The following is a 72,089-nucleotide window of genomic DNA, read 5'->3' as shown; positions in this document are numbered from 1 at the left end:
ATGAGAGAAAGCAGCGACCAGAGCCTCATTATTCCAGCCCACCTCTGCTGCCAGGGTACGAAACTCAATGGCGTATTCAGCTACGGATCGTGAACCCTGTCTGATGGACATAAGGAGCTTCGCAGCAGAGGCAGCACGAGCCGGCACATCGAATACCTTCCGAAGAGAAGCAACAAAACCGGAAAACTCGGCAACCACCGGATTGTTGTTCTCCCATAAAGGGCTGGCCCAGGCCAAGGCCTTGTCCGAGAGCAGCGAGATCAAGAAGCCCACCTTTGATCTCTCAGTAGGAAAGGCATGTGGCAGCAACTCGAAATAAATGCCCACCTGGTTAAGGAAACCTCGGCACTGAGTTGGCTCTCCCCCAAAGCGCTGTGGAAGAGGGGCAGAACCGGTCATACCCCGAAACACCGCAGGCGCAACAACAGGTGTCGGGGTAGACTCTGGCGCAACAACCGGAGCGGCAGTAGGAGCGAGCCCAGGAGCGACAACCGACCCATCGGCAACGGGAGCGAAATGAGCCGTGCGTTCAAGCAGGGTTTGCAACGCCACAGCGAACCGACCCAACAGGTGATCCTGCTGATCAAGTCTGGCAACCAGCGTGGGTAGCGAGGATGGCCCTGTACCGTCAGAATTCATGGCTTGGTCCTAATGTCACGGAACCATGAACCAGACGTACAACAAGAGATAAGTGAAAATAAGAAGGCTTTATTGAAAATAAAGCTGTAAAGCAAAAGTCCAAACGGATGGTGAAACCGAGCAGTGTCTTTGCGAAGCCAGAGGTCAGGAACCAGAAGGGTAGTCAGATGAAGCCAGGATCAGGAACCAGCAGGGTAGTCAGACGAAGCCAGGATCAGGAACCAGCAGGGTAGTCAGACGAAGCCAGGATCAGGAACCAGCAGGGTAGTCAGACGAAGCCAGGATCAGGAACCAGAAGCAGCAGCAGTCTTAGAAGCATGTGAACACAAGAGGACCAAGCAAGGAACTGAAGCCACAGACCTCCTATATATATGAGCTAGGCATCCAGCTCCTCCCAGGGGAAGGAGGAGCCGCAGGGTGGAAGGCTACAAGAAACCCAGGACCCAAGATGGCCGCCAGCACATGTCAAACGAAGGAGAGCAGCAAGCAGGTAAGACCATGACAGCTGTGAGGGACTGAATCCGATTCCATCCTGGCTTGCAGATGTCCGGCAGTGAATGGACACTCAAAGGAAGGAGAGTAGCTGTCGTCTCCTTACTGAATCCAGCTCTTTGAAAGAGAGGTTGTCCCAGGAAGACCAGTTTCAGTGTGTGGATAGAAAGCCTCATCATCAAGCAAGGCCGCACGGTTGCTGAGAGCTTGGTGGCCATCCCGGGTAAGCGGCATCCTAGGGCCCAGAACGGACGAAGGTCAGTACACCCGTTTACTCCATGCTTTACACTGGTGGCACCTGAAAAACAGAGACTAAGCCTAGGCCTGAAACTAGATAGCTAGTTAGGGTTGTGTTATTGCCAGGTTGTTCGGGACTGTTCTGCGGCGCAGTATTGACGTTGCAGGCTCTGCTGTGTCCGCCATCGGCTAGGTCAGTCCTCTGTAGTGGCACACCACGACTTGCAGGCTCTGCTGTGTCCGCCATCGGCTAGGTCTGTCCAGTGGGCAGGGACATTGACTGTGGGTCCAGGATATAGCGTTTTCTATGCGCATTTGTATTGTTTTGGTTATGCCTGTGTTATTACTTTTTGCCTAAGTAAAGTTTCTGTTCTTGCATATTAAGCTGGTGTCAGTGTCGCTTTCCTTGTCTGTGACTTCGCTGTATCCTGGGGAGCCCACCCCGGTACATGGCTTACACTGGAAGGCTGTGTTAATTCCACAGTTATTTAGTTATGTAGCCACAATTCAATCCGGCTCAGGGGTAATGTCTATTCTGCAGGAGCCGCAATCCGATTCATATACTGGGTCACAGTGCCCCCTACTGGCAGCATCCATATCTTTATATCCAGCTTGGACGGCGCAACTTCCGCTGCAGGGAGCAGATATCTTTATTTCTGGGCCGTAAACACTCAGAAATAATGAGAGTGAAGACAAAATGCTGAGGAGGCAGGATTTTTTTTTTGTGGTGCAGGTGACAAAAGTATGAACGTAGAGAATTATTTCTCCTACTTGTCACAGCGATCAATTTAAAGGGAAATTACATAAAAAATTCTGATTATTTGTATCAGTTATTTATTCTAATGCGAGTTACGCCTGCAATTTACCTACAGAATGTGTTCTTAGAAGTGATGTGTGCATGGGCATAGCTATAGGGGTTGAAGTAAAGGAACCACCATGTAAAGGGCACATGGTAGGTGGGGGCCCTGGTACAGAATTTGTGTTGGGCCCCTGGAGCATCGGAATGCAGGACGTAAGTTTTAACTGGGATGTTGTGGTAAGGCTGGCACTGTTATCGGGTCCTGTGGCTGGCACTGCTATCGGGTTCTATGGCTGGCACTATTATCGGGTCCTATGGCTGGCACTATTATCGGGTCCTATGGCTGGCACTATTATCGGGTCCTGTGGCTGGCACTGTTATGGGGTCCTTTGGCTGGCACTGTTATGGGGTCCTGTGGCTGGCACTGTTATTGGGTCCTATGGTTGACACTGTTATGGGGTCCTTTGGCTGGCACTGTTATGGGGTCCTGTGGCTGATACTGTTATAGGGTCCTGTGGCTGGCACTGTTATAGGGTCCTGTGGCTGGCACTGTTATCGGGTCCTGTGGTTGGCACTGTTATCGGGTCCTGTGGTTGGCACTATTATGGGGTCCTGTGGGTGGCACTGTTATGGGGTCCTGTGGCTGCTACTGTTACCGGGTCCTATGGCTGGCACTGTTATGGGGTCCTGTGGCTGGCACTGTTATCGGGTCCTGTGGCTGGCACTGTTATCGGGTCCTGTGGTTGGCACTGTTATGGGGTCCTGTGGCTGGCACTGTTATGGGGTCCTGTGGCTGGCACTGTTATGGGGTCCTGTGGTTGGCACTGTTATGGGGTCCTGTGGTTGGCACTGTTATGGGGTCCTGTGGCTGGCACTGTTATCGGGTCCTGTGGATGGCACTGTTATGGGGTCCTGTGGCTGGCACTGTTATCGGGTCCTGTGGATGGCACTGTTATGGGGTCCTGTGGCTGGCACTGTTATGGGGTCCTGTGGCTGGCAGTGTTATCGGGTCCTGTGGCTGGCACTGTTATGGGGTCCTGTGGCTGGCACTGTTATGGGGTCCTGTGGCTGGCACTATTATCAGCTCCTATGGCTGGCATTGTTATGGGATCCTGTGATGTCTACTGTTATTATACTGTTATCAGGTCCTATAATTTCTAATATGTGATGGGGTCCTGTGGCTGGCACTGTTATGGGGTCCTGTGTCTGGCACTGTTATCGGGTCCTGTGTCTGGCACTGTTATAGGGTCCTGTGATTGGCACTGTTATAGGGTCCTGTGGCTGGCACTGTTATGGGGTCCTGTGGCTGGCACTGTTATCGGGTCCTGTGGCTGACACTGTTATGGGGTCCTGAGGTTGGTACTGTTATGGGGTCCTGTGGCTGGCAGTGTTATCGGGTCCTGTGGCTGGCACTGTTATGGGGTCCTGTGGCTGGCACTGTTATGGGGTCCTGTGGCTGGCACTATTATCAGCTCCTATGGCTGGCATTGTTATGGGATCCTGTGATGTCTACTGTTATTATACTGTTATCAGGTCCTATAATTTCTAATATGTGATGGGGTCCTGTGTCTGGCACTGTTATCGGGTCCTGTGTCTGGCACTGTTATCGGGTCCTGTGTCTGGCACTGTTATAGGGTCCTGTGATTGGCACTGTTATAGGGTCCTGTGGCTGGCACTGTTATGGGGTCCTGTGGCTGGCACTGTTATCGGGTCCTGTGGCTGACACTGTTATGGGGTCCTGAGGTTGGTACTGTTATGGGGTCCTGTGGCTGGCACTGTTATGGAGTCCTGTGGCTGGCACTGTTATGGGGTCCTGTGGCTGGCACTGTTATGGGGTTCTGTGGCTGGCACTGTTATCGGGTCCTATGGCTGGCACTGTTATAGGGTCCTGTGGCTGGCACTGTTATCGGGTCCTGTGGCTGGCACTGTTATCGGGTCCTGTGGCTGGCACTGTTATCGGGTCCTGAGGTTGCCACTGTTATGGGGTCCTGTGGCTGGCACTGTTATGGGGTCCTGAGGCTGGCACTGTTATGGGGTCCTGTGGCTGGCACTGTATTGGGGTCCTGTGGCTGGCACTGTTATGGGGTCCTGTGGCTGGCACTGTTATGGGGTCCTGTGGCTGGCACTGTTATGGGGTCCTGTGGCTGGCACTATTATCAGGTCCTATGGCTGGCATTGTTATGGGATCCTGTGATGTCTACTGTTATTATACTGTTATCAGGTCCTATAATTTCTCATATGTGATGGGGTCCTGTGACTGGTACTGTTATATGGGGTCCTGTATCTGGCACTGTTACCGGGTCCTATGGCTGGCACTGTTATCGGGTCCTGTGGCTGGCACTGTTATCGGGTCCTGTGGCTGGCACTGTTATCGGGTCCTGTGGCTGGCACTGTTATCGGGTCCTGTGGCTGGCACTGTTATCGGGTCCTGTGGCTGGCACTGTTATCGGGTCCTGTGGCTGCCACTGTTATGGGGTCCTGAGGTTGGTACTGTTATGGGGTCCTGTGGCTGGCACTGTTATGCGGTCCTGTAGCTGGCACTGTTATCGGGTCCTGTGGCTGGCACTGTTATGCGGTCCTGTGGCTGGCACTGTTATGGGGTCCTGTGGCTGGCACTGTTATGGGGTCCTGTGGCTGGCACTGTTATGCGGTCCTGTGGCTGGCACTGTTATCGGGTCCTGTGGCTGGCACTGTTATCAGGTCCTGTGGCTGGCACTGTTATGGGGTCCTGTGGCTGGCACTGTTATGGGGTCCTGTGGCTGGCACTATTATCAGGTCCTATGGCTGGCATTGTTATGGGATCCTGTGATGTCTACTGTTATTATACTGTTATCAGGTCCTATAATTTCTCATATGTGATGGGGTCCTGTGACTGGTACTGTTATATGGGGTCCTGTATCTGGCACTGTTACCGGGTCCTATGGCTGGCACTGTTATCGGGTCCTGTGGCTGGCACTGTTATCGGGTCCTGTGGCTGGCACTGTTATCGGGTCCTGTGGCTGGCACTGTTATCGGGTCCTGTGGCTGGCACTGTTATCGGGTCCTGTGGCTGCCACTGTTATGGGGTCCTGAGGTTGGTACTGTTATGGGGTCCTGTGGCTGGCACTGTTATGCGGTCCTGTGGCTGGCACTGTTATCGGGTCCTGTGGCTGGCACTGTTATGCGGTCCTGTGGCTGGCACTGTTATGGGGTCCTGTGGCTGGCACTGTTATGGGGTCCTGTGGCTGGCACTGTTATGCGGTCCTGTGGCTGGCACTGTTATCGGGTCCTGTGGCTGGCACTGTTATCAGGTCCTGTGGCTGGCACTGTTATGCGGTCCTGTGGCTGGCACTGTTATGGGGTCCTGTGGCTGGCACTGTTATGGGGTCCTGTGGCTGGCACTGTTATGGGGTCCTGTGGCTGGCACTGTTATGGGGTCCTGTGGCTGGCACTGTTATCGGGTCCTGTGGCTGGCACTGTTATCGGGTCCTGTGGCTGGCACTGTTATCGGGTCCTGTGGCTGGCACTGTTATGCGGTCCTGTGGCTGGCACTGTTATGCGGTCCTGTGGCTGGCACTGTTATGGGGTCCTGTGGCTGGCACTGTTATCGGGTCCTGTGGCTGGCACTGTTATCGGGTCCTGTGGCTGGCACTGTTATGCGGTCCTGTGGCTGGCACTGTTATGCGGTCCTGTGGCTGGCACTGTTATGGGGTCCTGTGGCTGGCACTGTTATCGGGTCCTGTGGCTGGCACTGTTATCGGGTCCTGTGGCTGGCACTGTTATGGGGTCCTGTGGCTGGCACTATTATCAGGTCCTATGGCTAGCACTGTTATGGGGTCCTGTGATGTCTACTGTTATTATACTGTTATCAGGTCCTATAATTTCTAATATGTTATGGGGTCCTGAGACATGCACTGTTATGGACCCTGTCGCCGCCACTGTTATGGGGTTCTGGGGCTGGCACTTAGCTCCCCCTAGTGGCGGTTACATGCAGCCTGACTTTTATAATTTAAAAGGGTTGTTTAACACCCCAAACACCCCCCCCCCCCCCCCCACACACACCAGATATGTCCTGGAATCTGTCTGCCTAAAGAAAGAAAGGCATTACCTAGTCACCAGTGTCCTGTCCCCACTGGAGTGAGACGTCCCATCCATTGTCACACGATTACTGCAGCAATTAACTGGTCTTGATGCCACATCACTGGTGAGGTCATGCAAATAGCAGCAGCGGGGGGTGTGACCCTCGTCATTGGAACAAAGCACTGGTGACTAGGTAAGTTCCTTTCTTTCTTTAGGGCTCATGCACATGACTGTTGCCTGTTTTGTGGTCTGTAAGTTGCGAATACCGTGTGCATTCTGCATTTTGTGGAACGGAACGTTTGGCCCATAATAGAACTGTCCTATCCTTATCTGTAACATGGTCAATAATAGGACGTATTGTATTTTTTTGTGGAATGGCCATGCAGACATATGGAAACAGAATTCCTTTTTTTAAGCAAATCCATTCACTTCAATGGGTCTGCATAAAAAACAAACAAAAAGAAAACACATGGGAATGGAAAAAAACATACGTCTGTGTGAATGAGACCTTAGGAAGAACAAATTCCTGGACATCTTCGTAAATGAATAATCACAAAACATATGTCAGTGCTTGAACAAGAACTCTTGAAGAAACAGCTTAGACCTCCTCCTCCTCCTGGGTTCCTGGTGCCTAACCATGATCTAGATTCTAGAACATATGAACACATAAGGCTGCTCACTGGTTACTGGCGGCTGAGGTTATCCTCCGTACCATGAGGAGTAAGAAATAAAAGCGAAATGAGATGATAGAAAGTATACAAAGTATCAGGGACATCCTAGGAGGAAGGAAACAAAGTATCAATAATAAAACCAAATAAAGGAGACAATTGTCACCTAACGAAGCCATGTTTACAAAATAGTTTGCACATTTTACAAATTGATTTAACCACCAGAGAGTTTATACGACAACCTGCAGGAATATAGGTGACACAACTCTATTACAAGGAGGTAGCACCACAATGCCCAGCAGTGACTAATGATGACTGCTTAGCAGCTGCTAATAATCTAAGGCTTTATTCCCACAGTCAATGTTTGGTCAGTTATTTCCAGTGATTGTGAGCCAAAACCAGATGTGGGTCAGAAACACAGAACAGGTGCAGGTCTTTCCCTTAGGGCTCATGCACACGACCGTTGGCTGTTTCGCAAAATATAGAAACCGGCCACGTGCATTCCGCATTTTGCGCAACAGAACAGCCAGCCCTTAATAGAACAGTCCTATGTTTGTCGGTAATGTGGACGATAATAGGACATGTTCTATTTTTTTGTGGAACGGCCACGTGGACTTCCGTATTTTGCGGCCCAATTGAAGTGAATGGTTTTGCATACGGGCTCCTAAAAAGAACGGAACGGACAAGGGAAAAAAAAATGGCCAAAGGCCTCTTTCACACGGACGTGCGCTGTCCGTGTTCTCCATCGACTTTAATGTGTGTATTTACAGGTCAGTGGTCAGTGGTCACATCGTGGGTCATGCCTTATTGTTGTCCAGATCCCCCACATATATTATAGTCTATGGGTTTGTGTCCTGTCCATTGGTAGGAGATGCGTTGGAAAATAATTTTCAGCCAAGCAGTGTCCGTGGCATAAGGATGACACACGGACCAAACACAGATCCTTCTTGGACATCTTTACGGATGAATCGTTGCCCATCTTCCCCATTTCTATGGGACCGCGAACATGTCCTATTCTTGTCTGTTTTGCGGACATGAATAGTCATTTTTCAATGGGACCAGCGAAAAGTGTGGAATGCACATGGACCGCATCTGTATTTTGAGGATTCATGATTTTCAGACCATAAAACAGATACAGCCACTTGGCCACGGGCGCTTCCACATGTTGCGACAGTGCTGTATTTTAGGTGCGGCAAAAAACATTAGGTTTTTGCAACAAGATACCTACATTTCTTTCAGCAAAGGAAAACACATAGTGGACTTCTGGCATCTGTCAGCAGTTTTGTACCTATGACACCAGCTGACCTGTTACACGTGCACTTGGCAGCTGAAGGCATCCGTGTTGGTCCCATGTTCCTATGTGCCCGCATTGCTGAGAAAAATGATGTTTTAATATATGCAAATGAGCCTCTAGGAGCAATGGGGGCGTTACCATTACACCTAGAGACTCTGGTCTCTCTGTAACTGCCACACCCTCTGCACGTTGATTGACAGGTCCAGGTGTGATGATGTTTTCACTGCCTGGTCCTGTCAAAGTGCAGAGAGTGCAGCAGCAGAGAAAGCAGAGCCTCTAGGTGTAATGGTAACGCCCCCGTTGCTCCTAGAGACTCATTTGCATATATTAAAACATCATTTTTCTCAGCAACGCGGACAATAAAAATAAAATAATAATAATACATACTTTATTTAAAGTTGATCTGTACAGTATTACAACAATTTCAATAAAAGATAGGTGCCCTTTAAATTTCGGAGTGAATCCCTTCTTTGTATTACATGCAGTCCCTTTGACAGCACACGTCTGTGTTTGATGGCGCTGGTTTTAATGAACATAAAGTGGCGGAGGGTTTGTTCCCGCACCTGGCACACAAACAACCTGCAGAGGAGCATATGAATGCAGGCACTCCACGCGGCTCGGTACGAGGCACCATCCTCAGCATCGTACAGAGCCGCAGATCCTCATAGGAAGCTTCACAGGTGCGGGTTACATAAGGACACTTTCATCAGAGGTAAGAGGGTATATGCTATAGAAATAAACTACCCTCATGTTATACACACTGGAAATAGACTGCAGGGGAGATATTTCCATGTGCAAATGTATCCTGTAGCTAAGGCTACTTTCACACTAGCGTTATTATTTTCCGGCATAGAGTTCCGTCCTAGGGGCTCTATACCGTAAAAGAACTGATCAGGCATATCCCCATGCATTCTGAATGGAGAGTAATCCGTTCAGGATGCATCAGGATGTCTTCAGTTCAGTCTTTTTGACTGATCAGGCAAAAGATTGAACCGCAGTATGCTACGGTTTTATCTCTGGCGAAAAAACTGAAGAATTTCCTGAATGCCGGATGCGGCAATTATTTTCCATAGGAATGTATTAGTGTCGGATCTGGAATTCAAAATACCAGAATGCCGGATCTGTCCTTCCGGTCTGCGCATGCCGGAAAGACGGATCCGTCATTTCAATGCATTTTTCTGACTGATCAGGCATTTTTAAGACTGATCAGAATCCTGATCAGTCTTACTAATGCCATTAGGGCTCTTTCACACCTGCGTTGTTGTGTTCCGGCATAGAGTTCCGTCGTCGGGGCTCTATGCCGGAAGAATCCTGATCAGGATTATCCTAATGCATTCTGAATGGAGAGAAATCCGTTCAGGATGCATCAGGATGTCTTCAGTTCCGGTACGGAACGTTTTTTGGCCGGAGAAAATACCGCAGCATGCTGCGCTTTTTGCTCCGGCCAAAAATCCTGAACACTTGCCGCAAGGCCGGATCCGGGATCAATGCCCATTGAAAGGGATTAATCCGGATCCGGCCTTAAGCTAAACGTCGTTTCGGCGCATTACCGGATCCGACGTTTAGCTTTTTCTGAATGGTTACCATGGCTTCCAGGACGCTAAAGTCCTGGTTGCCATGGTAAAGTGTAGTGGGGAGCGGGGGAGCAGTGTACTTACCGTCCGTGAGGCTCCCGGGGCGCTTCAGAGTGACGTCAGAGCGCCCCACGCTCATGGATGACGTGTCGCATGGATCACGTCATCCATGCGCATGGGGCGCTCTGACGTCATTCTGGAGCGCCCCGGGAGCCGCACGGACTGTAAGTATACTGCTCCCCCGCTCCCCACTACTACTATGGCAACCAGGACTTTAATAGCGTCCTGGCTGCCATAGTAACACTGAACGCATTTTGAAGACGGATCCGTCTTCAAATGCTTTCAGTTCACTTGCAGTGTTACGGATCCGGCGGGCACCTCCGGCAAATGGAGTACACGACGGATCCGGACAACGCAAGTGTGAAAGAGCCCTTAGTTGGCATACATTTTGCCGGATCCGGCAGGCAGTTTCGGCGACAGAACTGCTTGCCGAATCACTCTGCCGCAAGTGTGAAAGTAGCCTTAGGAATACACTTGTCAGAGTCTGTTTTGGTTACATTGTAACATTGTCTATACAAACCAGTCCAGGGCAAAAATGTGGGTACATCCATGATGCCCCCTATAGCTTCTGCCATGGAGTGCTTTACACAGCGATGCCCCTTAAAACCGCCTCAAGACAAACATTTCTAGAATAATTTCCCGAAGCTGCCTCTTTGAAGGGGTTAATACACCTTTGCAACTTTCCTACATACCTTCTATATCAGGGATGGCAAACCTGCGGCTCTCCAGCTGTTGCAAAACTACAACTCCCAGCATGCCCAGACTGCCTACAGCTATCAGCCTACAGAAGGGCATGGTGGGAGTTGTAGTTTTACAACAGCTGGAGAGCCACCGGTTGGCCATACCTGTTCTATATCAATTCCTCAGAACTCTGTTTGCTGTCAGTGAATGGCAACATTCCCTTCCTGATCTGGCAGCTGCGGGTTTGCTGCATTTACATCCTGCCTAGACAATCCTCTGTTGTATAAGGGCTCATTCACACAGATCTTGACGCATTTTACGAATACAAATGCACATCCCTGGGAATCTGTGGCTTTTTTGTGCAGATTTCATATGAAAGTGGAATGTTCAGGAAAACACATGGAAAGCACGCTGGGTGTCCGGATACTGATTAGCCCCTCACTGAATGGGGCTGGATCCACGGCATGCGAAATGCTAAACCTATGGTGAAATTTGAGGGTCAGCCTTGGAATTCTGCTGCAGATTTCTCCAGCTGAAAAATCCATTTGAAAAAGCTCTAATGTAGTTCTGTGTGTAACCAGCATGCAGTAGCTCCACCTGGTGGTGACTGCAGGCAGACAAAATTGCATCATTAAAGAGGACCTTTCACCGATTCTTACCCTATGAACTAACTATACAGACATGTGGAGCGGCACCCGGGGATCTCACTGCACTTACTATTATCCCCGGGCGCCGTTCCATTCTCCTGATATGCCCTCCGGTATCTCCGCTCACTAAGTTATAGTAGGCGGAGATACCAGTCCCTAAGTTATGGTAGGCGGAGTCTGCCCTAGCGCTGGCCAATCGCAGCGCAGAGCTCACAGCCTGGGAGGTTATTTTCTCCCAAGCTGTGAGCTCTGCAATGCGATTGGCCAGCGCTAGGGCAGACTCCGCCTACCATAACTTAGGGAACGGAGATACCGGAGGACATAGCAGGAGAACGGAGCGGCGCCCGGGGATAATAGTAAGTGCAGAGAGATCCCCGGGCGCCGCTCCACATGTATGTATACTTAGTTCATAGGGTAAGAATCGGTGAAAGGTCCTCTTTAAACTCTATGCAGAGGGCGTGCAAGAAATATCTGCTCAGCCAATCACCAAGCAATCAGCCAAGCAAAAAGTGGACTGGAGTGGGGACTGGAGCAGTGTCAAAACAGCAGCAGAGAGGGAACTGAGAGTTAAGTATTGATTTTTTTTTTTAACCCATAACACATTTTTTTATGTATTCCCCTGTAAAAACACTTTAACCTGTGTGCAGTAACCTCCCTCTAGTGGTGGCTGTTCAATCTGTATGTAGTGAGCTCCCCCTAGTGGTGGCTGTTCAATCTGTATGTAGTGAGCTCCCCCTAGTGGTGGCTGTATAATCTGTATGTAGTGAGCTCCTCCTACTGGTGGGTGTATAATCTGTATGTAGTGAGCTCCCCCTAGTGGTGGCTGTATAATCTGTATGTAGTGAGCTCCCTCTAGTGGTGGCTGTATAATCTGTATGTAGTGAGCTCCCCCTAGTGGTGGCTGTATAATCTGTATGTAGTGAGCTCCTCCTACTGGTGGGTGTATAATCTGTATGTAGTGAGCTCCCCCTAGTGGTGGCTGTGTAATCTGTATGTAGTGAGCTCCCCCTAGTGGTGGCTGTATAATCTGTATGTAGTGAGCTCCTCCTACTGGTGGGTGTATAATCTGTATGTAGTGAGCTCCCCCTAGTGGTGGCTGTATAATCTGCATGTAGTGAGCTCCCTCTAGTAATGGCTGTATAATCTGTATGTAGTGAACTCCCTCTAGTGGTGGCTATAAAATCTGTATGTAGTGAGCTCCCCCTAGTGGTGGCTGTATAATCTGTATGTAGTGAGCTCCTCCTACAGGTGGGTGTATAATCTGTATACAGTGAGCTCCCTCTAATATTGGCTGTATAATCTATATGTAGTGAGCTCTCTCTAATAGTGGCTGTATAATCTGTATACAGTGAGCTCCCCCTAGTGGTGGATGTATAATCTGTATGTAGTGAGCTCCTTCTAGTAGTGGATGTATAATCTGTATGTAGAGAGCTCCCTCTAGTGGTGGCTGTATAATCTGAATGTAGTGAGTTCCCTCTAGTGGTGGGTGTATAATCTGTATGTAGTGAGCTCCCTCTAGTGGTGGCTGTATAATCTGTATGTAGTGAGCTCCCCCTAGTGGTGGCTGTATAATCTGTATGTAGTGAGCTCCCCCTAGTGGTGATTGCATAATCTGTATGTAGTGAGCTCCGCCTAGTGGTGGATGTATAATCTGTATGTAGTGAGCTCCTTCTAGTAGTGGATGTATAATATGTATGTAGAGAGCTCCCTCTAGTGGTGGCTGTATAATCTGTATGTAGTGAGGTCCCTCTAGTGATGGCTGTATAATCTATATGTAGTGAGCTCCCTCTAGTGGTGGCTGTATAATCTGTATGTAGAGATCTTCCTCTAGTGGTGGCTGTATAATCTGTATGTTGTGAGCTCGCCCTAGTGGTGGCTGTATAATCTGTATGTAGTGAGATCCCTCTAGGTGTGGCTGTATAATCTGTATGTTGTGAGCTGGCCATAGTGGTGGCTGTATAATCTGTATGTATTGAGATCCCTCTAGTGGTGGCTGTAAAATCTGTATGTGGTGAGCTCCCTCTAGTGGTGGCTGTATAATCTGTATGTAGGGAGATCCCTCTAGTGGTGGCTGTATATTCTGTATGTTGTGATCTTCCACTAGTGGTGGCTGTATAATCTGTATGTATCTATATTACTATAGATTTGATCAGAGCTGAGATGACTTCTAGGTATAGAGGAAAGCTGCCAGTATCCTTTTTTTTCCCAGGACCTACCTTCTCAAAGTTGCAGCAGGGACCCCCACATCCAATCATCTGGTAGCATTTTGCTGCTGTGTGAGCAGGTAATATTTGAATGTATCCGTTTGGTGGGCCCCCAAAATAAATTTTACTGGTGGGCCCTAGGCACCCAAGTCCAACACTGGGTGGCTGTATAATTTGTATGTAGTGAGCTCCCCCTAGTGGTGGATGGATGTATATATAGTGTAGTGAGCTCCCTCCAGTGTTGGCTGTATATTCAGTATGTAATGTACTCCCTCTAGTGGTGGTTATACATATATTATGCAGTGAGCTCCCTCTAGTGGTGGCTGTATATATATAGTACTTTTATATGCATTGGATTTCGATCTCTAATCCTCAGAACAATTTGTGCTAAAAGTCAGTGCTCTGCTGGTCAGTCAATATTCTAATCATAATTGCCATAGTAAAATTCCTTTAATTCAGCATCTGATAGTTCACTGATTCCAAGATAATTAGGAAAATTATATTTTAGACACCTCTCCATGGCTCTTGGATGAAAGCTTCATCAAGGGTTTAATATGTGGATAAGAGTTGTCTGCATTTCCAGTGATTCTGACACAATAAAGTTACATTTTTGTCAACTGAACTCCTCTGGGACGTTGAGCTCACGAGTTGTCACTTACCTGCTGATCCATTCCTCTCTGTTTACTGGGCCCAGAGCTCCTGCCCCAGGAGAAGACATCCTGCGAGGAATAAAGAACAGCTCCTGACAGTATAGTCGGGAGTCAGCAGATTAACTTCAAAGTCAGTGGGGAAGGGGGGAACACAGCCAAACAAGGGAGGGGATTACCACTGGCCCCTCCCTGACTGTTGTGTACATTAGATCTGATAACCAAACGGGTAGAACACAAACGCTTATAGTGGGCTTACACGGGACAATTCTGCAGTTGATTGTCGGGAAGGAAGCGTTCCTGCCGGACAGTCGACTGCTTGTTCACTGAAGGAGACTGTGCATTTAAAGGTAGCAATCCCCTCCACTGTATGAGGACTGTATTATACTCCAGAGCTGCACTCACTATTCTGCTGGTGCAGTCACTGTGTACATACATACATTACTTATCCTGTACTGATCCTGAGTTACATCCTGTATTATGCTCCAGAGCTGCACTCACTATTCTGCTGGTGCAGTCACTGTGTACATACATTACATTACTTATCCTGTACTGATCCTGAGTTACATCCTGTATTATACTCAAGAGCTGTACTCTTTATTCTGCTGGTGCAGTCATTGTGTACATACATTACTCATCCTGTACTGATCCTGAGTTACATCCTATATTATACTCCAGAGCTGCACTCACTATTCTGTTGGTGCAGTCACTGTGTACATACATTACTTATCCTGTACTGATCCTGAGTTACATCCTGTATTATACCCCAGAGCTGCACTCACTATTCTGCTGGTGCAGTCACTGTGTACATACATTACATTACTTATCCTGTATTGATCCTGGGTTAAATCCTGTATTATACTCCAGAGCTGCACTCACTGTTCTGCTGATGGTTTATCATTTGGCAGGCTCTTGGATAGCATGTACTCGCTGCTATTAAGTGCCATCATGTAAGATCCCAATATGATCTTGGAACACCTGTGCGACTTCTAGAGCGATGGGAGGGTGAGGAGGGAAGGCGGGGGCCTCCGTGACTGGGAACGATGGGTTTCCATGAGAACGATGAGAGGATGTTTGTTAAACACGATGGTAACAGCTTTCATATTTACAATTTGCTAAATGGGGCTGACTATTCGGGAAGCATGTTATGCCAATTTTCCTTCTGCTCGGAGTGGTACAGATGATATAAGGAGCACCTGTGCTGGCGAAGGCTCCGGATGATAAGAATCCTCCATCAATTTGGATAACTTGAAAATCAGTGCAAACATATTTTTCCCCCACTTTGTAAAATAATTTGCAGACAGAAGAGAGCTTGAAGGTATAAATGGGAGACGATGGGAAGCAACAAACTCCTTACGGTATTCCTGTATGCAGGGAATTAGGCAAAAAACCCTAATTAGTGACTTACTATATGTCACAGAGGGAGCTCACTACATACAGATTATACAGTGACCACTAGATGGAGCTCACTACATACAGATTATACAGCCACCACTAGAGGGAGCTCACTACATACAGATTATACAGCCACCACTAGAGGGAGCTCACTACATACAGATTATACAGCCACCACTAGAGGGAGCTCACTACATACAGATTATACAGCCACCACTAGAGGGAGCTCACTACATACAGATTATACAGCCACCACTAGAGGGAGCTCACTACTTACAGATTATACAGCGACCACTGGAGGGAGCTCACTACATACAGATTATACAGCCACCACTAGAGGGAGCTCACTACATACAGATTATACAGCCACCACTAGAGGGAGCTCACTACATACAGATTATACAGCCACCACTAGAGGGAGCTCACTACATACAGATTATACAGCCACCAATAGAGGGAGCTTTCTACATACAGATTATACAGCCACCACCAGAGGGAGCTCTCGACATACAGATTATACAGCCACCACTAGGGGGAGCTCACTGCATACAGATTATACAGCCACCACTAGAGGGAGCTCACTACATATAGATTATACATCCAACAATAGAGGGAGCTCACTACAGATTATACAGCCAAAAATAGAGGGAGCTCACTATATACAGATTATACAGTCACCCCTAGGGGGAGCTCACTGCATACAGATTATATAGCCACCACTAGAGGGAGCTCACTACATACAGATCATACAGTCACCACTAGGGGGAGCTCTCTACATACAGATTATACAGTCACCACTAGGGGGAGCTCACTACATACAGATTATACAGTCACCACTAGGGGGAGCTCACTACATACAGATTATACAGCCACCACTAGAGGGAGCTCACTACATATAGATTATACAGCCACCACTAGAGGGAGCTCACTACATATAGATTATACAGTCACCACTAGAGGGAGCTCACTGCATACAGATTATACAGCCACCACTAGGGGGAGCTCACTACATACAGATTATACAGCCACCACTAGAGGGAGCTCACTATATACAGATTATACAGTCACCACTAGAGGGAGCTCACTACATACAGGTTATACAGCCACCACTAGGGGGAGCTCACTACATACAGATTATACAGCCACCACTAGAGGGACCTCACTGCATACAGATTATACAGTCACCACTAGAGGGAGCTCACTTCACACAAGTACACTAGGTAAAGGTTCACTTCTATGTTTAAATCACTGCAAAAGATGCACCACAATGATATGCAACTGACAACACTGGCTAATCCCTCAAGCTGATGTTAAAAACTGAGACTTTAGCCAATGTATTCCATTCAGGAACACATCGGAGCCCTTTTGCACCACCGTCAAGGTATCTCAGTGTGGCATGGGTCCTACCACTAGACTACCTATGGTGTGTGAACACGGTCTGAATGGTGCTAAGACCTAACTCACAGCCTAGCTCCCACCTACCTCCATAGTGAGATCACTCATGCAGTGGGAGAAGGAATAGGGCTGTTTACCTGAGGCTTGAAATGATCTGGACTCATACATAGGGGATTGTATTCCCTTACTACAGAATTATAAAGGGGTTTCCCACTAGACTCACTGATGCTATACTGATATGTGGGTATGATTGGCTCTCCCTATATCTGCTGCCTTCTCACACTAGGGAATTTGGGGGTCCCGGCAGTCAGACCATACATGGATCGTATATCCCAGGGATGCTCAACCTGCGGCCCTCCAGCTGTTGTAAAACAACAACTCCCACCATGCCCTGCTGTAGGCTGATAGCTGTAGGCTGTTCAGGCATGCTGGGAGTTGTCGTTTTGCAACAGCTGGAGGGCCGCAGGTTGAGCATGCCTGGTATATACAATGTCCCTAGTGGGAAAACCCCTGTAACCTAGAGGACATGCTAAGTACTGTGAGCTCCAGCTGCCTGTTTACTCACAGCAAGCAGAGATCTTGAAGCTGGTGAGAAATTAAAACACAAAATCCAATTAAGCTTTAGATACATAAAAGTTGAAAACTCTTTAATGCAGACCTCAGTCATTTCCATTCACTGACGGCGATCAGTTATGTGACCCCAGCAGATTGCGGAGGAGAGTGCGCTTCCAGAGCTGGGAGGGCTTTAAAGGGGTTGTCCACAATTTTACTTATCTGCATAGGCCATCCATGTCTGATTAGTTGGGGGGTCCGATACTCCGCACCCCAGCTGATCAGCTGATTTGGGGAACTGAAGTGAATGGCAACCAGTTCTGTCCACAACACAATAGAGCTGTGTAGTTCCAGCACCAAAGCCACCTCCAATCAGCTGATCAGCGGGGGTGTCGGACCCCCTGCTAATCAGATACGGATGGCCTATCCTGAGTAGTAAAATCCTGGACAACCCCTTTAAAGCCCTCCCAGCTCTCCTCCACGATCTGCCTGCCCCTCTGCTGTAAGTATCCCTCTGCCGCCATCATCATCCTCGTCACATTGCTAGGCTGATCTGATAGGGATGGGCCATCAATAGTAATATCCAGGAAAACCCCTTTAAGAGCTTTGCCCCTTCTCAGTGCCCTAATGAAACACCACTGGACCCGAGGGCAGTCTTAAATATTGTTTTCTGAGTGAACCCCCAAGTGCTGAGATAGAACCACTGGTCTAGTGTGTATACAAGTGCCCGGAGGTGGTTTATTCTCCTCCCTCCATTAAAAACACATGCATGCTTGGCCGAGCTCAGAGTCCATGTGCATGGTGGGGGGGTCAGGAGGAATAGTTGTCAGCTGAACAAGCATTCAGTCGGAAAATTGCATACTGCAAAAACTTCTCAAGTAAAATGATAGTCCTGATTTTCTGAAGTAATTGTGGTATCCTGTGCGTCCACCAGAGGGAGACATTGCTCTGCTCGTCAGGACCACAGGCATTATGCACAGCAGCACTGATACTGGAGGATAAGTAAAGCATCAGGGGCGATCAGAGCTCCTGGTGCAGCCTGGAGGACCACGAGCCGTTAAAAGCACCACCTGACGACTTATTTACTATGCCGCCAACCGACATTTTAGAATGTAAAATGTATCGGCGCTTGTTGATTCTAATATCTGCAAACAGTTTTATCCCCCGAGAGATCAAAGACGTAGAAATGTGGCGGTTTCCATGGGAACACAGAAGGCTTATGCTCTATAATTAAAATATTTAGACTTGTTTTATTAACATGTTACGTCTTTGTGATCTGCTTTATCGGAAATCGTAAAAAAAAAATAAAAAATGCGATGGAATCGGCGCCGTTTACGACATTCGCAAATTGCCGGGCTGTGATGATGGGTCTCAGTCCAAAAATGACATCTAAACGGTTTCAAAGCTGTGGTAAGACCAAAAAATAAAATACTAAAGGCGTCTCCCTCGCCCCATCCTGCTGCCTCTAGGGCTGCTACATAGTAAAACTGGTGCTGAACATGAAGAGTTAATGGTGATACTTGCTGCTGCCAGCAGAGGGCAACATAAATCTCCTGCACTGAGGCTGTGAGGACCATGTGGGACTAAATGGGCAGCAGAACACGCACTGGTCATCTGGGTAAACCATGGCACAGTCTGGCACTATTAGCCCTATATGGGCACGGTATGACGATATTGGCACATTAGGGAACTCTCTGGTCACAGTTTGATATTATGTGGACATAATGTGGCAAACTATAGCACCCTCCGGGCATGATTTGGGCGCTCTGTGGACACTATATGTATGATTAAGTGGACAACCTATGGCACTTTCCAGGCACTGTTTGGCGTCGTGTGGGCACATTGTGGTTCTGTGCAGTATGCCATTCTCTGGGCACTGTGTGGCACCTTGTGGGCACTATGTAGCTCTGTCTGGATGCCGGGCAAATAAAGGAGGTGCTCTGGGCACAATATGCCGCTATATGGCAGAATAATTGGACAAATTAACATTACCAGGAAAAAAAAAAAGTTCACTTTCAATCCTCTGCAGACAATGACTCCCTGAAGTCTGGATTCCGCGGACATCACCGCCCTCTGGGTTCCCGTTTTGCGACGCTTTGATCGGCCTTTCCTGCAACTTTCTTCAGTTGTTGCTTGTTTGAGGGTCTTTCTGCCTTAACCCCTTCAGTACCAAGCCACGTTTCGCCTTGAGCCAATTTCTGCAAATCTAACACGCATCACTTCACGTGGTAATAACTCTGGAACGCTTTTACTTATCCAGGCCATTTCTGGTGACACATTGTACTTCATGTTAGCGGTGAATTTGAGTCAATATGTCTCACCTTTATTTCTAAAAAAAAATAAAAAATATACAGAAAATGTGAAAAAATTCACAATTTTTGAAATTTGAATGTCTCTGCTTTTAAAGGGGTTGTCTCATCATGGATAATGGGGGCATATCGCTAGGATATGCCCCCATTGTCTTCTAGGTGAGGGTATATTGAGAACGGAGGCCCCGCAAGGTGGTGGCTGGAGGACTCCGGTCCGGCCACCACTAAGCCGGCTCCCCATAGAAGTGAATGGGAGCGTACCGCGCATGCGTGGCCACCGATCCCATTCATTTCTATGGGGCCGACGGAAATAGCCGAGCCAGCGCTCGACTATTTTCGCCGGCCCCATAGAAAATGAATGGAGGGCGGCTGCACCCTCCTTCACTTGCAGGGCTCCATTCTCGATATAGGTGCAGGTCCCAGCGGTGGGACTCGCACCTAAAAGACAATGGGGACATATCCTAGCGATATTCCCCCATTGTCCATGATGAGACAACCCCTTTAAAGCAGATAGTGATACCTCATAAAAACCGTTCAGTTAGGCCTCTTTCACACATACGTTCAGTGAAACTCGCACCATTTTGCAAGCAAGCTCAGTCAGTTTTGTCTGCGATTGCGTTCAGTTTTTTCCGCGCGGGTGCAATGCGGTTTGATGCGTTTTTCACTTGCGTGATAAAAAACGGAAGGTTTACAAACAACATCTCTTAGCAACCATCAGTGAAAAACACATCGCACCTGCACTTGCTTGTGGGCCTTAGGGTACTTTCACACTAGCGTGAAAGTTTTCCGGTATTGAGTTCCATCCCAGGGGCTCAATACCGGAAAAAAACGGATCCGTTTTATCCCCATGCATTCTGAATGGAGAGCAATCCGTTCAGGATGCATCAGTTCAGTCACTTTTACAGTATTTGGCCAGAGAAAATACCGCAGCATGCTGCAGTATTTTCTCAGCCCAAAATTTCAGGAACACATGCTGGATCCGGTACCAAGTGTTCCGGAAAAACTGATCCAGTTTTAAAAATGTGAAAAAAAATTAATACCGGATCCGTTTTTCCGGATGACACCGGAGAGACGGATCCGGTATTTCAATGCATTTGTCAGACGGAACCGCACACGGATTTCCAGATCCGGCAACAGAACTGCCTGCCGGAATTCCTCGAACGCTAGTGTGAAAGGACCCTTACATAGCAGAAACCCCCCATAAATGACCCCATTTTAGAAACTACACCCTTCAAGTTATTCAAAACTGATTTTACAAACTTTGTTAACCCTTTAGGTGTTTTACAAGAATGAAAGAAAAATGGAGGCGAAATTTCAAAATTTCCCTTTTTTTGCAGATTTTCCATTTTAATCTATTTTCCTGGAGCACATCAAGGGTTAACAGCCAAACAAAACTCAATATCTATTTACCCTGATTCTGCAGTTTACAGAAACACCCATTATGTGGTCGTATACTGCTGTGTGGGCGCATGGCAGGGCTCAGAACGGAAGGAGCAACGTATGGATTTTGAAGAGATGTCGTTGGGATAATTTTAAGTTGCCATGTCCCATTTGAAGCCCCCCTGATGCACCCCTAGAGTAGAGCAGCCAATCAACAAGCGTTTCACTCGTGTGCCCTTAGAAGCCGCCATGCCTACTAATGGCATGGCTGTGATTGGCCAGTGCAGCATGTGACCCAGCCTCTATATAGCGCTGCCCGTCACTCTGCTCTTACTAGTGTAGGGAGAGGCTGCTGCTGCTGCTGTGAGGGAGAGAATAGGAAAGAATCTGTTATCAGAAGTGCTTGTTAACTCTGCGATCTACAGCGATTTTGTTTTGTGGGTGCAGTGCCCCATTTTTTTTTACCCTCCCCTGAGCCCAGTGACACGGAAACAGAACTTTGATCCGTCTGTTAGTTAGGTGGGCGCCGGCGGCCATTTTGTGCAAGTTCAGTGCACCAGCACAGCATATCCGCCAGGGACAATAATTGAACCCTGTTCTCTTAGTTCAGCGGGCAGCATATACCCATTTTTTAAGTGCACCTGCGCTGCATATGTGCCAGGTGAAGGCAAAATATAGGGAATCGTTCTGTGAGTTCAGGGACCCAGGGGGTGACATATTCACATTTTCTTCTGTAAAGTACAATCCAAGTAAATCCATCTGTTAGATTCTGAGGAAGGGGGGGGGAATTATTATCTTTTTGCTAAAAAGTACATTTGCGCCCTGCACTGCATTTCTGACAGTCCAATACAAGCGTTAAATACCGCTGTTATATTCTGGTTTTTAAAAAAAACACCCATTTTGGGCAAGATACTAGATTTGCTGCCTTTCTGACGGTCCAATACAACCAGTCAATACGGCAGTTACATTGTTGGTTGACAAATTAACATTTTTTTTGTGACCTTGAAGTAATTTTATAAAAGTCGCCTGTCATACTGTTGTGTGACCTCAAGACATTTTCCTCTTTATGACACCGGCACTGCCTTACTCTCAGTGAACTTAATTGTTGACTGTTGGCGGTTACATTGTCGCCTGACATAAACCATCTGTTAGTTTGGTGGGTCAACGCAAAGAACGGAGAGCGTCAAATAAGGGACGTGGCCCCGGTCGTGGTGCTGCTGGTGGAGCTCCTGTTGCAGGGAGAGGACGTGGTCGATCTGTGCCAGCTACACGACCAAGTGAAACCCCTTCCTCAGGTGCCAGTAGGCGACAGAACCTGCAGCGGTATTTGGTCGGGCCTAATGCGGCTCTACGAATGGTGAGGCCTGAACAAGTACAGGCGATAGTAGATTGGGTGGCTGACAGTGGATCCAGTTCCTTCACATTGTCTCCCACCCGGTTTCCTCCTGAAAGACCACAGTTGGCACCTGCAGCCCATGGCCATCAGTCTTTCACCTCACCCCCTTGCAAATCAGCCAAGCAGTCTGAGCCCCAAGTCATGCAGCAGTCTCTTCTGCTTTTTGATGACTCTGCTGGCAGGGTTTCCCAGGACCATCCACCTAGCCCTGCCCCAGAAGTGGAAGAGATTGAGTGCACCGATGGCCAACCACTTATGTTTCAGGATGAGTACATGGGAGGACCATCGCAGCGCGTCTCGGATGATGACGAAACACAGGTGCCAACTGCTGGGGCTTTCTGCAGTGTGCAGACCGACAAGGAAGGCAGGGGTGAAGACTGGGTGGAAGATGATGAGGTCCTAGACCCCACATGGAATTAAGGTCATGCGAGTGACCTTTGCAGTTCGGAGGAAGAGGCGGTGGTCGCACAGAGCCACCAGCACGGCAGAAGAGGGAGCAGGGTGCAAAAGCGTCTGTTACATTCTTGGGTGACATTTTACCATTTTTCCCGTGAATTAACCTCCGCTCTGCATAGGTGACAAGGACCGAAATTTCAAAAAATCGTCTGTTGCATTCTCAGGTGACATTTTTACAATTTTTTGCCGTATACAAACCCCTGTTCTGCACAGGTGACAGAGAACAAATTTTTTTAAAATTGTCTGTTCAATTGGTGGGTGACATTTTACCAGTTTAGCCGTGAATAAACCCCTGCTCTGCATAGTTGACAGGGCCCGAAATTTTTAAAAATCGTCTGTTCCATTGGTGGGTGACATTAACCCATTTTTGCCAATGAAAAACCCCTGCTCTGCATAGGTGACAGGGACTTAAATTTCTAAAATTCGTCTTTAATTGACGCGCGCCCCCTCCTTTCATTCGATCCTTCCGCTTTAATAACTTGTCCCACATTTCCGCTCGATCACATTTCAGCCATTGACCTCCCTTGGATGTGATCTCTCTTTCTCACGCTCCCTCTCCGGCGTGGAACCCTGATTCCCCGCCACACGTGAACAACATGCTAGGCGCAGAAAAGAACATCGAAAGTTGATAGAGAAGATATCCAATTGGATCGTGGACATCACGGGGACGTGGGGCAGTAAGTGTGCATACACGTACTGAATGATGGGTCTGCCCCCTTCAACTTCTGGGTCTCCAAATTGGGCACATGGCCTGAGCTTGCCCTTTACGCCTTGGATGTGCTGCCCTGTCCTGCTGCCAGTGTATTGTCTGAACGTGTATTTAGCACGGCGGGAGTCATCACAGACAAGCGCAGCCGCCTGTCCACCGCCAACGTGGACAAGCTGACGTTTATTAAAATGAGCCAGGCTTGGATCCCTCAGGACTTGTCCGTACCTTGTGCAGAATAGACATGTATACCGGCCTCACGCAGCCATTGTTGTAGTCCAGCGCAATATCTCTTTGTTTTATTTTTTATATTTCCCAATGTTTTGGGGTGTACCCTAATTTAAACAAAAAATAAATAAAATAAAAAAACAAAAACCAGTGTAGGCTACCTCCTCCTCCTCCACCGCCACTTCCACCTTCACTGCCACGTCCACCGCCTCCTCAACCTCCTACTCCATATGGACCTCCTCCTCCTAGATCAAGATTATTACTTTTTATTTTTACGTATTTTGTTATTTTAAGTCATTTCCCTATCCACATTTGTTTGCAGAGCACTTGCCATGCTCTTAACCACATTTTGCGGCCTTTTCCATGACTTTTTTAGAGCCATTTTAGTGCTCCAAAGTTCGGGTCCCCATTGATTTCAATGGGGTTCGGGGTCAAGTTCGGGTCCCGAACTCAAACTTTTTTGTGAAGTTCGGCCGAACCCGTCGAACCCGAACATCCAGGTGTCCGCTCAACTCTAGTCATGTGTTATTTTTATAGAGCAGGTCGTTATGGGAGCGACGATACCAAATATGTGTATTTTTATTTTGGTTCGTTTCAGTTTTACATAATAAAACATTTTTGAAAAGAAACCATGTCTTGTGTCTCTATATTCTTAATGCCATTTTTTTTTTTTTTCCGCCAAACGTCTTGTGTAGGGGCTCGTTTTTCACAGGAAGAGTAGACATTTTTATTGGTACTATATTTAGGTACCTATGATTTTTTGATCGTTCAATATAACACTTTTTGGGGAGATGGTGACCAAAAAATTGAACTTTTTAAATTATTTTTACTAAATTTACCTGAAGGGGTAGATCATGTGATATTTTTATAGAGCAGGTCATTACGGATGCGGTGATACCTAATATGTCAACTTGTTTACATTTATTTTAGTTTTACACAATAAAAGCATTTTTTGAAAAAAATAAATCATGTTTATGTGTCTACATTTTCTGAAAGCCATATTTTTTATTTATTTTTCGGGCGATTGTCTTATGCAGGGGCTTGTTTTTTTGCGTGAAAAGTTGATGTTTCTATAGGTACCATCTTTGGGTACATATAATGTTATGATTGTTCAATATTACACTTTTTGGGGCAAGGTGACCAAAAAATGGCTGTTTTGGCACTTTTTTTTACGGAATTCACCTGAGGGGGTAGATCATGTGATATTTCACACAGCTACTCGTTATGGATGCAACAATGCCTAATATGTTTATTTTTTGGTGTGAAGTTTTATAAACTGAAAGCATTTTTGAAAAGAAAAGATCTTGTTTTTGTGCTGCCATTTTCTAAAAGCCATATATATATATGTTTTTCTGCCGATCATCTAGTGTAGGGGCTTGTTTTTTGTGGGATGAGGTGACGGTTTGATTAGTAACATTTTGGGGTACATATGACTTTTTGGTTGCTTGGTATTAATTTTTTGTGGGGGAAGGTGAACAAAAAATGGCTGTTTAACCACCTCCGGACCGCTGTACGCAGATTCGCGTTCCGGAGGTGGCAGCGCTGCGCACAATCACGCATATACGCGTCATCTCGCGAGACGCGAGATTTCGCTCAAAGCCGGCCCGCGCATGCGCATCGCGGGCCGGCAAAATTCAAAGAACAAGTTCGTCACCAGCCTGCCAGCCACGATCATTGGCTGGCAGGCTGGCGATTTTCAAAAAATCCAATCAAAAGTCATATAACAGATCATATTAGTAAATATGATCTGTTATATGGCTTGTCTGCTGGTCCTTTTCGTCGGTTGGATCCAGCACAGGAGCAGACTGAACTGTGAGTAGCACCAACACTACACCTTAGCCCCAGATCACCCACCTGCACCCCAATTAACCCTTTGATCACCGCTTTGATCGCCCCTGTCAATCACTAGTGAAAGGAAAAAAAGTGATCAGTGTAAACTGTTACTTTTTTTTTTTCACTGGTATTGGCTGTTAGGTTTTAGGGATAGTTTAGGCCCCTTGGTTAGGTAGTTTAGGGATCAGTTAGCGCCCAGCCCACCGCAGTCACTTTTATTCGCTGAATAGCGTATCGCTAATCAGCATTTGTACTTTTATAGTATCTGTAAGTGATCAAAACTGATCACGGTCAGATCTATAATAGTATTAGTGTCACTTTAGTTCGCCCTCCACTCAAAACGCAGTGTTTGCCCGATCAGGCCTGATCGGTCGCCCACACGTGCGTTCACCCACGCCCGCCCCACCGCAGTGACAAAAAAAAATTTGTTTTTTGATCACTGCACATTCACTTTACACGCACTGCGGCGATAAAAAAATCAGTTTTGATATTTTTTATCAACCGCAGCGGCCTCCGGTACTTCGCTAGCCTCCCCTTTGTAAGACAGGTTTGCTTTTTTTCTTGGGTAGTCTCAGGGAATACCCCTAAATTTAGTAGTCCAAAATGTCAAACAGGGGGTATTCTTCTGAAGAGGCCTACAGGCTTCTGACCCAGTCGGATGAGGAGTGGGAACCCTCATCTGACGAATCTAGCGGGTCAGAATATGAACCTGTGGAAAGCAGTGGCTCTCTGACCCAAAGTTCGGACGAGGAGGTTGAGGTCCCTGACAGCACCAGGCGTACCCGGCCCCGTGTCGCTAGACCACAGGTTATGCAGGATCCGCTTCAAGAGCAGCAGAGTGGGGCTGGCGCTGCCGGATCACGTGGTGAGGCATACACCAGCAGCGCAGCCCTCCCTGGACCTAGTACCAGCACTGCCGTACAACATGGTGACGTGGCGAGCACCAGAAGGGCAGTTGAAGCTGGTACGGTGGCACGTGCACTAGTTACCCCGTCGCAGCCACCGCACAGACAGGCCCGTAGAGCCCCTAGAATCCCTGAGGTGCTGGCAAACCCTGATTGGCAGTCACCAACTTCAGCCGCACCTGTAGTTCCCCCTTTCACCGCCCAGTCTGGAGTTCGGGTTGAGACGGCTCAAATCGGTTCGGCCCTGGGATTTTTTGAGCTGTTCTTGACTGCGGAGCTCTTGGACTTAGTCGTGGCAGAGACAAACCGGTATGCCACACAATTTATATCCGCCAACCCGGGAAGCTTTTATGCCCAGCCTTTCCGGTGGAAACCAGTCCAAGTTTCCGAACTTAAAATTTTTTTGGGCCTTCTCCTCAACATGGGCCTGACAAAAAAGCATGAATTGCGGTCATATTGGTCAACGCACCCAATTCATCACATGCCCATGTTCTCTGCTGCTATGTCCAGGACACGATTTGAGACCATCCTCCGTTTCCTGCATTTTAGCGACAACACCACCTCCCGTCCCAGAGGCCACCCAGCTTTTGACCGGCTCCACAAAATTCGGCCCCTCATAGACCATTTCAAACAGAAATTTGCAGATTTGTATACCCCCGAGCAAAACATCTGCGTAGACGAGTCCCTAATACATTTTACCGGGCGCCTTGGCTTCAAACAGTACATCCCAAGCAAGCGTGCCCGGTATGGGGTCAAATTGTATAAGCTCTGTGAAAGGGCCACAGGCTATACCCACAAATTTCGGATCTATGAGGGAAAAGATCAGACCCTGGAGCCGGTCGGTTGCCCTGACTACCTGGGGAGCAGTGGGAAGACAGTCTGGGACTTGGTGTCACCCTTATTCGGCAAGGGGTACCATCTTTATGTGGACAATTTTTACACAAGTGTGGCCCTCTTTAGGCATTTGTTTCTAGAACGGATTTGCGCCTGTGGCACCGCGCGAACTAGTCGCGTGGGCTTCCCCCAACGGCTTGTAACCACCCGTCTTGCAAGGGGGGAGAGGGCTGCCTTGTGTAACGAAGAACTGCTCGTGGTGAAATGGAGAGACAAGCGTGACATTTACATGCTCTCCTCCATTAACGCAGACACGACAATCCAAATTGAGCGAGCAACCCGTGTCATTGAAAAGCCCCTCTGTGTCCACGACTATAATGCGCTCATGGGAGGGGTGGACTTCAATGACCAGATGTTGTCTCCGTATTTAGTTTCCCGCAGAACCAGACGCTGGTATAAGAAGGTGTCTGTATATTTAATTCAATTGGCGCTGTACAATAGTTTTGTTCTCTACAGTAAGGCTGGGAGAACACGATCTTTCCTCAAATTCCAGGAAGAGATCATCGAGAACCTCCTTTACCCAGGAGGTTCCGTGGCCCCATCCACCAGTGTAGTTAGCCGTCTACACGAGCGACATTTCCCCAGTGTCGTTCCTGGTACCTCAACCCAACCGTCACCCCGAAAAAGATGTTGTGTCTGTAGCAGGAGTGGAATAAGGCGTGACACCCGCTATTTCTGTCCTGACTGTCCTGACCACCCTGCCCTATGCTTTGGTGAGTGTTTCCGGAAGTACCACACACAGGTACACCTAGCATAGGGATTGCATCTCACAGGACAGGCACACAGGGCTATTAGGGCCCTTTTACTCTCAGCTGCTGCAAACCTCTCCTTTCACCTGGGATAAAGTGCATAACGTACTTCGCCACATCTTTGGGCGATTTGCGCTTTGCACATTGTCCCATGGGGAAGGAGAGGTTTGTTCTATAAAGGTAAAAAAAACTAAACAAAAAAAAAATTACCGGTAAGTAAAAAAGTTAAAAAAAAGTTAATATGTTCTGTTCTAAAGTTAATAAAGTTATTGCTTTGCGGCCTGGTTTTTTCTTTTTTGTTTTGTTTTTTTTACCTTCCAGGTGGACCAACCGATCGACTAGCTGCAGCACTGATGTGCATTCGGACAGAAGCATTGCGCTGCTGTCAGATTACACGCAAGTCGGTGTATGCGGCGCTGCAAGACGAGATTTCTCCTCTGCAGTAAAAGATATGTTTGCCGAGGCATATGAGCTGAGGAGGTGGCGGTGTTCATATACTTTGGCAAACACTTTGTATATATTAAAAAAAAAATCCCGGCAATGATTTATTCATCCACATCGATTGATGTGAATGGAGAAATCTGGTTTGCCAGGGCATACGAGCTGAAGTGGGTATGGATGTTGGGCGGAGCTCCTATGTCCTGGCAGACGCCTTTCCCCTCCTTTTTCTTTTTTTGGCAGAGATTTTTTCATCCACATTGATCGATGCGAATGAAGAAATCTGTGCCGTTCATTTTTTTCTTTCAGCCCAGAGGGTGAACGGAAAAAAAAAATCTCATTACCCGTATGCTCAATATAAGGAGAATAGCAGAAACTCCTAATGCTGGGCATACATGTAATGATTGCGGAGACCCTCAAATGCCAGGGCAGTACAAACACCCCACAAATAACACCATTTTGGAAAGAAGACACCCCAAGGTATTCGCTGAGGGGCATATTGAGTCCATGAAAGATTGAAATTTTTGTCCCAAGTTAGCGGAAAGGGAGACTTTGTGAGAACAAAATCAAAAAAATCAATTTCCGCTAACTTGTGCCAAAATTTTTTTTTTTCAATGAACTCGCCATGCCCCTCATTGAATACCTTGGGGTGTCTTCTTTCCAAAATGGGGTCACATGTGGGGTATTTATACTGCCCTGGCATTTTAGGGGCCCCAAAGCGTGAGAAGAAGTCTGGTATCCAAATGTCTAAAAATGCCCTCCTAAAAGGAATTTGGGCCCCTTTGCCCACCTAGGCTGCAAAAAAGTGTCACACATCTGGTATCTCTGTACTCAGGAGAAGTTGGGGAATGTGTTTTGGGGTGTCTTTTTACATATACCCATGCTGGGTGAGATAAATATCTTGGTCAAATGCCAACTTTGTATAAAAAAATGGGAAAAGTTGTCTTTTGCCAAGATATTTCTCTCACCCAGCATGGGTATATGTAAAATGACACCACAAAACACATTGCCCTACTTCTCCTGAGTACGGAGATACCAGATGTGTGACACTTTTTTGCAGCCTAGGTGGGCAAAGGGGCCCACATTCCAAAGAGCACCTTTCGGATTTCACAGGTCATTTACCTACTTACCACACATTAGGGCCCCTGGAAAATGCCAGGGCAGTATAACTACCCCACAAGTGACCCCATTTTGGAAAGAAGACACCCCAAGGTATTCCGTGAGGGGCATGGCAAGTTCCTAGAATTTTTTATTTTTTGTCACAAGTTAGTGGAAAATGATTTTTTTTTTTTTCATACAAAGTCTCATATTCCACTAACTTGTGACAAAAAATAAAAACTTCCATGAACTCACTATGCCCATCAGCGAATACCTTGGGGTCTCTTCTTTCCAAAATGGGGTCACTTGTGGGGTAGTTATACTGCCCTGGCATTCTAGGGGCCCAAATGTGTGGTAAGGAGTTTGAAATCAAATTCTGTAAAAAATGACGAGTGAAATCCGAAAGGTGCTCTTTGGAATGTGGGCCCCTTTGCCCACCTAGGCTGCAAAAAAGTGTCACACATCTGGTATCTCCGTACTCAGGAGAAGGTGGGGAATGTGTTTTGGGGTGTCATTTTACATATACCCATGCTGGGTGAGAGAAATATCTTGGCAAAAGACAACTTTTCCCATTTTTTTATACAAAGTTGGCATTTGACCAAGATATTTATCTCACCCAGCATGGGTATATGTAAAAAGACACCCCAAAACACATTCCTCAACTTCTCCTGAGTACGGAGATACCAGATGTGTGACACTTTTTTGCAGCCTAGGTGGGCAAAGGGGCCCACATTCCAAAGAGCACCTTTCGGATTTCACAGGTCATTTTTTACTGAATTTGATTTCAAACTCCTTACCACACATTTGGGCCCCTAGAATGCCAGGGCAGTATAACTACCCCACAAGTGACCCCATTTTGGAAAGAAGAGACCCCAAGGTATTCGCTGATGGGCATAGTGAGTTCATGGAAGTTTTTATTTTTTGTCACAAGTTAGTGGAATATGAGACTTTGTATGAAAAAAATAAATAAAAAAAAATCATCATTTTCCACTAACTTGTGACAAAAAATAAAAAATTCTAGGAACTCGCCATGCCCCTCACGGAATACCTTGGGGTGTCTTCTTTCCAAAATGGGGTCACTTGTGGGGTAGTTATACTGCCCTGGCATTCTAGGGGCCCAAATGTGTGGTAAGGAGTTTGAAATCAAATTCTGTAAAAAATGACCTGTGAAATCCGAAAGGTGCTCTTTGGAATATGGGCCCCTTTGCCCACCTAGGCTGCAAAAAAGTGTCACATATCTGGTATCTCCGTACTCAGGAGAAGGTGGGGAATGTGTTTTGGGGTGTCATTTTACATATACCCATGCTGGGTGAGATAAATATCTTGGTCAAATGCCAACTTTGTATTAAAAAAAATGGGAAAAGTTGTCTTTTGCCAAGATATTTCTCTCACCCAGCATGGGTATATGTAAAATGACACCCCAAAACACATTCCCCACCTTCTCCTGAGTACGGAGATACCAGATGTGTGACACTTTTTTGCAGCCTAGGTGGGCAAAGGGGCCCACATTCCAAAGAGCACCTTTCGGATTTCACTGGCCATTTTTTACAGAATTTGATTTCAAACTCCTTACCACACATTTGGGCCCCTAGAATGCCAGGGCAGTATAACTACCCCACAAGTGACCCCATTTTGGAAAGAAGAGACCCCAAGGTATTTGCTGATGGGCATAGTGAGTTCATAGAACTTTTTATTTTTTGTCACAAGTTAGTGGAATATGAGACTTTGTAAGAAAAAAAAAAAAAAATCATCATTTTCCGCTAACTTGTGACAAAAAATAAAAAGTTCTATGAACTCACTATGCCAATCAGCGAATACCTTAGGGTGTCTACTTTCCGAAATGGGGTCATTTGTGGGGTGTTTGTACTGTCTGGCCATTGTAGAACCTCAGGAAACATGACAGGTGCTCAGAAAGTCAGAGCTGCTTCAAAAAGCGGAAATTCACATTTTTGTACCATAGTTTGTAAACGCTATAACTTTTACCCAAACCATTTTTTTTTTTACCCAAACATTTTTTTTTTATCAAAAGACATGTAGAACAATAAATTTAGAGCAAAATTTATATATGGATCTCGTTTTTTTTGCAAAATTTTACAACTGAAAGTGAAAAATGTCATTTTTTCGCAAAAAAAACGTTAAATTTCGATTAATAACAAAAAAAGTAAAAATGTCAGCAGCAATGAAATACCACCAAATGAAAGCTCTATTAGTGAGAAGAAAAGGAGGTAAAATTCATTTGGGTGGTAAGTTGCATGACCGAGCAATAAACGGTGAAAGTAGTGTAGTTCAGAAGTGTAAAAAGTGGCCTGGTCTTTCAGGGTGTTTAAAGGGTTTCTGTCACCCCGCAAAACTCTTTTTTTTTTTTTTGGATAGTTAGATTCCTCATAGTGCGATATAGGAGAATATAATGCTCTTACTTACTTTCATGCGGCCGATTCTTTATAAAACGAACTTTTATAATATGTAAATGAGGGCTCTACCAGCAAGTAGGGCGTCTACTTGCTGGTAGCTGCTGCAGCAATCCGCCCCCTCGCCGTGTTGATTGACAGGGCCAGCCGTGATCTCCTCCTCCGGCCGGCCCTGTCAGTAATTCAAAAATCGCGCGCCTCGCGTCATTCGGCGCAGGCGCTCTGAGATGAGGAGGCTCGTCTCCTCAGCACTCTCCTTCAGTGCGCCTGCGCCGATGACGTCTTCTCTTTCGGTGATGTCATCGGCGCAGGCGCACTGAGGGAGTGCTGAGGATACGAGCCTCCTCATCTCAGAGCGCCTGCGCCGAATGACGCGAGGCGCGCGATTTTTGAATTACTGACAGGGCCAGCCGGAGGAGGAGATCACGGCTGGCCCTGTCAATCAACACGGCGAGGGGGCGGATTGCTGCAGCAGCTACCAGCAAGTAGACGCCCTACTTGCTGGTAGAGCCCTCATTTACATATTATAAAAGTTCGTTTTATAAAGAATCGGCCGCATGAAAGTAAGTAAGAGCATTATATTCTCCTATATCGCACTATGAGGAATCTAACTATCCAAAAAAAAAAAAAAAGAGTTTTGCGGGGTGACAGAAACCCTTTAAGCACTGGGGGCTGAGGTGGTTAATATGTATTTATGTGTATTTTCCTGTGACATGTGTAGCAGGCCTATTATGGTGTAGTTCAGCATCCTAGGCACTAGAGGGAGCTAGGGAACCCCTAGTATAAATAGTCAGGTCCTGTCCAGAGAGAGGGAGAGTAGAGTCAAAAGCAAGAAGTCACTTTAGCCAGAGAGCAGCTGAAGTAAGCTTCTGACATGCAGCTAGACAGCCCAGGTTTCTAGTTGACACCAGGAGGCTAGTGAGTGCAGACCAGCCAGCCTGTGGATATTGAGCCAGAGTTAGCTCAGAAGATTGTCACCAGGGGAAGAGTTGCCTCCTGAGAAACCAAGTTCCCATAAGCAGAGCAGAGCCAGTATTAAAGCTAGACAAGTGAGCTGAAGGGCGGAAGGATTCACACAAAGCAAGGATATATACCTGAGGATGTTTGCTACCAAGGATAAAGCCAGCATTAGGGCATACGGGCCTTGGGATAAAGACAGCCAGGAGTTCTGAGGAATAGTGCAGCCTGGTCTGTAAGTGTTGTTTTTACCCTCTGAGTATCTTGCAAAGAACATTGTGCCTGCCATTGATGTGAAAGCCTGCTTTATACTGCTGTATTACCTGGAACTTACAAAAGACTGTATAAAGTTAACCTTTTTCCAGTAAAGGAAGTTTTGGTTCACCACAACAACGTGTTCCTCACTTATTACCTCTATCAATCGGAGTGCCACCGTTACAGGCACTGGCGTCACGAACTTAAAGGGATCTTGCCACCGGCAACACCCAGGGCACTTCACCTACCACCGGCCTGGTCCCTATATACAGAGAGTGCCCCAGAGGACTTCTGTGCCAGCCTCTCCATCACTGCTGTACGCCTGCCCAGGGTCTTCCTACAAACTGTGAGTAACCCATAGCAACCCTCGTTTGCCTAAGTAACCGTGACCTCACATCGCAATACCCTGCAGGGCTGCGTACCGCACAGAGAGAGCACCCACATACTGCAGACAGGGCATATAGTACCACAGAGCACCCACATACTGCAGACAGGGCACATAGTGCCAGAGAGCACCCACATACTGCAGACAGGGCACATAGTGCCAGAGAGCACCCACATACTGCAGACAGGGCCACAGAGCACCCACATACTGCAGACAGGGCCACAGAGCACCCACATACTGCAGACAGAGCCAGAGAGCACCCACATACTGCAGACAGGGCATATAGTACCACAGAGCACCAACATACTGCAGACAGGGCCAGAGAGCACCCACATACTGCAGACAGGGCCAGAGAGCACCCACATACTGCAGACAGGGCCACAGAGCACCCACATACTGCAGACAGGGCACATAGTGCCACAGAGCACCCACATACTGCAGACAGGGCACATAGTGCCAGAGAGCACCCACATACTGCAGACAGGGCACATAGTGCCAGAGAGCACCCACATACTGCAGACAGGGCCAGAGAGCACCCACATACTGCAGACAGGGCCACAGAGCACCCACATACTGCAGACAGGGCACATAGTGCCACAGAGCACCCACATACTGCAGACAGGGCACATAGTGCCACAGAGCACCAACATACTGCAGACAGGGCACATAGTGCCACAGAGCACCAACATACTGCAGACAGGGCCAGAGAGCACCCACATACTGCAGACAGGGCACATAGTGCCAGAGAGCACCCACATACTGCAGACAGGGCACATAGTGCCAGAGAGCACCCACATACTGCAGACAGGGCACATAGTGCCAGAGAGCACCCACATACTGCAGACAGGGCACATAGTGCCACAGAGCACCCACATACTGCAGACAGGGCACATAGTGCCAGAGAGCACCCACATACTGCAGACAGGGCCACAGAGCACCCACATACTGCAGACAGGGCACATAGTACCACAGAGCACCCACATACTGCAGACAGGGCACATAGTGCCAGAGAGCACCCACATACTGCAGACAGGGCACATAGTGCCACAGAGCACCCACATACTGCAGACAGGGCACATAGTGCCAGAGAGCACCCACATACTGCAGACAGGGCCACAGAGCACCCACATACTGCAGACAGGGCACATAGTGCCACAGAGCACCCACATACTGCAGACAGGGCACATAGTACCACAGAGCACCCACATACTGCAGACAGGGCATATAGTGCCACAGAGCACCCACATACTGCAGACAGGGCACATAGTACCACAGAGCACCCACATACTGCAGACAGGGCACATAGTACCACAGAGCACCCACATACTGCAGACAGGGCACATAGTGCCACAGAGCACCCACATACTGCAGACAGGGCACATAGTACCACAGAGCACCCACATACTGCAGACAGGGCATATAGTGCCACAGAGCACCCACATACTGCAGACAGGGCACATAGTGCCACAGAGCACCCACATACTGCAGACAGGGCACATAGTGCCACAGAGCACCCACATACTGCAGACAGGGCATATAACACAAGTGGGGGGGGGGGGGGTAAAGGCTGCACTGATGAGCGCCCCACAATGGAAGCCTCGTTAGTAGCAGTCCTTGTAGGAAAATCCCGCCGGTAGAAAGAAATTACTGTCACCGACCGGGTGAGACACCGACCGACCGGGTGGCAACCCTAGTTGCAGGAAAGTACAACCTGCGTGAGGGGCCCGGGCATTTGGGGGTGGGGGGGCATTATAGGTCTTGTATACCCCCTTTAAGAAGACTGGGAACCAAAACTTTATGCGCCAAAGTTATTTTTGCAGTTAGCAAGAAGTTCTCATAAGGGCAAATACTATAACATCCTGCTGCACAGGGTTAGGCGGGTATCTGTGCCCTTCAGGGATGTGGGAAAGCTGAGTGAAACAGCAGGTTGGACTTGGCCTGGACACATAGCAGTCAGTGAGCTCCGCAGCCCCTTCCTCATCAACGTCTTCTGGACACGTTCTTGCCGCTTCAAGTTCACGTGACCCCGGGACGTCCTGCCTGCTCATCATTACTAGGCATTCTGCGCGGTCACGTGGTACGCCGGGAGCTTTGACGAGGCGCTGGATGGGCGGAGCTGAGTGACGTCACGTCATGAGGTTGCCACTTGCCAGGCGGGAAGACAGCACAGTGACATTATTTAGACCGACGACGGTGTCTGAGCAGGGTCAGGGCGAGACGCAAACACCATGCCGCCGACTCGCAGGGAAGCTCTGCGGAGCCGGGTGGAGGAGCTGGTGGAGAAGAACCCGGTGATGGTCTTCAGCAAGAGCTCCTGCCCCTACTGCGACAGGGTGAGTCGGGGGTCGGGGCTGCGCTCTGTCTGCATGACTCTCCAGGTGTGGAATCTCCCATAATTCCTGGCGGGCGGCAGTATGAGGGGGGGCTAGGAGCTGCACCCTTCTGGCCCCTGGGGTCCTCGGATAGGTGGGGCCCCTGAACTTGCCATTCAAGTGAATGGGATAAAGCTGTATCTGCGCAGAGCCCAGGCTGTGTGGTTCCTGGGACTGTCTAGTCTGGATACAAGTGTAACAAATCCTCAGCTGTGAGAAGCATTACTAGGACTAGTTTTCAGCCCCTGAATTTAAACAGGAATGTTCCCCTTTACTGGCAGCAAGCAGAGATACTGAACTTGGTGGAGATTTAACGAAACTAATGCTCTCAAGAAAGCTGTCCGTGTTAGGATGGTTTAGGTAATGTGTAATATTATCCTGCTGCTCCTGTAATTATACATCCCTGATGTGTCTGCAGACCTAGTGAGCGCAGCTCTGGAGTATAATACAGGATAAGTGATGTATGTACACAGTGACTGCACCAGCAGAATAGTGAGTGCAGCTCTGTAGTATAATACAGGATGTAACTCAGGATCAGTACAGGATAAGTAATGTATGTACACAGTGACTGAACAGCAGAATAGTGAGTGCAGCTCTGGAGTATAATACAGGATGTAACTCAGGATCAGTACAGGATAAGTAATGTATGTACACAGTGACTGCACCAGCAGAATAGTGAGTGCAGCTCTGGAGTATAATACAGGATGTAACTCAGGATCAGTACAGGATAAGTAATGTATGTACACAGCGACTGCACCAGCAGAATAGTGAGCGCAGCTCTGGGGTATAATACAGGATCAGTACAAGATAAGTAATGTATGTACACAGTGACTGCACCAGCAGAATAGTGAGTGCAGCTCTGGAGTATAATACAGGATGTAACTCAGGATCAGTACAGGATAAGTAATGTATGTACACAGTGACTGCACCAGCAGAATAGTGAGTGCAGCTCTGGGGTATAATACAGGATGTAACTCAGGATCAGTACAGGATAAGTAATGTATGTACACAGCGACTGCACCAGCAGAATAGTGAGCGCAGCTCTGGGGTATAATACAGGATCAGTACCAGATAAGTAATGTATGTACACAGTGACTGCACCAGCAGAATAGTGAGTGCAGCTCTGGAGTATAATACAGGATGTAACTCAGGATCAGTACAGGATAAGTAATGTAATGTATGTACACAGTGACTGCACCAGCAGAATAGTGAGTGCAGCTCTGGAGTATAATACAGGATGTAACTCAGGATCAGTACAGGATAAGTAATGTATGTATACAGTGACTGCACCAGCAGAATAGTGAGTGCAGCTCTGGAGTATAATACAGGATGTAACTCAGGATCAGTACAGGATAAGTAATGTATGTACACAGTGACTGCACCAGCAGAATAGTGAGTGCAGCTCTGGAGTATAATACAGGATGTCACTCGGGGTCAGTACAGGATAAGTAATGTATGTACACAGTGACAGCATCAGCAGAATAGTGAGTGCAGCTCTGGAGTATAATACAGGATGTCACTCTGGGTCAGTACAGGATAAGTAATGTATGTACACAGTGACAGCATCAGCAGAATAGTGAGTGCAGCTCTGGAGTATAATACAGGATGTAACTCAGGATCAGTACAGGATAAGTAATGTATGTACACAGTGACTGCACCAGCAGAATAGTGAGTGCAGCTCTGGAGTATAATACAGGATGTCACTCGGGGTCAGTACAGGATAAGTAATGTATGTACACAGTGACAGCATCAGCAGAATAGTGAGTGCAGCTCTGGAGTATAATACAGGATGTCACTCTGGGTCAGTACAGGATAAGTAATGTATGTACACAGTGACAGCATCAGCAGAATAGTGAGTGCAGCTCTGGAGTATAATACAGGATGTCACTCTGGGTCAGTACAGGATAAGTAATGTATGTACACAGTGACTGCACCAGCAGAATAGTGAGTGCAGCTCTGGAGTATAATACAGGATGTCACTCTGGGTCAGTACAGGATAAGTAATGTATGTACACAGTGACTCCACCAGCAGAATAGTGAGTGCAGCTCTGGCGTATAATACAGGATGTAACTCAGGATCAGTACAGGATAAGTAATGTAATGTATGTACACAGTGACTGCACCAGCAGAATAGTGAGTGCAGCTCTGGAGTATAATACAGGATGTAACTCTGGGTCAGTACAGGATAAGTAATGTATGTACACAGTGACTCAGTGTGATTTTTATCAGTTTATTTCCTGTTGGGAAATCCTAATTTTCCTGTAATTTCTGCCGTCACATGCAAATTATGGATAAGGACAGAAGCAGGAAGGTTTATGTTCAGGTCACCTGTGGATATCTGCGGGCAGCATACGTGGTGGAAATAAATGTCAGGGCCGTTTCCGTGTGGGAGCGAGATCCTCTGTTCTGGACTTGCAGGAGCGCAGGGCGTGACGCTGATTTATAATGCTGTGTGTCTCTGCTTGACCTTACAGGATCATAGTGACATAAAGCCGTCTGTGTGATCCTGTATCTGTAAGGTCAGAGGCACACATCAACATTGAAGGACACTAACACCTATAAAAAATTGCAGACCAATCCGACTACCAAATTTGTACAAGAACTAAAGAGCCTTTTGCAGCAAGCAAAGGAAAATAACTTAATTACTAAAGAAGAGCTCAAAGTTCTGTACAAACCGAACCCAGTACTTGCAACATTTTACGCAATTCCCAAGATACACAAAAAAAGACATCCAATCCCCGGGAGACCGATAGTGTCTGGGAATGAGAGCTTATGTGAGGGGATAAGTGGCTACGTCGATGAGGTGATATCCCCATTTGTCCCCAGTCTAACATCATATTTGAGAGACACCAAAGACGTTCTGACCAAATTAAACAATATACATGTAGAAAAGGGAACCTCACTAGCAAGCCTAGACGTTGAGGCACTATATACTAGTATCCAACACTCTAAAGGCATAGATGCAGTTAAATACTACTTGGATTCCAAAGGCACCCAATACAAAGATCATTAATGAGTTTGTTTTGTCACTTCTTAATTTTTTACTCACTCACAATTATTTTATATTTGATAACGATTATTATTTACAGATCACTGGCACCGCAATGGGCACGAAATGCGCACCAAATTTTGCTAACTTGTTTTTAGGATGGTGGGAGGACAGAGCTGTTTTCTCCGAAGCACACAGTCAGTACACTAAATATATTACATATTGGGGTCGTTATATTGACGACGTCATTATACTGTGGGAGGGTGCACAAGAAGATTTTTATGAATTTATTAAAATTCTTAATAATAACACAATCGGTCTAAAATTCACAGGTGAAATAAGTAAAAACAAACTCAACTTTTTGGATGTGACCCTCAGCCTTTCAGAGAATGGAAATATAGAAACAGAAATCTATAGAAGGCCCACGTCGAGCAACAGCCTTCTCCACTGGTCCAGTTACCACCCAATGCCTCTGAAAAGAGGCATTCCAGTAGGCCAGTATTATAGAGCGAGAAGGAATTGCTCTACTGAAGAGTGCTTTGAACGGGAAAGTAAAACCCTATATCAGAAATTTTTAGAACGAGGCTACCCAAAAAAAGTTCTACATAAGGCGTATCGGAAGGCAAAAGAAAAGAATAGAAATGATCTTCTAAAAACTCAAGAACCAACCTGCAGTGACAAGATAGTACGCTGCATAGGAACATTTGATATTAAACATCAAGAAGTGAGCAATATTTAAAAAAAATATTGGAACATACTAAGATTAGATGAAGACATAAAAAGTGTCATCACAGAACATCCCTCAATTACATATAGAAGAGGTACTAATCTTAGAGAACAATTAGTACATAGCCACTTCCAGAGGAACCTTCAACAAACAGAAAAAAACCACATGGCTAGCCACAAAAGGGTCTTACCCCTGTGGGGAATGCCAATTCTGCAGCAGAATGCTAGCATGTAAAGAATTCGAGAACCCAGTGGACCACAAGAAATATAAGATCACCCAATACATAAACTGTAAAACCACAGGAGTGGTATACGCAATATTATGCAGTTGCCCAAAAATTTATGTAGGGAAAACCGTGCAAGCACTCCGTAGAAGAATTTCAAAACATCTGAGTGATATCAATCTAAAAACAGATTCCACACTTTCTCGACATATACAGGCAGAACATGGTGGCAAGAGTGATAATTTGAAAATATGGGGCATAACCAAAATTAAATCAGGCCCGAGACAGGGGGATATTGACAAAAAATTGCAGCAGGAGGAAACTCGCTGGATTTACAGGCTTAAAAGTCTTTCACCCCAAGGCCTTAATGAAGGTTTTACTTACGCATCTTTTTTATAAAAATTAGCAAAATAAAAAGATATTAGTAAAAGAAGAAAAATTCAAAGTAAATAAATGACACCTGACCTTCTTGAATACAACAAAATGATAAAGAGAGTGGCAAACAAAATAAATAAATTAAACAAAATAATATAAAATAAAATAATCCTAAAAAATCAAAAATTTTTATAAATCCAGATCCATCCAGAAATACATACCAAGCATCACCTACTGGTAAGATCTGCTACTATGGACTGGCCTGCAGAGTAAACAAAAAAAGATAATTAAAATTCATACTTAAATAAAATAACAATAAAAATAAAATAAATAATAAATATAAAAAATAAAATAAAAACAATAAAAAAATAAAAAATTAATAAAAAACATCATTGCCTTCTAAAAAGATATGGCAAAATTTGACTGAATTTAAACAGTTGGAACAATAAATCCTAATATAATATTTATACATATATAGAAAATAATATATAGTAATTACAGAGCCAGGGGCATCAAAAATAAAAATATACAAAATCTAAGTAAACTATTCATATGTGCATTGCAAAATGCTGACAAAGATGAAAAATAGAGCAAGGAACAAAGGTAATAAAATATATAAGCACTGAGACATGCGCAGTAAAATAAGATACACAGTAAAACTTCTAAGTGTAGAGACATGCGCAGAACTGCTCTATATTAATTATATAAATCTACAGTAATTAGGAATCAGCAAACAAGCGAGATCTGACTAGTAAGGTAATGCTAACAACACAAAGATAGATTAACTTATCAACAAAGGAATATAAGCATATTATATCTGGGACCTGCAGACCAGCCAGCAGATCGGCGCCGGTTAAAGCTCTAAGTATTAAGACATGCGCGAGACTTGAGCAAAAATCGCGCTATCAGTGACGTCAGAGCCCCAGCGTCACACCAGTAGGAGGTATTAAATACATCCGGTAATGCCGCTCACTTCATAGACTGCCCGATCCCCTGAGGACGCCATGTATATGGCGAAACATGTCGGGGGGCAGCGCTTAAGGTTTTAGGTCACAGTGGACAGGATTAGACAGTACTAGCTACTAAGCAGCGAGTCGGCAACATAGCAAGTCATTGCGCTGCTACCGGTGGCAGCATAGCAAAGACAGTGCCGGCACAGTAAATAATTGAATGAATTGCAGCACTCAGATAGGCAATAGGTAGCAAGCGCTCAAATATAAATACCAACAGTACGAACTGGAGCATCGGATAGGCAGCAGGCAGGCAGCGCTGCATACCTAATACCATAAAAACGTCATTATACAGTGCCGACTGATACAAACAGCAAACAGTCTGCTCACAATGTAGTATGATAACGCAACAACTCAGTAGATATAACGTATCTGTTTCAGCAGACAACTAACTACCAGCTACATAAAGCTATAGTATAAATGTAAAAACGAATGTCAGCAGATGCATTCATACTGAACAGCACTGTCAGAATCCACTGTTGAGAGTTTTAAACATTTAGGTAGGTTAGAAATAAGTTATCATTGTTATTTAAAGAAAACCTAATAAAAGTTAATTTTTATTAAATAAAAATCACCAACCCAAAAAAAAGCGCACGTCAAGAGTAGGCAATTATTAGTCTTTATTGACTATATGTAAATTGCAGAGCAGAGGATCTCGCTCCCACACGGAGCCCGATTCCTACAATGGACTCGCTCGTGTGAAACGGCCCTTAGGCTACATTCACACAACCGTCACCCGTCCGTTTTAGGTGCCCGTCTATGGGGTTATTCACGCGGCCGTTTCAATTGGTTTATGGCCATGAACGCGGTTCTTCACTGACCATCTGTCAATTCAGGAGAGAGCGCGGCCGGTTCTGAGCGCAGACGTCCCGAGATCCTTCAGTTACCAGTGAAAAGATTCACATTTAGACTGTAGAAGGCTTCGGTAGATGCGGTGCAGATGTCCGGGTATGAACGGCCGTTAATACTGATTTGTGGTGGTTTCTCCTCCAGGTAAAGACCCTCTTCACCGAGCTGGGCAGAGAGTATTTTGCGCTGGAGCTGGATCAGTGCGGTGAGTGAACCATTAGACGTCCACGTCCCATGTAATTGTCCTTTTGCTCGGTTCGTAGCTGTTAATGTTTGACGTGTTTCAGGCACAGCTCGATGCCCGCAGACCGCGTGTGCCGTGTAATCATCTGTCATGACACGCGTCCTTGGGGCCGTATTGAGCGTTAATGGGCGTACTGCGGTGAAAATGGGCGCCATTCACGAGGACGCACGGGAGGCGGACTCTGAGTGGTCAGCGCCCGTTCGTCTCATGGGAAGAGGTGGCTGTGTGGTCATTGATTGCAGTTTGTTGTTTTCCCATTCTAGAGGACGGCGGCAGTATTCAGGACACGCTGCATGAAATGACCGGACAGAAGACGGTCCCCAACGTCTTTGTGAATAAGACCCACGTGGGCGGCTGCGATAAAACTCTCCAGGTACGAAGCTGCCTTTTATTTCTTCAGTGCATCAAAAGTAAAAAATCAGAATTGCTTTGCAAATGGTCTTGGGGTCCATTCACGGATCCGGCAATGTGCGTTCTGCATTTTGCATACTGCACATCGCCGGCACTAATGGAATATGCCTATTCTTGTCCGCAATTGCGTACAAGAATAGGACATGTTCTATGTTTTTCGGGACCGGAATTGCGGACCCGGAAGTGCACCCTAAAGGAGGTTGTCCTTAATGAGAAAAGCATGGCTGCTTGTTGTGTCTGGTATTGCAGGTCAGCCCCATTCACTATAGCGGGCACAACCCATGGACGGGCGTTTCCCTGTTTCTGGAAGAAAGGAGCCATGTTTGTCTGATCCAGGACTAATCTTTCCCTGTTGATGGTAGATTTGGGGAATGTGGGGGTGGAGTAAAATCAGTGCGTGTGGATCCAGCCGATGGGAGATTAGAGGAGTCAATGCGCGGCAGGAGGGGACAAGTAAGTGACGTCTGTGCGGTTTCCCTAATGTGTGTGTTTTGGATGGCAGGCTCATCAGGACGGGACTCTGCAGAAGCTGCTGGACAAGAACGCTGTCACCTATGATTATGACCTTATCGTCATTGGGGGCGGTTCCGGCGGTCTGGCGTGCTCCAAGGTATTGTCTCGCCCCATCCTGGTTCCGGCAGTCAGTTTTGCATGTGACAGCAGGTGTTGGTGTAAACACTTATTGTACGGTTTTCTCTATTATACATTTCACATTAGTGTTTTCAATTCCGCTATTGAGATTCGTCATAGGAACTCAATAGCGGAAGAAAACGCTTCAGTTTTGTCCCCATTCATTGTCAATGGGGACAAAATGGAATGCACTAAAATGCATTCCGTTCCGTTTGGTTGCGCTCCCATCGCGGTCAGAATAACGTGTTTTTCTGTCCGCGATGTGGTGTGCAGCAAGATGGATCAGTCCCGACACACAATGTAAGTCAATGGGGGATGGATCAGTTTTCTCTGACGTAATAGAAAACTGATCCGTCCCCCATTGACTTTTAATGGTGTTCATGACGGACGCATGCGGCTGTATTATTGTAACGGAAGCGTTTTTGCAGATCCATGACGGATTTGCAAATAACGCTAGTGTGAAAGTAGCCTTGGGCTTCATGCACACGGCCGCTGTTTTGGTCCGCATCCGAGCCACCGTTTTGGCGGCTCGGGTGCGGACCCATTCACTTCCGCATCCGTTGCTCTGTTCCGTGGCCCCGCTAAAAAAAATATAACCTGTCCTGTGCATAAGGCCTTACTTGCATATCCACAACAGGAGCTCGTCTGCAGCGATGAACTAATGTTCAGGGCCGGAAGATCTGTAACAAGTGCTGCAGATGCCGTCCTGCTTCATGTTCATCAGTGTCGGAGAACTTAAAAGGGGTTATTTTTATGACCTGTCCTCCTAACACCCCCGCGATCAGCTGTTGGAAGGGGATGCGGCCTCAGCTTGTGAAGTCGCGTCCATCAGTTATATGGCCTTTCTGCATCTCATTGCAATGAATGGGATTGCGCTGCATTACAAGGCACAGCCGCTCTGCAGTGCTCGGTATACGAGGAAGAGCGCCTCGTCTGAGCGCTGTGGTCTATCAAACAGTTGATCACCGGGGCAGCCTGTATTTGATCTCAGGATAGGTCACCATATTTAATTTCTGGAAAAAGCTGTGCCCATCTCAGAGGGTGGCAGCGTTTGTTGCGTGGTGTCCCGGACAGTGAAGCATGGCGGTGCCTTCACCCGCTGTTCCCAGTTGCCTCTTGATTGCAATCATTTTCTGCAACGTCATTCAGCTCTGATCTACGGCCGCGTACATCTCCAGCTTGTAGAGCGTGCTCCCTGATCACGTTACTGACACTAAGCTTTTATCTCCCTGGTTTCATTTAGGGTGAGTGCACAAGCCTTTTTCCTGGGAGGAGGAGGTGGACTCGCCCTTTAGACATTGGGTTTAATTGCCGTTAATAACATGCATCTGGCAATGTAGGGTTGTCTCGCCTTTACCACTTAGGCTAGAGCCACACGGCGACGAAAAGGGCACAACTACATCGTGACATGTCGCGCAAAAGTTTTATAATGATAGTGGTGCCCCGCTGCCACACTATGGTCGCACAAAAATACAACGGTGCAACACCACTGACTGTCGTTCTAAAAAAAAAAAGTTGCTTGACTTTTCCCGCGAATAGAAGTTGTGCAACACATGCGGCCGTGTAGCCCTAACCTTGGGGTGCTGCCACATGTTCTGTCTTTTTAAAGCAGTTTTTGAAGCTATAATCGGGTGTGGATCACAGCAGGAGACAAAGTATTAAAGGGGTATTCCGGTTGGTTAAAGTTATGCCCTTTCTTGTCCATAGGGGACAACTCTCTAACCAACCAGAATACCCCTTTAAGGGCAGATACAACTTTTCCACCTTTTGTCAATCCACTCCTGGTTTCGGCTACAAAAACTGTCAGAAAACCGGATCCTGTGTCCGCACCCCTTACAGTATCGTCGTCCCACAGCAAAAGTGAATTGTTCTGTGAGGGGGTTCTCGTGGCCCTGTTTGTATGAAGAGACGTTCATGCATTCACCGTGGGGCTGACAACAATAGTAGCGCGCTGTCCTCGTCATTCTCCTTCAGTGGCCCAGGTGCCATATGTTGGCTCCAAGATGAGTCTTTTATGCTGCCCGTCACCCATGGAAGCCGTGTAACGCTGTCACATTGCAATCACTTAGACTTGTTGCTGCAGGCCCCGTGTATGGGGGCGAGTCCTCTGCGCAGTCCTTTGTATGTGCGTTGCCTTGTGACATGAATAATACCGTCCTGTGCTGTCAGGATCCATGTGCGGCTCGCTGCTCTGGTTCATTTTCGCACATGTGGCATAGAACGTGCTTCATGTTTCCTTACATCGTATCTGAAGCTTATATTTTCTATGCTTTTAGCTATTTTGTAATGGTGTCAGGTCTAGGTCTCATTTAAGGCGTGAAAACCGGCATAACCTAACGTTGGTGGGATGCCAAGAGGAACATGAGGATGGGGTTATCCTGGGTGAATCTGTATAAAGGGTTCTGTCCCTCCCTCACTGCTGCTGGTTACCGTTCTGTGCTGGCTCTCCGCGTGTCACGTCCTGACCTGTATGACCGCAGCCTACCTGAGTCTCTTCTTGATGCTCGGCGGGCGGGAAGACCCCTTTGTATTAAGCAGCCCCCCTTCCTGCAGTAGTTATTTATAATATGTTCTCTCTTTATAGGAAGCTGCAGCTCTGGGGAAGAAAGTCATGGTGTTGGATTTCGTTGTTCCTACACCTCTAGGGGCTTCTTGGGGTAAGTTTTGTGTTGCGTAGTTCAAGATCTCTGCTTGTTGACAGTAAGGCCTATTGCACACGACCGTAGTTATGGTCCGCATCCGAGCTTTCAGTTTTTGCAGCCCGGATGCGGACCCATTCACTTCAATGGGGCCACAAAAGATGCGGACAGCGCTCCGTGTGCTGTCCGCATCCGTTGCTCCGCAAAAAAAATATAGCATGTCCTATTCTTGTCTGTTTTGCGAACAAGAATAGGCATGTCTACAATGGCCCGCCTGTCCGCAAATTGCGGAAGGCACACGGGTGGCTTCCGTTTTTTGCAGACCGCAAAAAACGGCACAGTCCTGTGCATAAGGCCTAAATGTAAACTTTCTGGAGCTGACAACATATTCTCACACAGCTGCAGTTTGTTACAGTGTGTCAGTGCAGGCGACATGTGAAAGCTTAATCACCAAGAGTGCAGAACAGGGAAGAGATCTGTGCTGTTGGTACAAACCCTCAGCATTGACAGCAGGACTAGCTGCCATCAGGAGGCCAGACCTCAGGGACCCCTCCGAACACTGAAGGGACCCACAGCTGTGGTGTAGGCTGCACCCCCTCCACTATTCATCCCTGCGCAGCAGTGCCCGGCTATCCGCTGTGCAGGGAGCTGTAGTATGCTGACGTGGAAGCGGCCATATACAGCTCCCTGAATAATGGGTGGCTGGGGTGCTGATGTGCAATGAAAGGTGCAGCAGTTCTAGGGGTCCCTTCAGTCTTATTGTATTACACAGCCCAATGTGGGAGACGATTTTCGGGAGGGAAGCATTCCCTCCGGCAATCGCCTCAGTCGCCTGCTCACTAGCGGAGGAGACGGCTGCTATTTGGGGAGGAGCGAATGCTATGCCAGCGATCGTCTTCATACTGTATTGGGGTTTGTGGTGTCTGATCCCAATCTACCCCCTGCAAACGATAGAATGCGTCGGGCAGCCGGCTGCAGTATTACACTGCAAGATGATTGCTAAGAAGCAAATGCTTTACAAGATGGACTTTCCTGCAGATTACGGAGATTGACTGGTAACGGCAGACAGTTGCTGCTTTGGCCTTGAATTATGGAAGCCGCAACGGCTCCAAGACATGAAGGTGTCTTTCCTGGAATCCTCAGGCCTCGTCTCTTATGACTAATGTGCGGCTGCTTTTACACAGGGCTTGGCGGCACATGCGTCAATGTCGGGTGCATTCCCAAGAAGTTAATGCACCAAGCGGCTCTCCTGGGACAATCGCTGAAAGACTCCAGGAAGTTCGGCTGGGAATACGATGAACAAGGTAAGAGGGGAGCGTCCTGTACCGGAGGCTTTGTGTCAGTAACCGCTTTGTAGTCACATTTATAATGTTTTATTCCCAGTAAAACACAACTGGGAGACCATGAGGGAGAACATCCAGAACTACATTGGCTCTTTGAATTGGGGCTACAGGGTATCGCTGAGGGACAAGAACGTCCGCTACGAGAACGCCTACGGAGAGTTTGTGGAACCGCACAAGATCAAGGTGAATATCGAACATTTTATGTAACGCCGAGTTCTGTACGGTGCCGTCCTCGAGTATGAAGTGAAGATACTGGAAAGCTCTACATCAGAGTGCAGCTGCTGCAGAATCTCTTAAGGGTTTTCTCCACCACATAGCAGAGATCAGAAATATCCGTCCTATGAATGGCTGAAAGGGGAATAACCCTTTAAGTTTCAGATGGCAGCCGTTACGATGAATAGTCACTTATGTATTACATGAACCTCCCAGATCCAGAGCTGCTGCTTTGACTTGAAGTGGCTCCTGACTGAATGCCCCTTCCCCAGTTATGTCCTCATGCCCGTTATGTGATGGCTTACCCTATACTGTGGACAACCCCTCTGAAGACGTCATAGATTCTCATCGGTGTGGGTCCAGTGCAGAGACCCCCACCAGTAACTATACAAGAGCACCCTCTACCCCTTCCAAATGCAAAAGCTGATGAGCCCTAAGGCTACTTTCACACTGGCGTTCGGTGCGGATCCGTCTTGTATCTGCACAGACGGATCCGCACCGATAATGCAAACGCTTGTATCCGTTCATAACGGATCCGTTTACATTATTCATTAAAAAAAAAAGTCAAAGTCAAAACGGATCCGTCCTGACTTACATTGAAAGTCAATGGGGGACGGATCCGTTTTCAATTGCGCCATATTGTGTCAGTGAAAAACGGATCCGTCCCCATTGACTTACATTGTAAGTCTAGACGGATCCATTAGGCTCCGCATCGTCAGACGGTCACCAAAGTGCTGCAAGCTGCGTTTTTAGTGAACGCCAAAATAAAACGCAACGGAGACCAAACGCAGCCAAACTGATGCATTCTGAGCGGATCCTTATCCATTCAGAATGCATTGGGGCTGAACTGATCTGTTTTGGGGCCGCTTGAGAGCCGTAAAACGGATCTCGCAAGCGGACCCAGAAACGCCAGTGTGAAAGTAGCCTTAGAGGTACCATAGATGTGTATTACCGTGCATGTCCGGCCTGCACCTCCTCAGGAAAAGGAGCGCGCTGCTCTGCAGAGCCTCGTGGCCCCCTCCTTTTAGCTGTTGTGGGGGTCTTCTACCAGTATGCTTTATTAAATAGCGTTAAAATGGCATTTTGTTCCCTTCTGGACTATTAGGCAACAAACAAACGAGGCAAAGAGAGCTTCTTCACGGGAGATAAGTTTGTCATCGCCACAGGGGAGAGGCCCCGATATCTCAGTATCCCGGGTGATAAGGAATTCTGCATTACCAGGTAAGTCGAGTACTTACAGGTAAAAGCGGTCTGCTCCCGACTTGGCTTTACCACATACCAGTCTGGCAACTCTTTTACGAGGACATTGCACCAGTTTCCTTATCTCGGCCGCGTTCTTGCAGTTTTATGATGTGGAGGAGGATTTCCAAGTGCATATTTGTGAGCTCAAGGTTTCAGAAGCCAATTTCACTTTTTAGTATTTAACCCCTTAACTGCCAATGTGCCTGCATGGATGTTCTGTGACGCTCTGGAGCAGGTGCTCAGCTGCCTAATACTGTAAGTGCCAGAAATGGAAGAGTCATTTAACTCTTTGATTGCCGTGGCCAAGAGTCACTGCACCATAAGCATAGCCCACCCTTTAAAATTACTGGGGACCTAGAAAAGACCCTAGGACTGTCTGTACAGGTAACCACTGAACCTACTACTACTACTGCTGCTGTGCCTCTGAATAAAACAAGGCCTTAGGGTTCATGCACACAAACGTATTTATTTATTTTTCTTCCACATCCGATCCCCTTTTTTTAAGGGTCGGATGCAGACCTATTCACTTCAACGGGGCCGCAAAAGATGCGGAGAGCGCACCCGTCTGCATCGGTATGGCCCACAAAATAGAACATGCCCTATTGTCCGTTCCTCAAAATGCGGAATGCACACATGTGCATGAGCCCCTACACAGCCACAGCAGTGATGAAAGGAAAAAAAATCAAGCTAAAGGGAACTTGTCCCTGGAACAGCAACAAATGATGAGAAAAATGGCACCAGTGGATCCGCTGGAGATTGGTGTTCATGGTCAAGTGTGGTGACTTGTGCGTCATCTGATGAGATCCCCTCTTCAGCCCAAGTGCCATTCAGGCCCGGTCACAGCCGCACTCAGGTGGGACAGGGGTTGTCCAAACCACCATGAGTCGCTGAGAGTCTAGCTCTTATCGACCTGTCGGCTCCGCTCGCCCCCCGTGTGCTGCATGGACCGTCGGCTCCTGAACTTAATGTGTTGGAAGCGGGGGAAAAAAGCCTAAGTCTCTCCAGAATGGCCGGTCTCCTGGTACGCAGTGATTAGTAGGATCATGGGCGCCCAGGCCTCATTGGTATATGCATCATTTATTTAGGAACACATCACGTGTAATGTTTCTTTGTACTCGTCGGCGCTTGTAGTATTGAGTCTGTCGCCTGTAAGTCATAGACTTGCAGGCATTTGCAAAGGAAGGGAGTGTCGGGCGTTAAAGGTTTTGAAATCCCTGACGGCTTTCTCCATTTACAGTCATGAAGCAAACTTCCTCCGTAACTGTAAACCCTCGCCCGCCTGTGTACACACCGCTCGGATGTAAATAGAATTTACGGATACCAAATGACTTCCTGACATCTGATTCAATGTCTGCAAACATTCACGGAGTCTGTTCTTTTAAAAGGGTTTTTAATTTTGGGATTCCATGCAACACCCAGGTTCACACACAGCATTTTGCAGTGTTTTTATTTTTTCCTGAAAAATAGCGGTAAAACGATTTAAAGGGGGTTGTCTGGCCTTGGAGTAGATACCCCCCCTGGGGTCCTTTTGCTGTTCCCCTAGACATGAGCCCACTCACTCGTCCACGATACCTCCATTGCCAGCTGCTTCTGCTCCCTGCAGGAAGCTGCTTGGTTCCATGACTGGTATGACCAATCGCAGGCCGCAGCAGCTTGAACGGTACGCCATGGCTGTGATTCTGCAGGCCTGCGATTGGCTGCAGCGGTCACTGGACCATTCCTGATCCTGCCGGGAGAGGAGGCGTCCAGTAACGGAGCCGTGGCAGGACTGTGGGCAGCTGGGCGGACTTTTGTATGTTAAGGGGAGGACCCCAGTGGTCATCTGCTCCAAAGCCGGACAGCCCCCCTTTAAGGAAAATATCACCCACCCACCCAAAAAAGGGGGGGGGGGGGGTCTAAAGGAGACCTCGCCGGACATGTCTATTTTAGTAAATACTTGCATTCCCCATACAATGCTGGAAATATGTAATTGACAACTGAGTGTCACCCATCACACTTCCAGAAGGAAGAACTGAGGAACTGTAGAGCACAATTCTAAGAAAAGATGCTTCCATTTTTTTTTTTTTTTTCCCATGTAGAATTAGCGTATTTACCCTAACAGACCTGTATTAACCCAAGTGACTGGAAGAACTGGGCAATCTATTCTGCGTCGTCCCAGGGCCGTGTCTCAGTTTCTTAGATTCCCAGCATCTCTTGGCTTTGCTAAGGATCGCGCCCGGTTGTGAGCGAACGCCTCTTACGCAGCTCGTGTTCTGAGTGCTTCAGTATAATGGGGTCCGGAGGTGACAGAACCTTGGCACCGGATGGCCGTCCGCAAGTGAATTCCTCCCAGTTTGTGTTAATCTCCTCTTAAGCCGCTTGTTGCGCTTCTTCCGCGTATACAAATAGCGACTGTAATATTTAATTGCTGGGATTATGGTTGTTAATTAGCTGAAATCCTAGGTTCGTGGAGAATCCTAATAACCTCCAACCACAAGAATACATGGGAAAATGGTGTAAATTTTAACCCTTTTGCTGGCAGGGGAGACGCATCGAGGAGAAGAAAGAAAAAAAAAAGGGGGGGGGGTGTTACCCAGATTTTTGCAGTCATGGGCGCCTGCATGACCTCAAAGCTTTAAAGGGGTTTTTCAGCTCCTGATATTGATGACCTATCCTTCCATTCACTCCCAATGGTAGTTGAGCTGCGTTAACCCGGCACGGCGCTGCGCTTCCTGCTCCATTCACATTGCCAGATCTAGCGCTGGAGGGAACAGCTGATCAGTGGGGTGCGGGGTGTCGGACCCTCACCGACTGTATATTGATGATCTATTCTGAGGATAGGTCATCAATATCAGGAGCCTAGAAAACCCCTTTAAAAGGGGTTGTTCAGCCCTGGGGACCTTTTCTGCAGAACTGACCATCCATATTTTTTTATTTATTTTTTTAAAGCCTAATATTGGTGCGGCCACCCTCAGATAACCCCAATTTGCATTATTTTTCTTTATAGCGATGATCTCTTCTCGTTGCCGCACTGTCCTGGAAAGACGCTCGTGGTTGGAGCTTCCTACGTGGCTTTGGAATGTGCCGGTTTTCTTGCCGGGATCGGCTTGGATGTCACCGTTATGGTGCGCTCCATCTTCCTACGTGGCTTTGACCAAGAGATGGCAGATAGAGCTGGAGCCTACATGGAAACCCACGGAGTGAAGTTCATCAAGAAATTTGTACCAACTTCAGTAAGAAACAGTCTTGTTGTATTTTTAATGGGCCACCAGTGGGGGCGCCGTTTTTATTTTAGCTGTATTGCAAGCATATTGAGCCAGGACATGAGGATTAGTGGCAGAGCCTTGGCTTACGCAGTGCCGCCAGAGTTATGGATTGTGCTGCTCGTTTGGGGATGCACTACTGATGGTGTTTGCCTCGGGCTCTAATTGATGCATTAATAAGCTTATTCATCTGAACAGGTGGAGCAGCTGGAGGCCGGGACTCCAGGGAGGCTGAAAGTGATCTCCAAGTCTACTGAAAGCGATACCGTCATTGAAGATGAATATAATACAGTGAGTGATCTATAAGAGTATACACTTGTATTGGAACGAGCCGTCCTATTGAAATGAATGGGCTTGGGTGTAATTACACCTGCTCACCGCTGTGGATGCAACGGCAGGCAGGTAAACAATGAAGAGGAGGCAGCGCTGGCACGGCGCGCGCCTCTTCAAGCAGCTGATCGGCGAGGATGTCTGCTTTCAGATCCCCGCCGCACTCACGGCGCGCGCCTCTTCAAGCAGCTGATCAGCCGGGTGTCGGATCCCCGCCGCTCTCACGGCGCGCCTCTTCTACAAGCAGCTGGTCAGCAGGGTTGTCGGGTGTCGGATCCCCGCCGCTCTCACGGCGCGCACTTCTTCTACTACAAGTAGTTGATCAGCGAGGTTGCCGGGTGTCGGATCCCCGCCGCTTTCACGGCGCGCGCCTCTTCTTCAAGCAGCTGATTGGCGAGGTTGCCGGCTGTCAGTTCCCCGCCGCTCTGATATTGATGACCTATCCTGAGGATAGGTCATCAATAAATATAACTTGGACAACCCCTTTAATGTTAGTTTTAACCAGTTCTCCTTTTATAGTACCCAGAAATGCAAATCATAATATTCTTTCCACCCTAAAGGTTTAGTCCTTTTTCTTTTCTTCTAGGTCCTAGTTGCTGTTGGAAGAGATTCTTGCACTAGAAATATTGGTCTTGAGAAGATTGGAGTGAAAATCAATGAGAGGTGAGAGCCGACGACTTTCCTTCTGCCATTTATCGTTTCTGTTTTTATTGTGTTCTGAATATCTTAATTACGGTTTGTAGGAATGGAAAGGTTCCTGTGAACGACGAGGAGCAGACCAGTGTGCCTCACGTCTATGCCATAGGGGACATACTGGATGGAAAGTTAGAGCTGACGCCAGTGGCAATCCAAGCTGGTCGGCTGCTGGCCAGGAGGCTATATGGCGGCTCCAAACTCAAGGTACTGTATGATCCTACTACAATTCCCAACGTGCCCTGACCACAAGTTGCAGAAGACTTTACTCCGATTTACAATGGTCTTTCTGCATCACTATAACAATATACTCTGCACCTGCAGATCTGCCAGCTTGAAAGTGCAAATGGACAATCTGCAGCAAAATCAGCAAGCAGGTTTTGTTGCAGACCCTTTGCACCAGAGGTCTGCAGTGAAGTAACTGCACCACATGTGGCCTCACCCTAAACTGTGTGCATGGGTTTAACAGGATGAGCATCCACTTGCCACTATTGACATTAGACAGATGCTTATCATTCTCAAAAACATACAAAACTAAGATGGTTACAATGCATTCTAAGTCTTTTTGTTACGGCCTTGTGCTAAAATATAAAAATAATAAGAAACAAATCCTATTTTCCCCATTGATCTGCGCACGGTCCCACATAATGAGAAAGTGAGAACATAATGTTAGAAAAGAAAAACTAAAATCCTGCCGTACGTATGGATTCGCACAAGTATTTTGCAGTGATTCCAGTCTTCTTGGGGAGGATGCCACAAGGTTTGCACACCTGAATTTGTGGAGTTTCGTTCATCCTCCTCTCCAGCTCTGTCAGGTTGGATGGGGGCCGTCGGTGGACAGCCATTTTCAGAGATGTTCCATTGGGTTTAGGACTCTGACTGGGCCACTCAAGGACATTCTCAGAGTTGTCCCTCAGCCGATCATGTGTTGTCTTGGTTGTGTGCTTAGGGTCATTGCCTTGTTGGAAGGAGAACCTTCGGCCCGGTCTGAGGTCCAGAGCTCTGGATCAGGTTCTCATTAAAAACCTCTCTATACTTTGCTCTTTTCAGCTTCCCCTCCACCCTGACCAGTCTCCCCATCCCCCCAGCATGAGGCTGCCACCACCATGCTTCACTGTAGGGATGGTATTGGGGCCTGGTTTCCTCCAGACGTGATGCTTAGAATTGAGGCCAGAAAGTTCATTCCTGGTTTCATCAGAGCAGAGAATCTTTTTTTTGTGAACTCCAGGCTGGCTTTCATTTAGAGACTTTTTTTAATGGCCACTGCCTTAAAGCCCAGACTGGTGGAGGCTGCAGTGATGATCGACCTTCTGGAAGTTTCTCCCATCTGCACACAGGATCTTTGGAGCTCGGCCGCAGTGACCATTAGGTTCTTGGTCGCCTTTTACCACGACCCTTCTCCCCCGATTATTTAGTTTGGTGGGCGGCATCCCTAGGAAGACTCCTAGTTGTCCCAGACTTCTTCCATGTAAGAATCATGGAGGCCGCTGTGCTCTTGTGAACTTTCAGTGCAGCAGGAATGTTGTTGTCTCCTTCTCCAGATTTGAGCCTCCACACGATCCTGTCTATGAGCTCTACAGGCAGTTCTTTCCTCCTAATCGCTTGGTTCTTGCTCTGATATGCATTGTCACCAGTGAGATATTATATAGATAGACAGGTGACTCCAATCAAGATGGAGAAACATCTCAAAGATGAAAGAAATGGGAGGCAGCAGAGCTAATGTTAAGTATCCTAGTAAAGGGTCTGAATACTTATGTCCAAGACAAATTTCAGTTTTTTCTTTTTAATAAATTTGCTAACATTTATAAAATTCTGTATTCACTTTGCCCATATTGGGGTATCGAGTGCCGATTGATGGGGGGAAAACTGGAATTTTTTATCACAAGGAGCAACATAATAAAATGTGAGAAAAGGGTCTGAAGACTTTCCAAATGCACGGCGTATAGTCTTCAACACCACAAAGTGAGAAGCTGCGTCCGTGTAGATGTTGTTTGTCTGGGTTTTATTGCTGCCGCCTGGGGTCAGGTGCGGTTTGTGTCTCTTGCCAAAGTCTAACGGAAATCCTCTTTCTTGCAGTGTGATTACATCAATGTACCAACCACAGTGTTTACTCCAATGGAGTACGGCTGCTGTGGATACTCGGAGGAAAAAGCCATTGAAATATTTGGCGAGGAAAATCTAGAGGTTAGTACCCGGGTCCTGTGCCCTACTACTTTGCTTTAATCCTATACGTGACAGAAGGCTGTATCAGTGGTGGAAACCACGCTAAGGGGATTGTCCGGGCTCACAGAACCGTGCCACGCGTCTCCACAGGTTCATTTGAATAGAGCTGTGATGGCTAACCTCCGGTGGTAAAACTACCACTCCCAAGATGTACACTTGGCTGTTCTCAGAACTCCGTAGAAATGAATTAAGGATGCTGGGAGTCGTAGTTTCACCACAGCTGGAGTGCCGGAGGTTAGTCATCCCTGGAATAGAGCCGTACCGGTTATGTCGCATGGACCGGCGTGCTGCTGCTCCTGTCCCTGCGCAGACTTCTCTAGAGCACTAAACATCCCGTTCTCTTCTCTCTCTAGATCTACCACACTTTATTTTGGCCTCTGGAGTGGACCGTTCCCGGGCGTGACAATAATACTTGTTTTGCCAAAGCAATCTGCAAAAAACATGATAATGTAAGTGTCATTGGCGTTTTTTCTTGCCTAAGGTTCAGGGTCGGTGTGCTCGCGAAGAGCGGAGCTTGCGCCATTGTTTACACTGGTTCCTGTTTTTGAGGCCATGAGCATATACATAGAAATGTCAGTCTATGTATATAAATTACACCCCCCCCCCCCTTAGAGACTATTCTATTCAGAACACTTAGGATTTTTTATTTCTATTAGGGGAGGGTGACCTTCTATATTCATTTACATTTTATTGAACACTCGAAACTGGATCCAGAAAGATGACCTAACACTTTCCAAGTCCCCTGGCTGCACACGATGTACCAACAAAGTGAAGGAGATTTGACAAACCTCACGTAGACTTTGCTTTGTTTCTTAGGTGCAGAAAGCGACCTGTTGTGCAGATTTTAAAATCCGCAGCACGTCAGTTGTTTGTGCTATTTCGCACTTTTGTAGAAGGATTTTCCCCATAGACGAGGGATTATTAACATAAAGAGCAAAATCTGCAACAAAAAAAAAAGCACCAAAACTAATTTTTGTTTATTTTTATTTGTGTGGTTTTGGTTCAGATTTCATGCAGATTTTCTGCACCCTTAGGCCACCCGCACACGAGTGCAGGTGAATGCACATATAATCCACATACATTTCCGTGTGGATTTATGTGCGTTTCTGCAGCATATCCGCACCAAAATATGCAATGTCTAATTTGCAGATTTGACGCGGTTTTGCCACAGATCTCAGTCTTCCATTGAAAAGTGTGAAATCCGCAGCTAAAACCGCAAACGTAACCGCATTGCAGGTCAATTTCCACACTGAAAAAATCCGCACCGTGTACAGGAGATCTGTGTGATCTCATACAGGTTCCTGGTACTGTCTTACACTGCTGTTTGTCCGCACGGGAATCAGCAAGTGCGCAGGTGGCCTTAAAGAGGACCTTTCACCGCTCCTGACCGGCCTGTTTTAATAGCTTCATGCATTCTCCATGTAATAACGATTCTGGAGCCTCTATTCTTATGTCTCTATGTTGTGCCGTTCCTTTATTGCAGGGATGGCCAACCTGAGGCCCTCCAGCTGTTTCAAAACTACAACTCCCAGCATGCCCACACTGCCTCTAGCGATCAGCCTACAGCAGGGCATGGTGGGAGTTGTAGTTTTACAGCAGCTGGAGAGCCGCAGGTTGGCCATCCCTGCTTTATTATTTCTACTAGAAGTTATGAAAGAATTGCTATTAGCCTTCAGTAAGGGTACAGAGGGGTGCTACCAGTTGGGGAAGGGGGGGGTGTACCTGCAGTCTGAAAATGGCAGCACTGATTGGATAGAGTTAGTCTGTGCAGGGACAGGTTACCTCCCCTCTGTACCCTACTGAAGGCTAATAGCCATTTATTCATAACTTATAGTAGAAATAATACAGGAATGGCACAACATGGAGACATTAAGAACAGAGGCTCCAGAATCGTTATTACATGGGGGATGCATGAAGCTATTCAAACAGGTCGGTCAGGAGCGGGGAGGGGTCCTCTTTAATGTGCCATAAATTGGACCTGACAAGTGCCAAATTTTCAGAAGGTCATAGAGGGCAGATGGGTTTAAAAAATTTCTGTAAAAATGCAGCTCTCGATGTATGTGATAAAAGGAGTCTCATTCCCTGTGATGCAGACAATATATATTAACAGATGTTCCAGTTCATGATGAACTAGGGTTGGGCGATATACCGGTGTTCACGATATACCGCGGTATTAAAAAAAAAAACTGCAATATCGCTGTTTCCTAATTACCGCAGTATTTTGTGATGTCATCGAAGCGGTCATGTGCGCTGACTGCTTCAAAAACTGCTGCCGCCCGGCCCTGCAGGCTCCTCCTCGCTTGCTCCCATGGCGTCTGAATCGGATGACGCCCAGGCTGAGCAGCGCAGTACAGGAGCGAGTGGCGGGAAAGTCAGTCAGAACTTAGTCCGACCCCCCCCCCCCCCACAAAATTCACTTCGCCTGCGGAGAGAGACCCTAATAGCAGCCAGCAGGCAGGCAGAGAATGAGCCGTCGGGAGTCCCTCCCTCTCCCATGACATGACCAACAAGAAGCAATTACTTTGTGGCTGCGCTGCTGCCCCCATACTGTAATGTCTCCTTGTGGCTGCGCTGCTGCCCCGGCGAACGCTGCCATATAGTGTGACAATTAATGTCTCCAAGTTGTAGCTGTCTGGCCGCTGCCCCAAGCCCATGTCTCCTTGTGGCCCCCATTATCCCCATAAAGTATAATGTCTCCTTGTGGCTGCCCCTATACAGTAGAACGTCATCTTGTGTTTTTTTTTTTTTCTTTTAAATGGGTATTTATCGCGATATATGTCGTTATCGCGATAAATTTCTTAATATCGTTATCGACTGAATTTTTTCGATATCGCCCAACCCTATGATGTACCTGATTGATTCATGGTCTTCACTAAGACCTTCAAATCCATCAGGTTTGCACATGTCCAGACGGCTCCCCCCTGAACAGCGCAGTACAGATGACTTATCTCTGTGACCGTCTGGGCATCAAATGGTTAAACCTTTAGTAATTGCACTTTGTTTTGTGTTGCATTGCACATTAATCGCCCTCGTCTGTTACTTTGTCAGGAGAGGGTGATTGGGTTCCATGTCTTGGGGCCAAATGCTGGTGAAATCACTCAGGGGTTTGCAGCTGCAATGAAATGTGGTCTGACCAAAGAGAAGCTGGATGAGACCATCGGAATCCACCCGACATGTGCAGAGGTGAGTTAATCCCAACCTCCTAACCTGCTTTCTTCAGGAGCGCACCACACTCGGGGCCACAGCAGAGCTGCGTGCTTCTCGCCTGCCTGACTGAGCCCCTTTCTGTATTCTGACTCTGGAGGCAATCGGCTGATCGCTGTGGCTCCGCCTGCTGCTTGCAAACGCTTATTTCTCCTGCAGCGGCCACTGCAGGAAAAAAGTGGTATTGCAGGGTGATACCATGTAAACCTTAGCGGAGATGCTCCTGGTATACTTCTGCGTCTCGAAGAGAAGGGTCCTCTTCTGTGACGTTCATAGAGCTTATGGGAAAGGGTTGTCCGAATGGGTCAGTACCTCCCACGAAAGAGGACTTCTGCCTCCTATCGACCTGCAATGGCTGGTACAACTACCTGGATCTATAGCCAGATAAACCTGTAATGGAGGCAGCTTTGTTTCGGGTGTATCGGCCCGTCGTGTGAGCAGGACGCTTGTCTGATTACCAATTGCTTTTATTCCAGCTTTTTCCATTTGCTCTCGAGCTCTCACCAAGCTGCTTAATGCAAACATATGCTGTAAATAGTCAAATAAAGTAATTAGCGCTGCTGGCGCCGCTCTCCTTTAAATGGCCGCCTGTTCAGTTTCCTCTGCTGAGGCGTAACCACCTGTACATCATAAAAGTCGACAATCTCCGCTTTTACTCTCCAGCTGGGCGACTAATCCTTTATTTCCCTCCTGTCTTGTACTAAAGTTCCCGATTTGTATCTCATCGCAGTAAAACGTCCATCTTTGGATTTTTTTGTAATTTTTTTTATTTTTTTTTCCCCTTGTAGATATTTACAACCATGGAGGTCACCAAATCATCCGGAGGAGACATCACCCAGAAGGGTTGCTGAGGTTAAGCCCTGCTGTTGACTGTCCCCTTGACTGATCTTCCTGCGATACGTTCGGTGTGGGTCATCAATGCGTTTACCCACAACTCCCGGCGGTCGACACGAGGATGAGTCTCGAGGGTGAGCGGTGGAACAGCAGGGTTTCCGAGAGGCCTGGACCTGTTTGGATTAGCGTTTGGATCTGCAATGCTTGTTATGAAGCCTCTGCTCATCACCTCTCCTGGAGGAGAGCAGCGGCGGATGACCAGACACGGTCTGGATCACTACTACTACTTCATCATCTTCTGTCTGCAGTTTATTTTTTTGATTTAGGAGTATTTTTTGTTAACCCTCTCCCCTCTCGTTTATTTTTCTACGCCGCCACTTCTTGTAGCCCCCATCACCGACATTCTACGTCCTGTCTGATCCCTCTAAAGACACGTCTGTCTGATGCAAACCTTTCTGTCCATCTGTATTTATTTGAGCTGTAACCGAATAGTTATGTCCTCATCCCCCAACTTACCCGATAGGAGCTCGTCCAGTGGGTCTCCACTGTTCCTACCCAGACCGGGGGGGGGGCGATGCCTGTGGCAGAACATTGCACCCTCAAGGCTTTATTAAAGGAGTTTCATGTGATAAAATGCTCTACCTTTTCCAAGATCTCTGCTTGTTGTCAGTAAATGAAAACATTTCAGTTTGCAACCAGAGGTTAAAAAAAATATATATATGCATCCTGATAAAAATCCAGCTTGTGATACACTGTACCGGCCCCTGAACCAAATGGTGTTTCACCTTAAGGATGCTGCTGGGATAATGGTTTGTATTCATGGACAGCAAGCAGGGATTGAAACATTGCCTTTAATATTAGAAACTCCATGGGCATGATGGAGGAGGGGTGCCTCTCTGGCGAGTCCTATGTTGGGGGGGCTATGAGACCTTAGCTCCAGGCAAAAGATGAATTAGAGTTACAATGTAATGCAATTGGTGGGAGGTCTGACACATGAAATGGATAGTTATCAGATTGGTGGGGGTCTAACCTCTGGGACCCCATGAGAAAAGGTGTCCTGCATCTCCCTATATGAATGGAGTGAGGGGTCTCTCATGCACGGCCTCTCCATTCATCTAGGGGGGAGTAGAGCACTTCATCACCTGCCGCTCCTCCTTTCCATGCAGATGGGGGACATAGGGGTCCTGGTCGTGGACGTCCCAGCAGTTGACCTCTACTGATCCAGTGTTTACCCCCCCCCCCCCCCCCCCTCCCCCTGTACTGAGGCTGCAGGTCTCCGATCTGTCATGTAGTAGTTTTTTGTGTATGTTGCATGTAGTTTTGCCCGTGTGATCCTGTTCACAATGATGGTGCATTAAACTGTGATACAACATCTGGTGTCGGAGGCGTCTCCTTTACTGTGTCACGTTCCTGCCATTTCTATGCGTGGCGTTACTTCTCCTGTGTCAAAACTAAACACTTGCCTCATAAGGGTAAAGAGGGATCTCTGGGGTGATGGTACAAGCTGCGCCCTGATACTCAGTGGTACCACGGCCAGGCCCATTGGGGGAAGGGGGTTAATTTTATACTGCGGGGACATATAGCATTACATAACTGATCAAATGAATGGTCGATCATGTAACACGTGGATAGAGCAGGGGCCACTCTCCAGGCTCGGTGGCATCTATAAGCTCTAAACAGGAAAAACGCAGAATGGCCGTAACCCTGATGCAGTGTGGGACATTACTGATATAGATGAGGGTTCATTACAGGGGAGGAGATGGCGGCTGGATGCCCTGAATCCATGAGAACCCCCCCACAGTGATGTGGTGGAGCTGATATATGAGCGACTATGCTAGGGGCCACATGATGCCGGAATGGCCGGTCTTGTGGGTGTTGCTGATAGGTAGAGGTTAATGCCTACCAATCGTGGACAACAAAGGGCAACCGGTGACTGAGTTGTGGGTGCCTGAGGCCCCTTTCACACGGGCGAGTATTCCGCGCAGATGCGATGCGTGAGATGAACGCATTGCACCCGCACTGAATACCGACCCATTCATTTCTATGGGGCTGTTCACATGAGCGGTGATTTTCACGCATCACTTAAGCGTTGCGTGAAAATCGCAGCATGCTCTATATTCTGCGTTTTTTCACGCAACGCAGGCCCCATAGAAGTGAATGGGGTTGCGTGAAAATCGCAAGCATCCGGAAGCAAGTGCGGATGCGGTGCAATTTTCACGCACGGTTGCTAGGAGATGATCGGGATGGGGACCCGATCATTATTATTTTACCTTATAACATGGTTATAAGGGAAAATAATAGCATTCAGAATACATAGTACAATAGCGCTGGAGGGGTTAAAAAAATAAATAAAATTTAACTCTCCTTAATTCACTTGATCGCGCAGCCGGCATCTTCTTCTGTCTTCATCTTAGCTGTGTGCAGGAACAGGACCTGTGGTGACGTCACTCCGGTCATCACATGATCCATCACCATGGTGATGGATCATGTGATGACCGGAGTGATGTCACCACAGGTCCTGTTGCTGCACACAGCTAAGATGAAGACAGAAGGAGATGCCGGCTGCGCGATCAAGTGGATTAAGGAGAGTTAAATTATATATTTTTTTTTTTAACCCCTCCAGCGCTATTTTACTATGCATTCTGTATTCAGAATGCTATTATTTTCCCTTATAACCATGTTATAAGGGAAAATAATACAATCTACAGAACACCGATCCTAAGCCCGAACTTCTGTGAAGAAGTTTGGGTACCAAACATGCGTGATTTTTCTCATGCGAGTGTAAAACGCATTACAATGTTTTGCACTCGCGCAGAGAAATCGCGCATGTTCCCACAACGCCCGTCGGAAAGAGGCCTAAGGCTCATTGATTGAGGGTGGTGGGATGGAGGCTAGACCATCTGGCCCGATCCCGCAGAATTGGTGTCGGGGTTAATGCAGACGACAATGGAAAGGTGCCAGGACATGGCAGCTTGGTGTGTACCTGCAGGCGGTCATCACCCCGTGTGACACCTGTCCATTGCTCAAAGTGCCTGCAGTGAGCACCAGAACGGAGCAATGAAGAAGGCGGCCTAGTCTGAGGAATCGCGTTACGTTTTGTGGATGGCCGTGTGCGTCACTTAATTGGGGGAAGAGATGGCTTGGTCTGATGAATCACATTACATTATTTGGATGGCCAGGTGTGTGCATCACTTACCTGGAGAGGAGATGACACCAGGTGCACTATGGGAAGGAGGAGGCCTGGTCTGATGAATCAGGTTACATCAGGCATGCTCAACCTGCGGCCCTCCAGCTGTTGCAAAACTACAACTCCCATCATTCCTGGACAGCTTTCAGCATACAGAAGGGCATGGTAGGAGTTGTAGTTTTACAACAGCTGGAGAGCCGCAGGTTGAGCATGCCTGGGTTACATCATGTGGACAGGTGTGTACAACTTACCTGGAGAAGAGATGGCACCAGGTGCACTATGGGAAGGAGGAGGCCTGGTCTGATGAATCGGGTTACATCATGTGGACGGCCGGGCGCATGCGTCACCAGACATCCCAACCTGCAAAAACTCATTTCAGGGAGGTGCACTTCTCATTTCGGGGAGGTTTTCTTTTTTTTTTTTCTTTTTTTTATTCTTTCACAAACTTGTTATTACATTTTCCAGACATATGCAGTATCTGCACACTGTGCTCTATGGTGTGGAGGACTGGGCTCATTACCCTGCCCCAAATTATCATATTTATGTATATGATTAAAGGGATTCTGTCACCACCTATAAGCCCTGTGAGCGAAACATCTGCTCATGTCCAGGGCAGCATTCTGATTTCTAAGGTGGCCTTATAAAAGCTATTTGTGGCTTTATTCTGCGGAAAAACAGGTTTTACTAACCTGTCAATCATTGAATTAAGGTGCCCAAGCAGGGGAGGTCTGTGGAAGCATGGTGCCCGGCCGCACGCATCGCCGTTCGTGCCCAGCGCCGCCTTCTACTCCTCAGTGCCGCCCCCTCTCCCTCCTCCCGCTTTGAGATCCCGCGCGTGCGCACAACTCATCTTTGCTTCCTCAGCCATATAATATAACTTTGGTTCAGGCTGATCTTATTCTTAAAGGCAATGAGATGAGCGTTCATTTTGATTATAATGTCATTAGATAATATTGTATACGTATGAAAATGCACAACAAGGCTCAGCCTGATGCGCTGTTGCGGACTGCTGGCATCGGCTTCTTCTTGCACTGTGCGCACGCGCCGAGAAGGGGACACTGCTACAGGTTGCCGGAAAGGTTTACTGCGAGTAAACTAGAGATGGGAAGTTCGGATCTTTTACATGAATCTGTTCATTCGCTGAGCTGACAAGAAGCAAGTGAACCGAAGCTTAGGTTGCGCAATGCGCATGCGCGGATGCTTGGATTCACTTGCTGACTCGCTGAGTCGGCTCTTGGTCTGAGTCAGGAAGTTTATTCTTTAAAACCCTGTGTGTAATTATCTACCCCACTGTAGGAAAAAACAAGCATCCAGGGGGGGTGAATTTAACACTGGGGTAAATAATATAATTAAAATGGAGGGTTAAATGTGTAAATGTATTTAAAAAAAAATACATCTCTCTCAATAGTTCTATAGCTACTGAATGAGACAGAAGAAGGTGCCTTTAACATATATATCTCCTTGAGAAGCCAATTTGACCCTAAAGGGTTAATTCAACCTGTAATCTAAACTCTGTCCTGTCACTTCTCTTATCTCTCTGCTCTGCTGTCAGTGAACCTTTCTGGGATATATTGTCTCACATGCGGGTGTCAGGGAGACGCTATCTAATGGCTGGAGACTCCCTGAACGTCCGGGAGACTTGAGATCCCTGCGTCACTTACCTGGGCAAGAGATGGCACCAGGTGCACTATAAGAAGACAAGCTGGGGGCGGCAGTGTGAAGCTCTGGACAATCTTCTGCTGGAAATTATGTCCTGGCATTATGTGGCATGTACCACACACCTACTCACTGTACAGATAAGTACCCCCTTCATGGCAGCGGCGCCTCTCCCAGCAGGATAATGCCCCTGCCACACTCCAAACACTGTCCAAGAACATGACAAATGATATTATCTTTGGTATGTGCTAGAAAAAAAAAGGCCACACTAAACAGTTCCAGGACCTGCTGCTCATGTGCCAGATGCCTTAGGACACCTCGGGTCGGGTGGGGTCCACGGGTAGGAACTTGTGGTGGCACAAGGATGATCTGCACAATATGAGGAAGATGGTTGTAATGTTATGGCTGGTCTTGTGAACAGGGGCATTTCTATACTTCCTGTGCCCCCCCCCCCCTCCCCAACTACAGTCAGTCAACCCGATAGCTAAAGTGGCTGATAACAGAGAACAAGCGATTGCACAGCAATGGAGATGATACAGGCTGCAGGTGTACTGGCCCTTTAATTCATCCTTCTAAGGCTGGTTTCACACGGGCGTTGCGGAAAAATGTGCGGGTGCGTTGCGGGAACACCCGCAAACTTCACAGAAGTTCGGGCTTGGGATCGGTGTTCTGTAGATTGTATTATTTTCCCTTATAACATGGTTATAAGGGAAAATAATAGCATTCTGAATACAGAATGCATAGTAAAACAGCGCTGGAGGGGTTAAAAAAAAAAGATAATAATTTAACTCACCTTAGTCCACTTGATCGCGGCCTGGCATCTCCTTCTGTCTGATTTGTTGAATAGGACCTGTGGTGAGCATTAAGTACAGTTACAGGACCTTTGATGACGTCACTCCGGTCATCACATGATCCATCACCATAGTAAAAGATCATGTGACGTACCATGTGATGACCGGAGGGACGTCATCAAAGGTCCTGTAACTGTACTTAATGCTCACCACAGGTCCTATTCAACAAAAGGAGACAGAAGGAGATGCCGGCATCTCGATCAAGTGGACTATGGAGAGTTAAATTATTAATTTTTTATTTAATTTTTTTAACCCCTCCAGCGCTATTTTACTATGCATTCTGTATTCAGAATGCTATTATTTTCCCTTATAACCATGTTATAAGGGAAAATAATAATGATCGGGTCTCCATCCCAATCGTCTCCTAGCGACCGTGCGTGAAAATCGCACCGCATCCGCACTTGCTTGCGATTTTCACGCAACCCCATTCACTTCTATGGGGCCTGCGTTGCGTGAAAAACGCAGAATATAGAGCATGCTGCGATTTTCACGCAACGCTTAAGTGATGCGTGAAAATCACCGCTCATGTGAACAGCCCCATAGAAATGAATGGGTCGGGATTCAGTGCGGGTGCAATGCGTTCACCTACCGCATCGCATCCGCGCGGAATACTCGCCCGTGTGAAAGGGGCCTAAGGGTTGAGCAAATTTGTAAGATCTATGAATTGTAGAAACTGGATCCAGATCGCCCCCTGCTGACGGGAAGGGAAAAAACTGCTGAACCTGATGATCTCTTACCTTCTGGGTGAGTGTGATGTAACAGGTGGGGTCAAGGGGCAGATAATGTTCTCTGGAGTATGGATCCCATACTGTGCCTCGTGCGGGCATTATATAAGAGAACTTATCCTGCACTGTCACCGTGACACAGGAACGCCACCTCAGCAACCGCAAATCTGCGACAGTAACTTACCCGGACAAGTAATGACTGGAACATGAAAGGGTGTACTTAACCCCTTCAGGACACAGCCTTCAGTGCTGCAAAATTCTTCCTTGAGTCTATATAATGTATAAAGTTTTAACGTATAGAGGACAAAATAATTTTCATAACAGGTAGAATTTAGTGTTAGATTCCCGTCGTGTGGTAGACGGGCCCAAATGATTTAGTACAAAATGTATTTGCCAAGAATCTCAAATTTATTTAATAGGCATCAGCATCAGCATACTGTTTGTGCTTTATTTAGTTTATTTAGAGTGCTGTTGCATTATATATTTTTTTTTTTACACAGTATTATAGTAGTTATATTCTAGTACATAGGAGCAGTATTATAGTAGATATATTCTTGTACATAGGAGCAGTATTATAGTAGTTATATTCTTGTATATAGGAGGCAGTATTATAGTAGTTATATTCTTGTATATAGGAGCAGTATTATAGTAGTTATATTCTTGTACATAGAAGCAGTATTATAGTAGTTATATTCTTGTACATAGGAGCAGTATTATTGTAGTTATATTCTTGTACATAGGAGGCAGTATTATAGTAGTTATATTCTAGTATATAGGAGCAGTATTATAGTAGTTATATTCTTGTACATAGGAGCAGTATTATAGTAGTTATATTCTCGTACATAGGAGCAGTATTATAGTAGTTATATTCTTGTACATAGGGGCAGTATTATAGTAGTTATATTCTTGTACATAGGAGCAGTATTATAGTAGTTATATTCTTGTACATAGGAGGCAGTATTATAGTAGTTATATTCTTGTACATAGGAGCAGTATTATAGTAGTTATATTCTTGTACATAGGAGGCAGTATTATAGTAGTTATATTCTTGTACATAGGAGCAGTATTATAGGAGTTATATTCTTGTACATAGGAGGCAGTATTATAGTAGTTATATTCTTGTACATAGGAGCAGTATTATAGTAATTATATTCTTGTACATAGGGGCAGTATTATAGTAGTTATATTCTTGTACATAGGAGCAGTATTATAGTAGTTATATTCTTGTACATAGGAGGCAGTATTATAGTAGTTATATTCTTGTACATAGGAGCAGTATTATAGTAGTTATATTCTTGTACATAGGAGGCAGTATTATAGTAGTTATATTCTTGTACATAGGAGCAGTATTATAGTAGTTATATTCTTGTACATAGGAGCAGTATTATAGTAGTTATATTCTTGTACATAGGAGCAGTATTATAGTAGTTATATTCTTGTACATAGGAGCAGTATTATAGTAGTTATATTCTTGTACATAGGAGGCAGTATTATAGTAGTTATATTCTTGTACATAGGAGGCAGTATTATAGTAGTTATATTCTTGTACATAGGAGCAGTATTATAGTAATTATATTCTTGTACATAGGAGCAGTATTATAGTAGTTATATTCTTGTACATAGGAGCAGTATTATAGTAGTTATATGCTTGTACATAGGAGCAGTATTATAGTAGTTATATTCTTGTACATAGGAGGCAGTATTATAGTAGTTATATTCTTGTACATAGGAGCAGTATTATAGTAGTTATATTCTTGTACATAGGAGGCAGTATTATAGTAGTTATATTCTTGTACATAGGAGCAGTATTATAGTAGTTATATTCTTGTACATAGGAGCAGTATTATAGTAGTTATATTCTTGTACATAGGAGCAGTATTATAGTAGTTATATGCTTGTACATAGGAGCAGTATTATAGTAGTTATATTCTTGTACATAGGAGGCAGTATTATAGTAGTTATATTCTTGTACATAGGAGCAGTATTATAGTAGTTATATTCTTGTACATAGGAGGCAGTATTATAGTAGTTATATTCCTGTACATAGGAGCGGTATTATAGTAGTTATATTCTAGTACATAGGAGCAGTATTATAGTAGTTATATTCTTGTACATAGGAGCAGTATTATAGTAGTTATATTCTTGTACATAGGGAGCAGTATTATAGTAGTTATATTCTTGTACATAGGAGCAGTATTATAGTAGTTATATTATTGTACATAGGAGGCAGTATTATAGTAGTTATATTCTTAACCATATTTCTTTTTATTGAAAGAAAAATCAAGGCCAAGGCCCACAAATGACATTACAAAGATGACATTAAAGTGCAAAACAGTTATCAGGCTTGCATATCACGTATGAGCGTTACAAGTTATAATTCTCATTAATCAGGGATTGGTATTCAAGAGAGAGGAAAGAAAAGAAAAGAAGGGAAAATATCAGTCAGGAGGGATTCGGGGGGGGAGGGAAACAAGGGAATAAAAGATATCTGCTCTTTTATGTAAAATTCCTATAAGCTTTCCATGGGGACCACAATTTTAAGAAGCGAGATCGTGAGTTATTTTCCCAATACGCAAGCTCCTCAAAACGATATATCTGGTCTACTTTATCAGTCCACATTGGAAGAGTTGGTGGGGAATCATTCTTCCACAAAAAGGGAATAAGTAATTTAGCTGCTGTGAGTAACATCGTTGGAAGGTCATGTTTGGTGGGAGTGAAAGAACTATTGGGGCACCACAATAGGACGAGCTTAGCGTCCAAAGATATTTTAGTATTACATATCTGGTTGACTAAAGTCTCGATTGATTTCCAAAATGGTTGGATCTTCCGGCAGAGCCACCAAATATGTGACAGAGAGCCAGTATCCGTACTGCATCTCCAACACGTTTCAGGAACTTCTGGATTCAGTTTATGCAAAAACTCAGGTGTCTTGTACCACCTACTGAGAAGTTTAAAGGAATTCTCCTGAATTCTCACACAACGAGTGAAGCCGTGTGAATGAGCCAGAATAAACGCCTTCTCCGGCTCCGTAAGGGACAGAGATAGTTCCCGTTCCCAGGAGATCACATAATGTAGCTCTGGGGGTAAGGAGGAAAGTATTTTTTTATACATTTGAGATAATGGTCTAAGGGGAGGTTTGGCAGCTAAAACCCTTTTTTCCAGCCAAGAGGGGAAGCTATTACCCGTGAAGGGTCCAACACACTTTCTAGTATCTCTTTGGAAATTTGCTAGGTGGAAAAAAGGTGCAGCTTTAACCTCAGGGAGACCTAATACTGAATCCCAGTTCAAACTACCATCCGGAAGAAGGACATCTCGCAGAGGAATATCAGCGAGCTTAGACCAAATCCCGGAGGGGTTTAACACAGAAGGATGAATGTGGCTTTGTAGTAATTTAAGCGGCATACCAGGACTAGGGAAATTAAAAATTTGGGACTGAACCATTTTGGACCATTCCACCAACATACCTTTCCAAATCGGAGATGAGTAGTAATGATTAGCTGAAATGGGTCTAATGCCCCACAGAGTAAGTAGTTCTTGATTAGTAAAAAGAGCATTTTCAAGACGGGCGCAAAGGGAATCAGATTGGCGAGACATAGTAGCTACACATCTACCAAGCTGCACAGCAGTATAATAGAGCTTCACATCTGGCATCCCAAAGCCTCCCAACCTCCTGTCTCTTGTGAGGACAGAGTAAGCAATACGGGGTGATTTGCCATTCCAGAGGAAGCGAGTGAATACCCTACGGATTTCAGTGAAGTACGAGTTCGGTAGCCAAATAGGGAGGGATTGCAGCAGGTACAGAAATTTGGGAAGGATAAAGGTCTTGATGTAATTCTTTCTCCCTACCCAGGAGACAAACGGAAGCTTCAGGTTTTGTAGATGTGTACGAACAGTTTTCAGGAGCGGCATATAGTTAAGGGAGGCCAGATCTTGAACATTAGCCGATATATGAGTACCTAAATACACAATGTCTCTGGAAGCCCAAGTGAATGGCGTTGCACGCTTAAGAGCATTAATTACAGCTTGTGGGCAGGAAATATTAAGTGCCATGGATTTCCCGTAGTTAATTTTAAAATTGGATATAAATCCAAAGTCTTCAAATATGTTCAGCAATTTGGGCAAAGCCTCTTTAGGGTTGGAGGTCATGACTAAAAGATCATCCGCGAATGCTGCAGCAACATGTGTGCCAGAACCCACCTGAAGGCCTTTAATATCCGGGTCTGCTCTAATTTTACATAAGAGTGTTTCTATCACTAAAATAAATAGTGCAGGAGAAAGGGGGCACCCCTGCCTCGTCCCATTAGTGATGCAAAATGTTGGTGACAATGTGCCGTTAACTTTGACCCTGGCAGAGGGGGACGAATATAAAGTATGAATAGCTGTAATGAATTGGTCCGGGAGGCCAAACCTCGACAGGATCCGCGACATAAAATGCCAGCTGACCCTGTCGAAGGCCTTTTCCGCATCAGTACTAACCAACACTAAGGGCTTAGAGGATCTTTTGGCCCAATTTACAAGATGTAGAAGCCGTACAGTATTTTCCGACCCCTGTCTGCCATGGACAAAGCCCACTTGTTCTTCATGCACAATGTCAGGAAGAACATCCTGAAGCCTAGAGGCCAAAATCTTCGCCCACCACTTTACATCATTATTAAGCAAGGAGATCGGCCTATAGTTACTGCAGCAAGTCGGATCTTTATTCTCCTTATGGAGGACAGTAATGTGCGCCAATAAGGAGTGTGGAGCCAGGGAGCCTCCAGTAAGAAGGTAATTGCACAAATTTCTGAAGCGGGGAATTAAAATGTCCTTAAAGGACTTGTAATACATAATAGAAAATCCATCTGGTCCCGGGCTTTTGCCTGAGGGGATGGACATGAGCACCTTATGAATCTCCGAGTCAGTTATGGGTCTAGTCAGTTGAGATGCCTTGACTGAGGATATTGAAGGAAGATCTAGAGTCTGCAAAAATTTGTCTGTGGCCTCTGAAAGATCACCAGCCGTAACCCCCTTAGGGGAAGGTAAGTTGTATAAAGCTTCATAATAGGTGCAAAAAGCCTTGGCAATATCTGGGGTAGATTTATGTATTTTGCCCTTGGAGTCTTTAATAGAGGAAACAAAGGAGTCAGAAAACTGCTTCTTGACAATCGCCGACATCAGTCTGTTTCCTCTATCCCCATGTGCATAGGCTTTAAATCGTGATCTTAGGACCAGTTTAGCAGAAGTGACATTTAATAGGTTTTTTAAGCGTACTCTAGCCTCAGTGAGCTCTGTCAGGGTGCGCTTGGCCTGTGACTCCTTGTGAGAGGATTCAAGGCGAGCAATCTCTGCTAGTAAAACATCTAAGGCCTGCGTCCTCTGCTTCTTCACATAGGCCCCTAATGCAATAAGTTCTCCTCTTATTACTACCTTATGGGATTCCCATAATATAGAGGGAGAGGGGGGGGGAGTCTGGTGTGTCGTTAAGCTCAAAAAATTCGGAAACCGAGGCCCCGATTTTGCAAACATGGGTGGGATCCAAAATCAGGGTGTCGTTTAGGCGCCATAGGCGATCTTTTTTCTGTGGACCAGATAGAGAGAAGTTAATAATAACAGGAGCATGATCGGATAACGTGATACTACCGATCCGGGCCCCAGAGACATTACGTATGTGCGAGTCAGACAGGAACAAATAATCTAACCTGTAAAAGGACATCTTGGCATGAGAATAAAATGTATAATCTCGGCCATTGGGATTCAAAGTTCGCCAGACATCCAGGACCTTTAATTTTCTCAGGGAAGTTTTAAGCCTTTTCAAAAGCCTATAGGAAACAGACGGTCTACCTTCTGAGGTGTCCACTGACGGCTCTAGGGCCACATTGAAGTCGCCCCCTAAAACTAACAATCCATCCGAGAAAGATGACAGTAAAACAAGGGTCTGAACGAGCCATGGTACTTGGCCTCTGTTAGGTGCATAGAGATTGGCAAATGTAACTGGTGAATCACCCAGTACACCTTTTACAAAAATGTACCTTCCCTCAGGATCAGCAGAAATAGCGGTGTGCTTAAACGGGAGATTTTTGTGCACGGCAACACTAACCCCTCCACTGGTTGAGTCATGTGTACTATGAAACCACTGGACAAATTTCTTAGGAGGGAGT

The 72,089-nt window shown here is 46.6% G+C and overlaps 1 protein-coding gene across 2 annotated transcripts; it reads left to right on the top strand.

The window, feature by feature from the left end:
- The first annotated feature begins 35,856 nt into the window (after nucleotides 1-35,856).
- TXNRD3 (thioredoxin reductase 3) lies at nucleotides 35,857-60,892 on the top strand. 2 transcript variants are annotated; one of them, XR_005774171.1, is made up of 17 exons: nucleotides 35,857-36,073; nucleotides 42,430-42,490; nucleotides 42,793-42,902; nucleotides 43,443-43,550; nucleotides 46,155-46,227; nucleotides 47,394-47,513; nucleotides 47,593-47,735; nucleotides 48,871-48,986; nucleotides 51,994-52,219; nucleotides 52,448-52,540; nucleotides 53,166-53,242; nucleotides 53,323-53,479; nucleotides 55,349-55,456; nucleotides 55,849-55,944; nucleotides 58,544-58,678; nucleotides 59,488-60,585; nucleotides 60,619-60,892. XR_005774171.1 is itself a non-coding variant. In XM_040407005.1 (16 exons), the coding sequence occupies exons 1-16, from the start codon at nucleotides 35,969-35,971 to the stop codon at nucleotides 59,548-59,550; spliced, it is 1,791 nt and encodes a 596-aa protein (XP_040262939.1). In that variant the 5' UTR covers nucleotides 35,857-35,968; the 3' UTR covers nucleotides 59,551-60,892. The 2 variants fall into 2 exon arrangements, 1 of the variants encoding a protein (XP_040262939.1); XM_040407005.1 differs by having other exon boundaries at nucleotides 59,488-60,892.
- The last annotated feature ends 11,197 nt before the right edge of the window (nucleotides 60,893-72,089 follow it).

This window comes from Bufo bufo, chromosome 9 (genome assembly GCF_905171765.1).
Source record: "Bufo bufo chromosome 9, aBufBuf1.1, whole genome shotgun sequence".
Taxonomy (NCBI): domain Eukaryota; kingdom Metazoa; phylum Chordata; class Amphibia; order Anura; family Bufonidae; genus Bufo; species Bufo bufo.
Note: the sequence above shows the minus strand (reverse complement) of the source record. Positions and strands in the feature narration are given on the sequence as shown.

Coding starts and splice junctions, on each gene's coding strand:
- TXNRD3 (XM_040407005.1), top strand. CDS start 35,969: ATGCCGCCGACTCGCAGGGAAGCTCTGCGGAGCCGGGTGGAGGAGCTG. Junction 43,551..46,154: donor GCGGTCTGGCGTGCTCCAAG/GTATTGTCTCGC, acceptor CTCTCTTTATAG/GAAGCTGCAGCTCTGGGGAA. Junction 48,987..51,993: donor AAGGAATTCTGCATTACCAG/GTAAGTCGAGTA, acceptor TTTTCTTTATAG/CGATGATCTCTTCTCGTTGC.